The following is a 55,537-nucleotide window of genomic DNA, read 5'->3' on the forward strand; positions in this document are numbered from 1 at the left end:
TTCCTAAATGTCATTAAAAAAAAAACTGACATATTACAGGCACCTGTGAAAAGTTTTGGTCAGTGGGGGGGGGGGGGGGGGGGGGGGTCTTCCACCGATCAGGAGAACAAGCTGAGAGAAGCACCTGGTAGAACATTTCCCTCCCTGTCTCACCCCCATCTAGGAGTCTCCATTATAAGTCTGGACAGCGATGACTGACGGTACTGCACTGCCACATACTGCTCTCCGATTGTTCTCCTGATTGGTAGGGATCTTTTACCAAGTGTCTTTTACATAGAAGGTAAAAAGGAGTCCAACAGCAACCAAGGATAATGAAAAATCTTGTGAGGCATTATAATATAATACTCACTACTGAATGTTCTTATGTGCAGAGTAAGGCACACTTCGTATAGACCACACTCAAAACTGGGTCCATGACAGTCGTTTTCTTCTGCGTGACATGTCACACACCTAAGACGACTAACTGGATATAAAAGTAGAATATTAAAGCCTATGTATTAAACAACACAAAGAACAGCCATACAGCAGTATATCGGGAGCTCATTGCATCCTAATTCATCAGCCCCATTCACAGGGATGCGTTAAGTCCATGAAATACGCCCAGTGCATGGACTGGACACAGCAGTGTGCAAGGGCTATTATAACATTCTTTAGTGACGATTGATTTTAAAGGAGAAGTCCCACAAAAAATCACCTTCAAGCGGGGGGTTGCGGGAACATAATAAAGAATGTATACTCACCCATCCCCGTGCCCCTGCATAGCTGCCTTGGCCTTACCACTCTCTGGCAGCAGGTGTCTTCCTCCTGCAGCTGCAAGTTCTCGACCCAGCTGATGGAATGCCTGCTCAGCCAATCAGTGACTGGGGCGGGACATCACTGCATTCTCTGACTGGCTGAGAGGCTGAGGGGAGAGGGGGCCATTGGCTCCCTCCCTATCAAGCACCCCTCACTGGCCGCAGTGGTCACAAGAGGCCGCACTTTGCCTCTGGTGCCGGCGCTCGAGTGGCGTCACTGGAGTGCCGGCGCCAGGACAAGGGGAGAGCGGCCTCTTGTGACCGCCTCAGTGCAGCCACAAGAGCGAAGAGAAGAGGAGACACCCTGAGCCAGGTGAGCATAAGTGTTTTTTTTTTTTTAATGTTATATGCTATATGGGAGGGGGAGCACAGGGGGTCTATATAACTAAGGGAGCACACAGTGGGGGTCCTACTGGGGGAGTGCACAGGGGGGCTATATACTACTGGGGAGTACACAGGGGGTTATATACTACTGGGGGAGCGCATGGGGGCTATATACTACTGGGGAAGCGCACAGGGGTCTATATACTACTGGGGGAGTGCACAGGGGGGCTATATACTACTGGGGAGTACACAGGGGGTTATATACTACTGGGGGAGCGCACAGGGGGGCTATATACTACTGGGGGAGCGCACAGGGGTCTATATACTACTGGAGGAACAACAGGGGAGCCTTATAAAGAAAAATAAACAAATAGTGAAACTGTACATTCTTTTAATTATATAAACTGTTACAGAAAATATTGGTGCACAGGGGGTAGACCGATGTTTGATTTACCAGTCTTTGTAAGGGTACGTTCACACTGAGCAAATGTTTCGGAGAGTTCCGCAGTGGAATCCCCCCGACATTGGAATCCGCCACATTTACTCAGTGTGAACATACCCTAACACTCCACTTATGACACATATACTGAAGTCTAGGTACATCTGCCTGTGTGGCGGCCATAAGCACATACATCAGCAAAAGATTGCGACCCTTTTTGACTATAATTTATACCACCTGCTGCTCTACATTATGCGGTCAGACATGGTTGCTCTCCCCTGGTGGGCATATAGCACAACCCATGACTTTAAATGTAGACGCCTTGACATTAGGGGCTCATGCACACTGAGCAAAAGACGAGGAATTGAAGAGGAAAGATTTCTGCTTGAAATTCCTGCTCTGGCAGAATAGGAGCAGAATAGAAGCTGAATTTGAGCAGAATGCAAGTGGAATTCAAGCAGAATTTTAAGCAGAATTCAAGCCCCATTGACTTCTATAGGATTCCTCTAGCAGAATCCGCCCTAGGGGTATGTGCACACTAAGGAAAAGGCGAGGAATTAGGCGAGGAATTGAAGAGGAATTTCAGCTTGAAATTCCTCCCGTAAAATATGTACAGAGCAAAGTCCCATTGTGTTCAATGGGTTTTCTGCTCTGTTGTTCACACTGCAGAATTTCCGAGCAGACTTTTCTGCTGTAGATCTGCTGGAGGAATCCTATAGAAGAATGGGGAGCTTAAATTCTGCCTGAAAACTTTCTGCTTCAATTCCTCGAGAATTGCTCAGTGTGCACATACCCTCAGAGACCAATGAGACCAATAATTCTCTCTCTCACAAAAACCCCTTAGAGTCCCATTTACCCTCTTCATAACCAAAACCAAATTCTTTATAAAACAGAAATGACAATAAAGTAGAATTTACCTTGCGCTAGTACGGTCTGAACACAGACGAGCAGTAGGAGTATCATGGTGGAGCAGGTTCTAATAAGTGTCACCGTCTCACTATGTGCTCCACAATAACACACACCAGGCTCCTTGGGGATTCTCCAGCAGGACACAGGTGTCAGAAGAAGATAGACAGGTGATAGACAGAAGCAACACAATAGCCAAACAAGAGAAGCTGCTCAGACCTGTTGCCTATTACTCCTACTATTTTCCATTTTCTACTTTTAATGTCAAGAGAATTACCTATAGGAGGGTGCCTATATGGGGTATACTATCTACTGGGGGTTACCTGCACAGACAAAGGCCTAACTACTATATAGGGGAACTAAGGGACCAAACCACTATGTGGAGACAGAGGAACCTAACTACTATATTGGGGCACAGAGGGGGCCCAACTACTATATAGCTGCATAGAGTGGGTCATATGATAGCACAAAGAAGGCCTAACTACTATATGGGTGCACAGAGGTACTAATTACTAGGTGGGGAGACAAAGGTGGCTAACTACTATACAGAGTACAGAGAGGCCTATCTACTATATCTGGGCACAGAGGGCCTGACTACTGTATTGAAGCACAGAGGGGCCTGACTACAAGATGTGGGCACAGAGGGGTCCTGTCTTTTATATGGAGGTACGGCTTATCTACTATATAAAGGTACAATGGGGGTTATCTACTATGTGAGGGCCAAAATTGGATCTAAATACTACATTGGGGCACAGAGTGGGCACTGTTACATTGTGAAGCAACTACACAAGCAGAAAACTTTTTTTTCTGTTAAAAGTACATTAAAAAGTTATATAGATGTCTATATATAATGTATTATATCTGTGCGGTTCTGCCACACTGGTAGTTGATTGACATCCAGGAAGTGAAGAAAACATCTTCCACATTGTCTCCTGCTCCCTCTGCTCTCCTCCCTTGGGAGACAAATCTTCCATGCCTCTGTCTCACATTGTGTGTGTTTGCTGAGCACAGGCTGATGATGCAGACAGGGCGTGATGTCACAGGAGGCTTGGCTGGATCCCCCAATCCCCTACGTGGTTCGTCATCTCTAACCGGCCCCTCTAGATTACACCTGAGCAGGCAAGGAGTGACAGAAGCAGCTGCTGCAACTTCCTACTGTACACCAATGGGTTAATAATTGCATATTCTGTGTAACAGATGAGTGATGCATTGGTCACATGACATGGGCACATGGTTTCTCATGGAAATTTGTGCTAGTAAGCGAGTGGACTTAAACCAGTCAGTATTAGTCTGGCCTTTACCTGAGCCACATGTCTATACAAAAGTCTTCTGGTTAGTGACATGTAATCCTTATGAGAAGAATACTGCTTGGTTTTATGTGTATACATCTGTATATACTGCCTGTATTTGAATCGTAACATATGCATTCATTTGTTTTATTACAGTCAACTCTTTGTCGACATCAAATGTGAACCATGTCGTCTGAATAAGTAGATACGTCATAAGCATATGAAACAGGTGGCACCTTTGCTTTCCGTCGCGTTTTTCTCCCCCCATGATGCCAGTGGGGTGGGTTCCTCAGGGAAATTGGGTGCGCCAAAAGATTACAATTACTTTATAGGTGACCATCACTGGTGCGGTGGTGTGTGGAAATGAATGCCTTTACTTTAGCATATATGCAGGTACTGCTAGAGAGGTCCATGGATGGAGGTCACTCAATTAGTCACTTGTTTAGAGTAATATAGTTTGTACATGATGGCCGTTCTAGATTAGTGGTGAGTCCTGGTCTAGCCTAGGAGAGATGTCAGCTGCACGTGGTCGGCGGCTCAAGATGAAGCAAGGGTGACACCTGTTTGATATGCCTTATGATGTATCTTCTCACTCTGACGACATGATGAGGGATATTCAATGCAATTAAAGACACTCCCCCATATATATATATATATATATATATATCTTTAAAATATATTTAAATCTAGAATTGTCCTTAAAGTGTACCTTTAGTGCTTTTATAAGAAATGGCACTGTGTACGTCATTTCTGTAAAGCACATCTATTTTGAAATCGGCGCCTGAATAAAGTTCAAGGAGCAGTTGTAGTGTGGAACTATGGGAGACGGGGGGTCCTGCTCTCTCTTCATAGCTCCCGTCTCCACTGAGAGATCCAGCACTATGTAACTTTATGGCGCTGGATCGCTCAGTGGAGATGGGTGCTATAGAGACAGAGCGGTTTCACTGAAGAACAGAGCACAGAACTCTATTCTTGCGCCAAATTTGGAATAGATGTGTATTAAAGAAATGACATACACAGTGCTGCACCATAGTCATTACTGATGAAACACTTTAACCCTTTGAGGACCAGGCCCAAAATGACCCAGTGGACCGTGCCAATTTTCATTTTTGCGTTTTTGTTTTTTCCTTCTCCCCTTCTAAGAGCTCTAGCACTTTCATTTTTTCTCTCTACAGGGCCATGTAAGGGCTTGTTTTTTTTACAGGAATAGTTGTACTGTGTAATGGCGTCTTTCATTCTACCATAACGTATGATAGAACCCCAAATATATTATTTATGAAGATATAAATTAGTGAAATTGGAAAAAAGAATGCAATATGGTAACTTTTGGGGGGTTCTTGTGTCCACGTAATGGACTATATGGCAAAAGTGACATGATACCATTATTCAATAGGCCAGTCCGAACACAACCATATGCAGGTTTCATTCCGCCTCATGGCAGAAGCGGCCCTGTGTTATGGTGAGTTAGGATGCAGACACAAATGGATGCGCCTACATCCCAATTCAACAGACATGAAGTTCATCTGGGCGGCACGGCGGGACCGGCCAGGATGAACGTCACTGGCACAGGCCGTTCTGTGACACGCTCGAGTCACAGAACGGCCGGTGTCTTCCATCGTGTGAACCGTGAACTTGGCCCTAATATTAATCTGGGCCTAGATGTCTACATTACATTATTATATACAGTGGGGAAAAAAAGTATTTAGTCAGTCACCAATAGTGCAAGTTCCACCACTTAAAAAGATGAGAGAGGTCTGTAATTGACACCATATGTAGACCTCAACTATGGGAGACAAAATGAGAAAACAAATCCAGAAAATCACATTGGCTGTTTTTGTAAGAATTTATTTGCAAATTATGGTGGAAAATAAGTATTTGGTCAGTAACAAAATTTCATCTCAATCCTTTGTTATATATCCTTTGTTGGCAATGACAGAGGTCAAACGTTTTCTGTTTGTTTTCACAAGGTTGGCACACACTGTTGTTGGAATGTTGGCCCATTCCTCCATGCAGATCTCCTCTAGAGCAGTGATTGGCAACACGGACTCTCAACTCCCTCCAAAGGTTTTCTATAGGGTGGAGATCTGGAGACTGGCTAGGCCACTCCAGGACTTTGAAATTCTTCTTACGAAGCCACTCCTTGGTTGCCCTGGCGGTGTGCTTTGGATCATTGTCATCTTGAAAGACCCAGCCACGTTTCATCTTCAATGCCCTTGCTGATGGAAGGAGATTTGCACTCAAAATCTCACGATACATGGCCCCATTCATTCTTTCATGTACCCGGATCAGTCGTCCTGGCCCCTTTGCAGAGAAACAGCCCCAAAGCATGATGTTTCCACCCCCATGCTTTACAGTAGGTATGGTGTCAGTATTCTTTTTCCTCCAAACACGACAAGTTGTGTTTCTACCAAACAGTTCTACTTTGGTTTCATCAGAACATAGGACATTCTCCCAATACTCTTCTGGATCATCCAAATGCTCTCTAGCAAACTTCAGACGGGCCCGGACATGTACTGGCTTAAGCAGTGGGACACGTCTGGCACTGCAGGATCTGAGTCCCTGGCGGCGTAGTGTGTTACTGATGGTAGGCTTTGTTACATTGGTCCCAGCTCTCTGCAGTTCATTCACTAGGTGCCCCCGCGTGGTTCTTGGAATTTTGCTCACCGTTCTTGTGATCATTTTGACCCCACGGGGTGAGATTTTTCGTGGAGCCCCAGATCGAGGGAGATTATCAGTGGTCTTGTATGTCTTCCATTTTCTAATTATTGCTCCCACAGTTGATTTCTTCACTCCAAGCTGCTTGCCTATTGCAGATTCAGTCTTCCCAGCCTGGTGCAGGGCTACAATTTTGTTTCTGGTGTCCTTTGACAGCTCTTTGGTCTTCACCATAGTGGAGTTTGGAGTCTGACTGATTGAGGGTGTGCACAGGTGTCTTTTTATACTGATAACAAGTTTAAACAGGTGCCATTACTACAGGTAATGAGTAGAGGAAATAGGAGACTCTTAAAGAAGAAGTTACAGGTCTGTGAGAACCAGAAATCTTGATTGTTTGTAGGTGACCAAATACTTATTTTCCACCATAATTTGCAAATAAATTCTTACAAAATCAGACAATGTGATTCTCGGGATTTGTTTTCTCATTTTGTCTCTCATAGTTGAGGTCTACCTATGATGTAAATTACAGACGCCTCTCATCTTTTTAAGTGGGAGAACTTGCACTATTGGTGACTGACTAAATACTTTTTTTCCCCACTGTATGCGTTTTGATCGCGAATGATCTTAGTCATAGCATGACTAAGACTGTTCGCAATCGAAACGCTTCAGCAGCCCAATCTATGTGTGGATTTTATATGAAACTAAAAAAAAATTTGTTGGACTCGTCCGAGTTGCTGGAACTTCCTTTTATTAGTACCTGCAGTGAACTCACACTATTCTTGCACCAGGAACAACGTATTAGGACAGGTTTCAGCTGGCCAAGCTTTCTTTGTGGTCTGTTAATATCACTCTTATTTGTTCACACCTACAAAATCTCCGAAGCAGGTGAATGCCTGACTGTAAACTGTACAGTTTCAAGGTTTTCACTTAAGACATTTATACCCTTGATGGTTCTCTAAAGTATTATAGCCGTGGACCAACTGGCTGGTGGGAAATCAACCATGCTGAAAGTATATGTTACTGTGAGGGTGTGAGTCCCCATGAATGCCAGGGATCTTAAAGCGACTCTGTACCCACAATCTGACCCCCCAAACCCCTTGTACCTTCGGATAGCTGCTTTTAATCCAAGATCTGTCCTGGGGTCCGTTCGGCAGGTGATGCAGTTATTGTTTTAAAAACAACGTTTAATCCTACAGCGATGTGTCTAACATTTGTATATGCATTAGGCTGGCACCACCTCTCCGTCCTTCCTCCCCACCCTCCTCATTAGGAATGCTCCAGGAACATTTACTGCAGTTTCAGCTTTGCACAGGTGTATTAACGATCCAGCCCATGTTCATTATGCACAAAGCTGGGGAATAGGAAGCAATCTGCCTGGAACATTCCTAATGATGAGGAGGGTGGGGAGGAGGGAAGGAGAGGTTGTGCCAGCCTAATGCATATACAAATGTAAGCCCCGGCCAAAGACACAGGGTTGCCGGATTAAAAGTTCTTTTTATGACAATAACTTCATCACCTGCGGAACGGATTCCAGGACAGATCTTGTATTAAAAGCAGCTATCTGATGGTACAAGTGGTTTGGTGGGGACAGATTGTGGGTACAGAGTCACTTTAAAGGCATCTTTGGTGGGAGCCCTGTTTTAGTGTACAATGGTAGACGCTCTTCTCTAGATCATGGGAATGGGTGGGGCGTCTCTGGAATGGATCAGTGGTCAAGAAATCAAACATTTATTTATTTATTTAAACATTTATTGTCAGAGACATAACTTGTTAAATGTGCAGCATGGATCCCCAATCTTTGCCTACCATTGCAGTTCTGTTTTTTGTTATGTGGCAAAGTGGATTCTGGATCCCTTTAAGAACACAGGTGCGCTGCTCCTTCTGCACATCCTATAGTTACCTGCCTGCTAATAATTACAGGTTCTTCATGTAGGAAATATCCTGTGTTGTGTTTACAAGGTATACATGGACAAATATAGATATTCAAATATATTTAGAAAAAAAAAAAAAATCTCTTTACCACTCCTCTTAGTAGGATTTCCTAATCACTGGTGTTAATGTCAGTGGTGACTATATTTGCCCTTGAATAAACTTTTCTATATAAGTTGACCATAGCATAAGCATGATGGAAGCGCATAGGATGTTAGGAAGTTGTACACTGCTTTTTGCTGGAATTCTGCACATCTTTGTTTCCTCCAAGGTTCTATGGTTATAGGTGACACTTATGTTTTCACCATGACATATACTGGGATGGGCGCAGCCATGGAAGATTTCTCTGCTTGTAAAAGCCCCTGTGGATAAAATATAATAATAATAATTATAGCTAGTATGAGAGAGTTTTACATTTTGTTCACATCCATACAGCGGTGTAGAGTATAGGTTATATAGAGGCTGTAGTTGTATCTGGAGTCTTGTGTCTGACAAGGACTTGTTGCCCATTGGCCACATAAAAAGACTCCAGTATTATACAGTAAATGGCACATGGTAAGTGGAGGCCCAGATTCAGGGCTGGTGTCAGTACAGGGCTTACCCGGGCAAGTGCCGGGGCCCCAGAGCCTCGCAAGGCCAAGAGCGGGAGAGGAGCCTGGTGTTCTGATGTTCAGCCTGCTCACTGTAGTGCAGTATGAGCGGGCCGAACATCAGAAAACAGAGAAAGAGCAGGACCTGTGAGCATCCTGCAAAGAGAGAGGGATGAAGGACCTGATCACATGACCGACAATACTTCAATACTACAGCCGGGCAGAGAGGAAGAGGGAGAATAGAGAGCTGTAAGTGCTGTGTGTGTGTGTGTCAGTCAGTAATGTGTCAGTCAGTCCTTAATGTGTGTCAGTCAGTCATGCATAGCTCCCAACTGTCCCGGATCCCGCGGGACAGTCCCGATTTCGGGGTGCTGTCCCGATATCCCGGAACGGCACCCACTGTCCTGCATTATATTGTGGGTAAAAGAAAAATGACAAACCAGTAACTCACATGTAAGCCGATCCCAGCAGCTCCTCTCCCAGCAGAGGGGCACTCCTGTCATCCTCCGGCGTAGGCAGCAGGGTATAGAGATACTGACTGTGCCTGGTGTCCCTGCAGCCTCTATAATTCATGATAGTGGCTGCAGGACACATCCGGCTCAGTCAGTGGGACCAGCTGAAAGGTGAGTTACTGGTTAGTTGTGTTTCTGGTGGGACCACACTATATTTGGGGATTGGCTACTAAATGACTACTATATGGCTACTATATTAGGAGGATTGGATACTATGTTGGGCACTATAATGGGGAATTGGATACTATGTGGGGCACTATAATGGGGGATTGGATACTATGTGGGGCACTTTAATGGGGGATTGGATACTATGTGGGGCACTATTGTGGGGGTTGTATACTATATGGGGTACAATTCAGTCAGCAGCATGTGGAGCTACCCTGGAGATGTGGCTATGGAGGGTCGCTAAGGGGGTGTGGCTATGAAGGGTTGCTATTGGGGCGTGGTTATGGGGACCGCGGCACATGTGTCCCCTCTTTGTTCTTAGCAAAAGTTGGGAGGTATGAGTAATGTGTGTCTGTCAGTCAGTAAGTGTGTGTGTCAGTCAGTAATGTGTATGTCATTTAGTTTCTGTGTCAGCAATGTGCGCTTGTGTATGTTAGTATGAAATGTGCTCTTGTGTATGATTGTGCATAGTGGATGGATGGATGAGGGGCCCACTGAGGCTCTGTCACCCAAATCCCTCCGATTTGACACTGAAGCGAGAAAGGAAGGGAGTCATCTATAATAAACATAGCTACTGAAGAACCTAAAAATTAAAACTGGAATCTGATCACGATGGACAGATTATTTTCAGTCCAACTTAATATAGCCTTCATCTTAAGGACAAATTCCACAGAACGATTATCCGATTTGGCCGTTTACTGGTCGTTTCAGTCAATAATTATCTGGTGTAACAGGACATGCACAATGTCTCCTGTTCGTAGTTTTTCAACATGTTGAAACACCATTATCGTATCAGTGACGGTCTGATGGCGTCGCCCCGTGGTACAGGAGTGGCAGCAGCACACCACCACTGACTTCAATGGGCAGGCTGAACCATCTAAGGATCATATGGACACTCCCCCTCCCCCTCCTGCTGCACCCTGATCACTGTCTTACATGCAGCGAGCAGGAAACGGTCGGCGCTCACTTCCCCCTCAATATTGTGCTGTGTAATGCGGAGCTGTCAAACTATTTGGGTTCGGCAATGTTCTCCGAACATGACCCTAGGGCTTTCCAGGATTCCAACTTCTGCAGCTGCGGGGAACCAAATGCCAAGCATCGAGAATCGGAGAACCTTGCTGAACCCGAACAGTTTCACAGGTCCATTTAACAGTACACGAAACGATTATCTGCCAAATTAGGCAGATATCGCCCCGTGTAATGAAGACAACAATCAGATGAGGAGCAAAAAGTTGTTTGCTCATCTGCTGATCATTGTCTTTCATTATGTTTAAAAATTATTGTCTGCGAATTGCTCCATGTAAAAGCTGATGTGTGGCCATGGCTGATCAAAGGAGGTACTCCGGCGTGGGTATATAGAAAATAGTAAAGATGTTATCCTTACCTCATCATGCTCCTGTGTCCTACTGCCTTGTCTCTAGGTACCCCGCTGTCCACAGCTATCGCACCAGGCTGTCACAGCAGAAATTGTCTCATCTGCGACGATGGCTATTGCTGTGGTCAACGGGTACTCAAAGACAAGGCAGGAAGACACAGGGGGACTGTGGAAAGGTAAGCATAACAATATTATTATTTTCTAAAGGCTGGTGCTGGAATACTTCTTTAAAGCAAGGGCTGTGCAGATATCGCTAGCGATGTCCGTGCAGCCCTGTCTGCATGATTATTGAGCATCTAATAGACTCGGTAAGCGATCGCCGTTCTAGCAGCTTGGTGCTTGCTTACCCCTCAGGTTGAATCGTCTAATACTGCCCTTATTTGCCAATCATTCAGGATTCGATTTCTCTCAGAAAAATAGAAAACCTTTAAGAAGGATGGAAACACTTTCATTTTTTGATAATATGAATTTTTAACTTTTTTTTAATTTTATGAAATTTTAGTTAAAATGACTAGGCAAAATATTCCCACCCTCCAACGCTCCAATCCCACAGAAAAAAATATATATAAGTCATATGTCTATTACCTTCTATTAGTTTTTTTGTGTAAGAAATACACTGCGTTGCAATCCCGGTACAAGCGACACGATCTCTACCAGTGCAGCTACCGTGGTCTTTTATATAACAGGATTCACAAATGTGTCCATTGGTTTCACTGCTTGCTGGGGGCACTAGAAAAAAAACACATACAAATCATTATAAAGGCTATTAAAGAGATTATCTGATCTGTGCTTACTCCTTCCATAGGACATATTAGGGTATAAGGAGATGTATGTGCAAGCAGGGCCGTAGCTGGGGGGGGGGGGCAGGGAGGGCAGCTGCCCCGTGCGCCGAGACCGGGGGGGGGGGGGGGTACGCCATCACAGGGAGCGATGACAGTGGATGAGGCAGCCTGGAAGCATCCTGCTCTCTGTCAGTGTGGGGAGGCAGGGGATGATTTTTACTTCATCAAAAGAGCTATTTCACATACTGTCCTGTCTCCTGTTTAGCTATAATTTGTGCAAAATCGCGGCGTTTTTACTGCGATTTTTAGCAAATTAGAGACAGTACAGTAAAGAGATGGTGAAGGACCTTGACATATGACTATGATGTCACTGCAGGTCCTGTATGTACACTGCACTATGGAGGAGGAACAAAGAAGATACAGGTGTGTGGGAAGGGGAGGACAATCAGGGGTGCACAGTCTGGGGAGGGGGACAGGGGGGTACAGGGTGACACTTGTCTGGGATGGGGGGGCACACAAGAGAGTTGGGGTGCAATGTCTATTTAGGGGTCTGGCTGTACATTATTCCATACTTAACCCCTTAATAACTGCCCTATCCAAATATATATCACATTTATATAAACCTTACCTACTATCTGCAGGGGTAGGGAACCTTGGCTCTCCAGCTGTTGCAGAACTACAACTCCCATCATGTCTGGACAGCCAAAGTTTTAGCTTTGACTGTCTATGTATGATGGGAGTTGTAGTTTTGCAACAGCTGGTGAGGCAAGGTTCCCTACGCCAATCTATAAAGCAGCTGTACCTGTCATTTTTCTAAATTATTTCTATTTTGAATTTGGTGATGGAATACCTTACTGGAGGTGTTACTGCTGTTGTCTCCGCTGCTGAGGGGAGTTGATCGAACTTTGGGAAATCCTAGGTTCTATAGAACACTCATGAACCTGCCGCATTAGATTGGTGATGCCTTCCCGGTCCGTGGGGAAGGAGGAGTACCGCCTGGAATTCCGGGATTCAGCCTTTGTAATAGCTGGGTACTCTCCTCCTTACCCATGGACCGGGAAGGCATCAGCAATCTCATGCGGCAGGTTTGTGAATGTTCGAGTTCAATCGAAACTAGGATTTCCCGAAGTTTGATCAACTCTACTGCTGAGCGTACCTGTGCATTAGGAGACGGCACCATAGAATCACATTACACTGGGTGTCACACTGGAGATAGATCAGGAAGCTTTGCCTCCTAATTCACAGGTACAGACAGCAGGGAGCGGAGTCAACAGCGCCTACTCAGGTACAGACAGCAGGGAGCGGACACAACAGCACCTCCACAGGTACAGACAGCAGGGAGCGGAGACAACGTCGCCTCCTAATTCACAGGTACAGACAGCAGGGAGCGGAGACAACGGCGCCTCCTCAGGTACAGACAGCAGGGAGGGGAGACAATGCCGCCTCCTAATTCACAGGTACAGACAGCAGGGAGTGGAGACAACGGCGCCTCCTCAGGTACAGACAGCAGGGAGCGGAGACAACGGCGCCTCCTCAGGTACAGACAGCAGGGAGGGGAGACAATGCTGCCTCCTAATTCACAGGTACAGACAGCAGGGAACGGCGCCTCCTCAGGTACAGACAGCAGGGAGTGGAGACATCGGCGCCTACGTTGAGGTACTTAGGGACCAAATTTTAAATGGGAACATTCCAGGTACACAGTAAATATGACATTATGTATCCCATTTTGTGAACACCACACTAGTGCTGCCGGTAGAGATGACCGAATCGCTCATCTAAACTATCGCTCACCTAAACTTCATAAAAAAATATATATATACATGGGAATGGGTTTAGTACTTTGGCATATCACCATGTGGCAGGTTAGGGGGTCCTTGGGGCTGGTGCAAAAAGTGATGGAAGGGGTGCACAAGGAGAGATGACCCCCCCCCCCCTTAATTAATGGTTCATCCGGTGAAGATGGGTTATTATGGGGTGTCCCGGGGAGTGATTCTGTAATATGGGCTCCTAAGGGCCCTAATAAACGGAATGAAAATCAGCCAAATCGGCCCTATCCGGCTGATTTATCGCTCCGTGTAATAAACACAACGATCAGCCGATGACAACGATCATCGGCTGATCATTAATATAGGTTTGAACGTATAATTGTTGGGTGCCGATTTCCAAACTGTATACATTACCTATCCATGCTTCAGGGCTCATGCACTCTGCTTCTCCCCGGGTCCCTCGCGCTCCAGCTTCAGAGCGGCCTGTCTGAGCTGACAGGCTGCTCAGCCAATCACAGGCTGGGACCGCCGTGGCCAGTGATTGGCTGGGCGGCCTATCAGCTGAGACAGGGGATGAATAGGTATACAGTTTAAGCAAGGGCTGCAAGGACTTCGGTAACTATGTCCGTGCAGCCCTTACTAAACGATTATCAAGCCGTGTAATAGCCCCAATAAACAAGCCCCGATCTAGCATATTGGCGCTCGTTTACAGTTATTATCGGGCCCCCATCGGCCCGTGTAATAGGACCCTAACTGGGTGGTGTCCTGGGAAGTGGTTCTGTATTACAGGCTCCTGACTGGGTGGTTAAAATGTCACTGTGGTTACAACTTTCAAAATCTAAATCAACAGTAGATGTGATATAAAGCAAGTTTGCAACTTACAGTCATTTTTGATTTTTTTAATTACCATAGAAAACACAGCACTTTCTGTTTTCTGACTCTTTTTATCTAAAAAAACAGGAAACAGTCAGAAAACAGGAAGTTGAGTGTTTCCCAGGCCATCTGAGCGCTCACAGAGAGAAGGCAGTCATGTGATTGATGGACACATTGAGCCGTGCCTCTTTGTACTGGCCGGAATTCCTGTTTAGTTTTTTTTTTTTAGCCAGGACAAGTCCAAAAATCTGCCTTCAGGAGACTGGACCTGGATTTCTGGTAAGTACAGCTTTGTTTTACAGAATGATACCAACAAAAAAAATTGGATATGTCTTGCAAACTTGCTTTATATCACATCTACTATTGATTTAGAAAGTTATAACGACAGTGAAACTTTAAGTATTACTGGTAATTGCCCGTCTATTTAACGTTATGGGGGGCTCCTGAGCCAGTAGCTAGCAGCTGGGGACAAAAAACAAATAATTGGTGGGGCAACTTTTTGGTGACTGGATGTTTTTAGCCTCAAGGACCCCCTTCCGTATAGTCTTTTACTAGTTAGTATGGCAGTCTTCAGTCACTTATATGCCGTCCTTGAGCAGTTCTCTATACAATGCATATGCAGCTCACACTGTAATAGAGAACTACAGGATGTGAAAAGGGTGTTTCCTTTATTCATGTGGTGACTGGAGGGCATGGCCTGTCTGTATCCAGATGAGTTGGCCTCTTACATTGCTTATTACTATAGTATGGGGGAGTGTAACTAACTTTATAGGACCCCATAACAAGCAGGGGCCCCTACTATCTGGTGCATAGTAAATTGAATTGCGCTAATGCAGCTAAAAGAGTTACTGTTTATTTAAGTAGCGATGAATCATTGTAATAACACCCGCACTTTATTATATCCCATATGGGTACTTGAAGTTACTGAAAAATAAATTGGGTGCCTGGGGTCATCACTGTAGGTGCTTTCTTGGTGTGGCCCCTGGTGTGGAAACGTAAACATCCCTGTATGATTACCACTCTAGTTGAAGCAAACCATCTACTTTACCTGATGCTATTATGGTACAGTCCTTGGGGTCATGGAGATTACATTTGAAATGCCTGCACAAAACTAAATATAGAGTCCCCCAGCCCTTCCGACTGGAGAAAGTAAAGAAAAAAGAAAGTAAAGGGGTAGGCATGTCTGGTGATGAGCAGGGTAGTTTCAAGGACCTATTTTATTGGATATGAATTATTTGTGGAGGAAATATATCTGTTTATTATATTAATGACTTTGCATTTTTCCAGGGATGCTTTAAGATAATACTAGGAAGCTAACACCTGGAGCCATGGAGTGAGGAGCTGTATATAATGTAGTGCAATATATTCAATCTGGATGCCCTTGGGTCAGGCATGTGTGGCTAAGGGTAGAAGGATATCCGGTGCACTGATCATGAGTGATGGAGCGACGCAGTGTCGGACTGGGGCACCTTGGGCCCACCAGGGAATATTTTATTCTAGGGGCCCACCCTACATACACCAGATATACCCAGCCCAAACCTTTCACATTACTATAGCGACTTTGCACAGTGCTGTGTATGTGACCGCCAATGCTCGCTCACTGTTAGTAACTGGTCAGACACTCTATGCCAAGGATGTGGAACCTTTGGCCTTTCAGCTGTTGCAAAACTACAATTCCCATCATGCCTGGACAGCCGAAGGATGTTAAATGGTGGTGACCAGGTTGAGCCTTGAAAGTGGTCTGCCTTAAGGATGTCAGAATGGTAACGTCATTCAGGGGCGGGCACGGTGGTTAAGCACAGGAATATGGATCTTCAGTAGGGTCATTGGGGCCCTTAAAGTAGACTGGCTCTGCTAGAATGGCAAGCCAGAACGTGCCCCCCCCCCCTTTATTGCTGTCTGTCCGAGTGCTGTATGGTAGACAGCTGGGGATCTCACAGTATCTGTGAATCCCAGTGACCTAGCACCTCACCTGATTGTTTTAGTCCTGTGATTTAAATAAAGCTGTGGCCATCTTAACACCAAAAAGTGTGTTTTGAGCCTTCATTTTATAGTTTATATTTATTATTGTTGGAGTGTTTTTATGGAAAAGTGAGGGTCCATACCCAGTGGTGTAGCTACCATGAAGGCAGGGAAGGCAGTTGCTATGGGGCCCCGCACTACAGGGGGCCCGCCTGGCCCGTCTCCCCTGTCTTCAAGGTAGCTACGCTACTGATAGTAAAGCACCCTGCCAGAGACGCAGAAGGGAGCATCTGCAATCCCCTCTGAAACACCTCCGCACCTCCCCCTGACACAGGCTCAGAGCGTCCTGCACCAGTGTCCCCCTCTCTACAAGCAGTGGCGGTCTTTGGCACCAAGCACCCCAAGCGATCGCTTGGGGCCCCCAACATCCAGGGGGGCCCCCACGCCCCGCTCTTGTGCTCAAGACCGCTGGACAGGGCCGCTGCCCCGCTCGCTGCTGCCATCTGAACTGTAACTATGAGCACCCGTAATGAGCGCTCATAGTTACATGCAGCAGCACTGACAGGGCGGGAGACATTGGCTCCCTTCCTGTCAGTCACTCTTGTGGCCGCAGGAAGGGTTTTCCCTGCGGTCACAAGTGGCAGTTTTGTCCTTGTGGTGCCAGCGCTCCAGTGACATCACTGGAGCATCGGCGCCAAGACAAGGGGAGTGCGGCCTCCAAGGGGAGCACACAGGGGGGATATAGACTACTGGGGCTTCACAGAGGGGTCTATATACTAGTGGGGGCAGCACACGGGGGTCTATATACTACTTGGGGCAGCAGAATGGGGTCTATATACAACTTGAAGAGCACACAGGAGGTCTATATCCAAGTGGGGGAGCACACAGGGGGGCTATATACTACTGGGGGAGCACACAGGGGTCTATATACTACTGTTGGGGCACACAGGGGGTCTATATACTACTGGGGGAAAATACAGGGGGTCTATATACTACTTGTGAGGCACACAGGTGGTCTATATATAACTGGGGGAGCAAACCGGGGTCTGTATACTACTGGGGCAGCGCACAAGGGGTCTTTATAATACTGGTAGGGCACACAGGGGGTCTATATACTACTGGGGGAACCACACAGGGGGTTTATATACTACTGGAGGAGTACACAGGGGTCTATATCCAAGTGGGGGAGCACACAGGAGGTCTATATCCAAGTGGGGGAGAACACAGGGGGGCTAAATACCCCTGAGGGAGCGCACAGGGGGCCTATATACTAGTGGGGGAGCACACAGGGGGTATATACAACTGGGGACAGCACACAGGGGGTCTATATACAACTGGGGCAGCACACAGGAGGTCTATATACTTCTGGGGGAGCACACGGGGGGCTAAATACTACTGGGGGAAACAAACAAGGGGTATATACTACTGGGGGCAGGACACAAGGGGTATATACTATTGGGGGCAGCACACAAGGAGTATATATTACTGGCAGTAGCGCACAAGGGGTATATACTACTGGGGGCAACACACAGCGGTCTATTGTTTTGAAACGCGTGTCGAGGGGGGGGGCCCCAGACATAACGTCGCTTGGGGCCCCAGAAATGCCAAGACCACCCCTGTCTACAAGTGGAACAGTCCCGGGACGTTCCGCTAAGCCCCGCCTCCATCACAGCAAGCTCCGTCCCCCAGCGCCTACCACGGGTGGGATATTTGCTCATGGCAGAGTGCACATGGCCTGAGGAGGAGACACAGCAGGAGGATGGTAACTATCACTGCCAGCTGGAAGACACCAGCTTCCCTGGCATCCTGTATAATGGGGGTCACTCAGGCTCAGCTTCCCTGGCATCCTGTATAATGGGGGTCACTCAGGCTCAGCTTCCCTGGCATTCTGTATAATGGGGGTCACTCAGGCTCAGCTTCCCTGGCATCCTGTATAATGGGGGTCACTCAGGCTCAGCTTCCCTGGCATCCTGTATAATGGGGGTCACTCAGCTTTCCTGGCATCCTGTATAATGGGGGTCACTCAGCTTTCCTGGCATCCTGTATAATGGGGGTCACTCAGCTTTCCTGGCATCCTGTATAATGGGGTCAGTCAGTCTCCCTGGTATCCTGTATAATGGGGGTCACTCAGGCTCAGCTTCCCTGGCATCCTGTATAATGGGGGTCACTCAGGCTCAGCTTCCCTGGCATCCTGTATAATGGGGGTCACTCAGGCTCAGCTTCCCTGGCATCCTGTATAATGGGGGTCACTCAGGCTCAGCTTCCCTGGCATCCTGTATAATGGGGGTCACTCAGCTTTCCTGGCATCCTGTATAATGGGGGTCACTCAGCTTTCCTGGCATCCTGTATAATGAGGTCAGTCAGTCTCCCTGGTATCCTGTATAATGGGGTCAGTCATTCTCCCTGGTATCCTGTATAATGGGGTCAGCCAGCCTCCCTGGTATCCTGTATAATGGGGTCAGTCAGCTTCCCTGGTATCTTGTATAATGGGGTCACCCAGCTTCCCTGGCATCCTGTATAATGGGGGTCACTTAGCCTCCCTGGCATCTTGTATAAGGGGGTCACTCAGCTTTCCCTGCATCCTGTATAATGGGGTCAGACAGCCTCCCTGGTATCTTGTATAATGGGGTTATCCTGCTTTCCTGGCATTCTGTATAATGGGGTCACTCAGCTTCCCTAGCATCCTGTATAATTGGGTCACCAGCTTCCCTAGCATCCTGTATAATGGGGTCACTCAGCTTCCCTGGCATCCTGTATAATGGGGTCACCAGCTTCCCTAGCATCCTGTATAATGGGGTCACTCAGCTTCCCTAGTATCCTGTATAATGGGGTCACCAGCTTCCCTAGCATCCTGTATAATGGGGTCACTCAGCTTCCCTAGCATCCTGTATAATGGGGTCACTCAGCTTTCCTAGCATCCTGTATAATGGGGTCACTTAGCTTTCCCTGCATCCTGTATAATGGGGTTAGACAGCTTCCCTGGCATTCTGTATAATGGGGTTACCCAGCTTCCCTGGCATCCTGTATAATGGGGTCACCAGCTTCCCTGGCATCCTGTATAATGGGGTCACTCAGCTTCCCTGGCATCCTGTATAATGCGGTCACTCAGCTTCCTAGGTATCATGTATAATGGGGTCACTCAGCCTCCCTGGCATCCTGTATAATGGGGTCACCAGCCTCCCTGGCATCCTGTATAATGGGGTCACTCAGCTTCCCTGCATCCTTTATAATGGGGTCACTCAGCCTCGCTGGCATCCTGTATAATGGGGGTCACTCAGCTTCCCTGCATCCTGTATAATGGGGTCATTCAGCCTCCCTAGCATCCTGTATAATGGGGTCATCCCGCTTCCCTAGCATCTTGTATAGTAGTCAGTATAATGGAGGTCACCCCCCTGGACTCAGAGCTGCCCCAACCAGCAGGGACTCCAAACGGCCTGCTACCACTCACCCCCCTACCACCACCCCAGGGCACAGCGTCTCAGAGTTGCCGAAGGCAGGGGGACAGCTCCATATCGCCGGTACAGGTAATATGTTGGGGGGTCCCATACACTTTTTTGCTATGGGGCCCCATGAATCCTAGTTACGCCCCTGTCCATACCATATCCAAAAGTCAAGGCCCTGGCAAGTGGAACTGGGTCTGAGACACCCCAGGAGACAGAGCTTAGGAAACATCCTGCCCTTGCCATGGACTACTGTCTCTGGGATTGGCTAATGTTTGCTGTGGAGCTGGAACCAGTAAACAATCCCAGCCTGTCTGGTATTCACCTGCCCACTAGGTGTTACAGGGAGCTGAGACCTTCCTCCAATCCAGTTGGGATTAACACTCTGAAGAGCTTGGGTTCCTATTGGACCACCTTGTGTGTGGTTGACACTAGTCATACCTTGAAAAGGGCCAGAATTTTTAGCACACTCTGATATATTGGTGTTTTTCTTTCTTTTTTTTTCTTTATATCTTTGTTTTTTAGAAGAGGGATAGTGCCACTACTGGTGTCTCAATGGATGGGACAGGCAATGGATGTAACCTAATGGGGGGTTGGTCCCTGTGGGAATGGAAAGGGTTGACTACTTTATTGGACAAAGGATGGAAGGTACAGAGGTTTCATGTGGTTTACAGTAAGGTACAGAGTTACATGAACCAACTATCCGGTATACCGACTACGCAGGAATTCCACAAAGAAAGCACATTGGGTCACTCTCACCCACAGCACCCAGGAGACACTCCCATCAATGTCTACAGCATCTTTGACCCAATCACTGTCACAGGTAAGGACAGGTTGCTGGCATTGGGAGGAACTAGGTGAGAATGCCATAGCAGGACAGGCTGGGAAAACTTATTCTAAAAGTACAGCGTGTGCACAAGATATATTATGACCTGTTTTAATTAAATCAGCCATTTTTTTTAATTAGTTATATTAAAGGACAACTCCCGCGGGACCCCCCCCAAAAAAAAACACAGACACACACAGACACCATACTCACCATCCCTCCGGTGACGATCGCCACTCCATTCGCCCGCCGTCCGCCTCACCGTCGCCGCCGTCCAGCGATGTCTCTGATTTCCGGGTCCTGGGGATGGAAAAGGCTGCCAGTGCGCTTGCGCACCGGCAGCCTTTTCATTGGCTGGAGCGCATCACATGGCTTCCAGCAACCTCAGCCAATCAGGGCTGACGAAGCTGGAAGCCATGTGATGCGCTCCAGCCAATGAAAAGGCTGCTGGTGCGCATGTGCACCAGCAGCCTTTTCCGTCCCATTCACTCTCTATGAAGACGCCGAGGAGGAAGAAGACCCGGACCGCCCCACCGGCTCTGACGTCGTCGTCACCAGATGCCACCCGGGAGAAGAGGACCGTGACGATCGTAATAGGTAATGTGTATATTCTTTAACTTCCGGGCGGGGGTGGGGGGGTGGGGCGGGGTTCCGAAAGTGGGGGAAGGGGGCCAGACCGGGTATTTAACCACATTACAAAGTTATATAACTTTGTAATGTGTGTTAAATAAGCTAAAAAAAAATTTCGTGGGAGTTGTTCTTTAAGTGATTTTTTAAAAATCTTTGTAAGCACATTTAAATTCAATATTGGTTGGTATCATCCTTATTGTGGTGCTGCGTTCCCTCTCAGGAACATAGTTACATTCTCGGATCAGTGCAATCACAGCATCTACAGGGCAGAACAGAGCGATCACACAACCCTGATAGTGAGGCCTCAAGTGTCATAGGTATGGTGGCTGACCAGGCTCAGCCCTAAGGCAGAGCCTGATCAGATTTGCCTATGACAACCACAATACATGGCAAAAAATTCATGAAATGTGAGCATTTTTCACAAGCAAATTCTGCCCCCTACCGGCGCGCGCATCGCTGATAGCAGCCAAAATATTGCCCAAAATTCACCACTAACCTAAAGTACAATATATGTTTTAAAAAAACAAAATCGAATGGATATGTTATAACATCACAGAGCTATAACCACATAAAGCAAGACAGTTTAGATTTTAAAAAATTAGCTCTGGTCCTTAAGTCACTTTCTGGACTGGTCCTAAAGGCGTTAAAGCAGTTGAGGTTCTGTTTCTCAAAGTCATGAAGTTACATGATATTGGCTCCTGCTGCCACCACCAGGGGGAGCTTATTACAAGATTAGCTTGATCTGTATTAGTTATCGACTATCGGTTGACATTTTGGGGGCATCAGAACCAGTCTTACTCAAGAAACAATACTGTATTGGATCCAATACAACAACTGTGTGATCCAAAGCTTTGTATTTGCATTTAGGGTATTTGGAACTTTGTGCTATGAAAACAACTGGTGTCTGCACGGGGGGGGGTTGGGGGGAGGAAGTGAAAGTGCTACTTACAGGTTGGTGTTGGAGAGAAACAGTCATCAGCATAGCAGCAGGTGGTGTTCCTGGATATGCTGCCCTGAGTAGTGGTGATGGTTCCGGTGCTGTTACACTCCGATGAGAAACCACATCTTTTTAAGAGTTGTATATTTGTTTTTCCTCCTATTACAAAATAAATGACAATCAATAATTCAGATAATCTAACATAACTATTATAAAGATGAGCCCTTAAAGCGAATGTACCATCATGTGCCCGCCACCCCCCAGTTTGAATATTTTCCCTCCCCTTGGTGACGCAGCTCCATTAGAATCAATGGAGGCACATCACAGAGGTAAGGGGATATAGCCACAATGGGGGGCGGTGGGTCCACCCCCAGTGCATAGACCAGGGGCGGTGCATGGCAAAAGAACAGTGCAAAGCACGGGAACCTCGCGCCACGCTGGTGCCTAATATCGTACATTTGCTTTAAATCCTTGACACAAAATTACATTCCAGGAACGTCATGAAAAGCACTGCATTGCGACGCTCCCGTAACATCATGCTTTGCCTGCCTCCCCCCGCTGGCATTAGCTGCGACTGGGCGAAGGAAGGCGCCTGCTGAACATTGCGTCCGTTGGTTGGCATGACCACAGATGTCTATAGGGAGTACAGAGGGAGATCTGCTCCCTCCGTCCTCCTCGGAGCAATGCAAGTGATCACATGGCTCCAAGGTAGCCATAGCAACCCAGTTGCTGGCCTGTTGCTGGCTTTTGCAACTGATCAGGCTCATGCACTGAGGCAGGAGTCTAATCATATGAGCTGTCATTGAGGAACTGACAGCTCATACACTGTATATAGTGCAGGGACAAAAAAAAGTAAAAAACAGCAACAAACAAATACACATTAAATCTGCACCAGAGCTAATAATATAATGGCTAATAAATATGGGAAAACTTGAGATTTTTTAACCCTTAGGGGACACAGCCAGTTTCCATTTTTGCGATTTCGTTTTTTCCTCCTTGTGTATATAAGGCTATAGCGCGCGCATTTTTCCACCTAGAGACCCGGATGAGTCCTTATTTTTTGCACCACTAATTGTACTTTGCAATGGCAGATGTAATGTTTGCCTAAAATATGCTGTGAAACAAAAAAAAAATTATATGTGTTGTGGTGAAATGGAAAAAAAACAAAACATGCAATTTTTATATGGGGGGTGGGGGGGGGGTGGTGGTGTTGTTTTTACGCTGTTCGCCGTATGGTAAAACTTGTTATAAATTTTCCTCAATTTTCCTCATTACAACAATATGTAACTTGTATAACTTTTATTTTATTGGATGGCTTTAAAAAAGTTAAACCTTTTTAAAAAAAAAATATGTTCCTTGAAATTGCTCTATTACCACACTTATAACGCTTTTATCCTTTGGTCTATGGGGCTGTGTTATGTGTCATTTTTTGCGCCATGATGTGTTCTTTCTATCGGTACCTTGACTGCGCATATGCAACTTTTTGATCGCTTTTTATTACAATTTTTCTAAATTTGAAGGGACCAAAAATGCGCAATTTTGCATTTTGGAATTTTTTTTTACGCTTATGCCATTTACCATGAGAGATCAGGAATGTGATAATTTAATATATAGTTACATAGTTAATACGGTTGAAAAAAGACACATGTCCATCAAGTTCAACCAAGGAGGGGATGGATACAGGAGGGGATGGATAATAGTTCAGGGATAACGCATGTGGCGAAACCAAATATGTTTATTTATTTATTTTTATAAAATGGGGAATAGGATGATTCTGACTATTATTAGGGGAGGGGATTTTGTATTAATAAAAAACATTTATTTTTTTACACAAATACTAGAAGTCACCCTTGGGTTAGGGTTATTCCCCCTGGGGGACTTCTTGTACGACTGCTCTGATCTCTCATTGAGACCTATAGTATAGTATAGTTATACTGTATAGATCCATGAGATCTATGCTCTATTGCTTTTGGCTGCTGCAGCCAAAAGCAATAGAGTGCCGAGCCGGGATCAGCGCCATTATGGCGCAGACCCCGGCCGGGTGAGGATACAGGGATCGCTCCTCCGTGATCGCGTTGCAGGGGGGCAATCAGCCCACTAGACCACCAGGGAAGGGCTACAGCAAGTACTTAGATGCAGCTGTCAACTTTGACAGCAATAAATTGTGGAGTGTTTAGGTCAAGGCATGACTACAATCAACATTGCCAAGACACTTCATCATCGCACAATCAAGAAGTATGTAGCTGATTCACAGCACACACGTGTGCACGCGGATGAGGGGAAATTGCGGACTCTTTCCAACAGGCAATTAAGTCAGGGTAAAAGAGCAGATGCAAAAATGCCTTGTCATAGCAGCAGACAAGTTTTGAAGCTGCTGGTGCCTCCAACGTCCCCTGAACAACAAGATGCAGGGTCCTTCAGAGGTCTGCAGCTGTGCGTAAGCCATCCTGTCGACCTCCTTTATCCGCTGCACGCAAGCAGAAACGGCTCCAGTGGGTCAAACAATACATGAAAACTGTTTTGTTCACCGATGAGTGTCGTGCAACGCTCGGTGGTCCAGATGGATGGAGTGGAAGATGGCTGGTTGATGGACACCCCATGCAAACACGGCTACGGCGCCAACAAGGAGGTGGAGTAATGTTTTGAGCTGGAATCATGGGAGAGAGATTGTCGGACCCTTTAGGATCCCTGAAGGGGTAAAGATGAACTGGAGTTTCTCAAACAGCACTTCCTGCCATGGTTCAAGAAGAAGAACCGTGCATTGCGCAGCAAAATCATTTTCATGCATGATAATGCACTGCCTCATGCGGCAAATAACACATTTGCATCTCTGGCTGCTATGGGCATAAAAGGGGACAAACTTCAGAAATGACCATTTTTTCAAAAACCTTTCAATTATACTCGAATAGTTGATGACTGGAAAATGACAATGACTGCAATTCATATAGATAAGTTTGGAAAATACGTGAAAATATTATTTGCATTATAATTTGGAACACAGTGTATGTATGTATACTTGGTTAGAACAGTTTTATACCTACAGTATATACAAACTCTTAAATAAATATACTTACCATATGAAGTCTTTGAAACTGTGGTCACACAGGCGTCATATTTTGTTGAACACATCTCATACTGTTCACATAGGTGGTCAACAGATCCCTGACATTGCCAACATAATAAAGAGTTTACTGTAATAAATCAAATAAATGCGTATGTTACCACTAGAATACAGACAGTGTACGAGCATAATTCGTTCCAGGACCGTTCTTGTAATCCAAATCCTTTCTTAAGCTGCGTTCACACGTAACGCGTCCGCAGCGGGCTTCTCGCTGCTAATTCGCAGTGAGACCCGCTGCGGCTCCCTGCCCTGCTGCGAGTTTGTCCGTGGCCCGCCCTGTTAACCCCCTGGCCGCCGGAGCGTATGCATCACCTTCTCCACGCTCCGGCTTGCTTTGGGGCTTCTGGCACGTCCTGCTCGGCCAATCAGTGTGCTGCCCCGCCAGAGCGCCCTGATTGGCTGAGCAGGACGTGAAGACACCGGGAGCCCCGAAGCAAGTCGGAGCGGGGAGAAGGTGAAGTATAGGGGACTAAAGTTTCACAAAACTTGCACGTGACCTTGTTTCCTAATTCCCTAGTTCCTCCATCCTGCATAGGCTGTCTTACTTTTACTTATTTCACTTATTTCATCTCCCCCCACCGTGGATTCACAGTGGGGGGAGATGAAATGCAGCGACGGCACCGGCCCGTTAGTGACCGCCGGATTGCAGCTGATTCTCATTATCTCCGGTGCTTCACTCAGATGAGAGAAGGATCGCTATCCCTGCAGCGATCCCGTTCTCATCACAAAGCCCCGTCAGTAACAGGAACGTATATATACATTCCTACTGCACGGGGCATGTGCAATAGGAACGTATATATACAGATTGCTGACGTGAATGGGTTAATGGCGTTCATCGGGTGGTATATTTAATGTACAGGTTAATAGACGGGGTCATTACGGACGCGGCGATACCAAATATGTGTATCTTATTTATAGGGGGTCGTTTATAAAGGTAGGGTTGGTGAATGTGTATATTTATTTATTTATTTTAACTATTTATGTATTTATTTAATTAATTTGTAATTAATTGATTAATTAATTAATGTATTTGTGTGTGTTTTCTTCTTCTACTTTTGCAGATATATATATATATCATGAATTACAGCACATGATGTGTGCTGTAATGCATGATATAGTGAATGAGCTGTCAGCTTTACAGCTGACAGCTCATTCAAAGCTGAGTACCGGGAGGGAGCCAGAGCCGGATCCGGGCAGGGGTGAGCCAGGGGAGGGAGAGGGAGCTGGGGGGGACGGGGAACGGGGGAGCCGGAGCAGGAGCGAGGGGGGAGCACATGTGGATGAATGGGAAGCCGGATCGGGGGAGGTGGGGGCACAAGCGCACGGGGAGGGGGGCCGGATCGCATGGATGGAGAGGGGGGGAGGCTGATCTCATGGATGGAGAGGGGAGGGGGCCGGATCGCATGGGGAGGAGGGGGCGGATCGCAAGGGGAGGGAGCAGGATCGAGGCGGAGAGGGAGTTGGAGAGGGAGCAGGAGTGGGGCAGGGGGAGCAGCACGGGGTCAGAGAGGGAAGGATAGAGGCTGGGGGAGGACATCAGCAGAGGTGGCAGGAGGAGGCAATGTCCGTAGCCTCCTCATGCCGCCCTGATCAGCCGGAGGCATCAGATCTCCCCACAGACGCAGCGGTCGCAACGACCGCGGCGTCTATGGGGTTAACTGCCCGGGGGAGCACGGCTCCCCTCCGGGCAGTGGCAGCGGGAGGAGACTGTGTTACACAGCCTCCTCCCGCTGCCCGATCTCAGATAGGGAGAGCGGGGGGAGGCAGAAAAGGCATGACGTCCAGGGACGTCATGATGCGTTCTGGCACTGCTTTTCATGACGTCCCTGGACGTCATATTGGGGGAAGGGGTTAAGGTGCTGAATCAGGTAACAAGCTCTTGTAAATAACAGAAATTAGGCCTCCAGGTAGTTTAGGCATAAGTAGAATTTTGTTGACTCAAGATGGGGGGGGGGGGGGGGGAGCAATGCTTTGAAAATGCGCATTGCCTGCCTAATATGCAGGAGTTCTAAGAAATGAAGACTACAATGTGAGCTGTTAGCCAAGAGAGACTGATCGTCCTCCGGAAGCCTGCCCAAATCCTAGGCAATTCACGCACTGGGGCCAGAGGAGAGATCTTCAAAGGCAGGGACAAGGCCAGCAGATGCTTGCGTTAAAGGCTCTCCTAACTCAACTTCCAATTCTGTTGTACCCAGACTACACCCAGCCTTTCTGGTTGTATATCGACGCAAGCTATCAAGGCCTTGGGTGCTGTTCTCTCGCAAGTCCAAAAAAACAAAGAGCGAGTAATCGCTTATACCAGTAAAAGCCTTTGAGAGAGCAAGAAAAATGACCAGAACTAATGGTGCGTTTACACGTAACGATTATCGTACAAATTTGCGCGATAACGATCGAATTCAAACTATAATCGTACGTGTAAACGCAGCGAACGATCATACGACGAACGATACATTGCGCATTTTGATCTTTCAACATGTTATCAAATCGTCATTTGTCGTTCGCAAATTGTTCCGTGTGAACAGTCGTTCGCCGATTTAACCAATGTGTGAGATAGGCTTAAGCGTTCGCAAAACGATCGCACAACGAATTTTCCGTACGATATATTGTACCGTCTAAACGCTGCTCGTTATGGGAAAAAAAACGTTACTCCGACATCGTTAATCGTACAATCGGGCCAATTATCGTTACGTGTAAACGCAGCATAACACTTTCAAATTAGAACTCCTGGCCTAATTTTGTCTGGGCTGTTGTCTTTGTCTGGGCTGTTACAGAAAAATTTCAAGGATTACTTGGCGGCCTCCAGCTTCACTGTCTACACAGACAACAACCCTCTGACGCCATATCTGGGGAATTTCAACTTCACTATAAAGTACCACAGTGGAAAGTCCAATGTAAATGCTGATGCTAATGATGGTGAAGAACCATCTTGTGAAGACCAGTGGAAAGATGTGGAGATGCCACCCTTCTATGACCAGTTTGCTCACCAAGAGGTGATGGTGGTCAAGCAAGATAAAGATAGTGCCAAGACTGATCCTCGCCAAGACCTATCTGGATGAAAGCTACTCCAGGCGGAAAGCCGTGTCATTGGAGAACCCCAAGACTACCTGCTCACTGGCAAGGTACCCCTGAGGTTATGCAAAGATCACCCAGACATTGAGCTGCATCGACTCAAAGGCCAAAGGAAGCGCCTATTTCTTCAGAGGGGCCTTCTCCTTAGAAACTCCTTAGACCCTGTTACTGGAGAAAGAGTCCAGCTGATCCTCATCCCCAGGTGAGATGCCAAAATGATTCTGGATACCATGATCAATCCGGCCACTTCAGAGTCCACAAGACAAAAGCCACAATCTGAAGAAGATTTTACTGGGTCAGCATGAAAATGGACATTGAAGGATGGTGTCAGAATTGCAGATTGCAATCTCGCCAAACGAGAAAAATCCAAGGCTTGTGCAGCCCTGCATCCTATCAATAGCTCCAGACCAGGTGAACTTGTGGCCTTAGACCATGTTAAATTGGCCCCCACTAGATATGGCTACAGCTATGCCCTCACCATGATCAACCACTAAAGCAAGTGGGCAGTTGTAGTTCCTGTAAAAGACTTGACCGCCAAAACTACAACCATCATGCTGTATCAACACTACATCAAACACCATGGACTCAGGACCACAGCGTATCATCCACAAGGAAATGGACTGTGTGAACGTATGAATCAAGTGGTCATGAATATGCTGAGAACAGCAGCTGTCTCAAAACCAGGTGAATGGCCTGAACTACTGGGAGAACTGGTGGAAGTGTATAACAACACCTCTTATTGCTCTACTGGCTACACTCCATTTTACCTGATGTTCTGCGATAAGGCTAGCTACCTAAGGACAGGGCCTTAGGCATCCAAGTAGCAGATTCTCTTAACCTGCTATCTCAAACTGACTGGGTACAAGAACACAGCGAAGAATTCAAGAAGCCCAGGAAATAGTCAAGCATAAGACGAAAGAGGCTTATCATCGCCAAGAGGAAGACTATACCAGGTGTGCCAACGCCCAACCTCTTAAAATAGGTGACCGAATCTGGCTTAAAGATGGCCATCATTCAGGGAAACTTAATCCCCTGTGGAAAGAAGAGCCATAGATTGTTACATCCATGCCACATGCAGTTGCAGGCGTTTACCAAGTTCAAAAAGCTGCAACAGAGACTTCACTCCACCGCCATCTGCTACTGAAAACCCCAAGAGCAATCCCGTGCCAACTCGCCTGCCCTCAATAGGAGAAGTGCTCCTCAGTGCAGAACCTCTCTACCTGCCCTATGGCTCCACTGTCACTTCCAGTCATGCAGAGGTTCCCTATGGTCCACCAAGAAGTCCAGATCACTACATGTCTCACTACCAACTGGGGGACAACCGCACACCTGACTCTGAAACTCCCCTGAGAAGATCCACCAGGCCTAACAAAGGACTACCACCTGAGCGCTACCATGACCTGGTATTTGTCTAGTTTCCCCTCAATTTAGTCCCCTCGAACCTTAATTACCATTGATTGTATATTTGTTAGTGTAGTTAGTTTAGATAGTTAGGGATTCTACAAAAGCCATGGACTAATTTACTTTCACAACTGTATATATGTTGCTTTCCGAGACTTTTGATATCTTTACAAGGTATTACACTATGGACGATTTAATTATTGCCTTCTGTACTGTTGCCTTATTATAACCCATGCTGTGCCTTAAACTTTCTTTCAAACTTTCTTCCAGGTGTTACGCCGTGGATGGCTTTGTCTGAGTGGGGGAGTATGTGGTGTCCCACTATTAAGTGCCTTATGCACCTGTTGCAAAGTTTTCACTGCAGGTTAAAAGTGGTAATAAAGTATTCTATAGTTTTGCCACTAGATGTCTGTGTTTTATATTAGTATATGTTGCACAGCTGAAGTCATTACTGGGTTACTGTTGGGTTAATATTGTTGTACCATGTGGTTCATGCTAACCTATAGGAGGTGCTCTCTCTCTCTCTCAACCTATCCCTGCTCTCTACACACACTCACCCCCTGTAGGACGAGTTAGTTAACTCCGTGTGGGAGGAAGTAAGCAGTGCAGGCAACAAGTTCTTCCACAACGTCTACTGTTACTGTATTGCTACTGTATTGCTAAGCACTTTAAAGGGAGAGGAGTCCAGGAGTCCAAAAAAACCCTTTTTCACACAAAGAGCACGTCTAAAAAACGCAGGGCAGTATCCTGACCTGATACTATCCAAGCACAACTACAACTACCTCTCTTCTATTCTACTTCTCAAGCACCTCCTTAAGCACAAGTGCTCCTGAGCTCGCTTCATAATGCGGTACCCTGTCAGGGTGTACATGTGCTAAAGCTCAGCCTGCGGGGCGTGCATGTACGCCTGTAGTCGTTAATGGGTTAACGATAAACAATCTTGTTTGCTATTGTTTAACGTTAAAAATAGCTTTGTCGGGGGGGGGGGGGGGCGTGTGGCCAGCAGCAAACACAAGCAAACTCTTGAAACTAGGGGGTTTTGCCCAAAATAACCTTCTTCCCCGTCCAAAATCGTCTGCCTTGGACTTAGGACAAGAAGGGGGAACAGTTGAGCCATGACAGAAGGCTCCCGGATGCTCACCGTGGGCACACCGCCGGGATCGGTGACCACCACAGTACCCCTCAGTAACATGGCTCTCCTCTCTCACCACCAACTGACACTGCAGCGGAGGAGATGGGAGGTAATCAGGCATTTCATTCTACTGCCGAGACACGCGCTGTGAGAGGGCTACACTGATCTAAAGCGGCCCGTGCACCCATTCCTAACCTTCCTCGGGAACCAGTCCTCCCATACCAGGGGTCCCCGCTCCCACTCACTACTGACAGCCTCTCCAGCATCTAATAATAACCCGTATTACCGGGACACCCCATACCTTCCTGTTTTCTGCACCTTGTGGCCGGGACCATCTTGGAGTCCTTCCTTCTCTCACACACTGCATGAAGCGCAGGAAACAGACATAGCAGCCTTCCCCTACTTAACTCCTCACCCAGTAGTACAGTGTGTGCACAGCTATACCTACAAATTGAACTAGCAATCTTGTGAACTTTATAAGCCTATTATTGTTTCTCTTTTCTGATAAAGAAATCCTGTAGAATACAAAGAACTGAGCATATTTTTCTATTTCCCTTTCTTCTCCCCTTGGCTGTATTCATCTACTGTGTTCAGAGGTTTCTCAGCAATAATTCTCAAGCACACTGCGCCACCTACTGGCTGAACTAATTGCATTGAAACATTTGCTGTATGTAATACCAATTGCCTTGGGACTTTTTACTTCACACTCATAAATGTAAGTCCTTCCTGACCACCTTCCTTGCCGCTATGTTTGATTATACTGGCCTCTAAGTGGACAATCTTTGTGTACAATACCGACAAGCTCTCCCCCTGGCGTACTGGTGGCCAACAACCAGTTCATACAAACCTGAGCTACCACTGTTCCAAAGATTTTGTTCTTCTATACTATAATATACAACAGAGCTCCATAAAACGCTCTGATTTTCTACCCACTATTTAGCTCTTCACATCATAATCAACTTACCTCCGGTGCTGTATACCTCATTTTATCACTCACACACAGTTTGTGAGTCCATTGTGGACAACACTACCTACTTATTCTTCAGTAGCCAACACTTCTCAGTCTCAGTGACATGGCTTAGTTCACCTTACAAGGATCAGCGCTACCTTAAACCTGGATAAATCCGAGGCCTTGATCTTAAAAGGACCCGCAATCCCAACCAGGGCTGCAGAAGATGCTATAAAATGAGCAAGCTCCCATATCAAATACTTAGGTGTCCTTATTACTAGAAACCCCTACAGCTTATACTCCACCAATATCAAACAATACCAAACTCAACTCAAAACTCTGTTACAACCCTGGGAATCTTTTACTTTATCTTTCTCAGGAAGAGACAATCGAATCAAAATGATTGCCTTCCCCAAACTTCTATACATGCAATCTCTCACCTTATACCTTAAACAGTCCTAAATTAAATTAATTACAGTGACATACAGACGCTTTATTTGGAATAATGTTCCCCCTAGGATAGCCATGCGATTCTTGCAACAAACAAAATACAATGGAGATATTAAAGGGATAGTGCGGTGCTAAAAAATTATTCAAAGAATAACACACATTACAAAGTTATACAATTTTGTAATGTATGTTATGTCTGTGAATCGCCCCCTACCCCGTGTCCCACCACTCCTGCCCGTGTACCCGGAAGTGTGTGGTGCATTATACATTACCTGATCCGTGTCGAGGCCGTCCGCCATTTTGTGCCAAACGTCATCTTCGGACGCACGGCCGAATCGCTGTCCCCGTCCCCCCTCCGCCGCGTCATCAGCCAGTCAGCCGCGATTGGCTGAGCATAACTGTGCTCAGCCAATCGCAGCTGAGCACAGTTATGACGTGGCGGAGGGGGGACGGCGGCAGCGATTTGGCCGTGCGTCCGAAGATGACGTTTGGCACAAGATGGCGGACGGCCTTGACACGGATCAGGTAATGTATAATGCACCACACACTTCCGGGTACACGGGCAGGAGTGGTGGGACACGGGGAAGGGGGCGATTCACAGACATAACATACATTACAAAGTTGTATAACTTTGTAATGTGTGTTATTCTGTGAATAATTTTTTACCGCTGCACTACCCCTTTAACTTCCCGAACCTAAGAAATTACAACTTTGCTGCCCTCCTATGCATAGTTAGAGACTGGACCCACAGCCCTTCTTGTTATACTTCACACAACATGAATAGTGTGTGTAAAGGTGCAAAGGTAAACTCCAAAAAGTATGGGCAGGGGCGTAGCTAGGATTCATGGGGCCCCATAGCAAAAAACTGTATGGGACCTCCCCTACACACTAATGTGTATATATATATATATATATATATATATATATATATATATATATATATACATATATATATATACACACATACTCGGTGATGTGGCCCAAAAAAAAATTCTCCTGTGGCCAGAGGCAGAATTCTATAGTTATATACATAGGTGCAGGAGCAGACTACCTTTTGCTTAACCCTTTATTTACTGCAGTGTGTAAGTGATCCAGTGTTCTCTTACATGCTGCAACACAAAAAGGGTTAATATAGAAGACAATTAGCTCTCTCCTTGCTACTCCCGCGCTGATAACCCCTGACCTCTGCAGGAGCTCAGAGAACAGAGGTCAGAGGTTATCAGAGTAGTCAGGCAGAGAGCTAATTGTCTTCTGTATTAACCCTTTTTTTGTTTTGCAGCATGTTAGGGTGCGTGCACACTACAGAATTGCCGCGGGTTATACGCGGCAATTCCGTAGTGTGCACGCAGCCTAAGAGAACACTGGGTCACTTACACACTGCAGTAAATAAGGGGTTAAGCGAAAGGACACAGGAGGCTCTTATCTTCCCTGGGCTCCCTCCCTCCACGGCCCCATAGCAACCGCCTTCCCTGCCTCTATGGTAGCTACGCCACTAAGTATGGGGATGGTGGTGCTCCTATCCGCTGACTTATTACACACCTAACCAATATATGCGATCCATAGGGACAAGAGATCTGGTTACTTAAAGTAATGTCTACCAGGGGTGCTATGTTTTTGTTTATGTATTTTATTAAAGGGGTTATCCAGCGCTACAAAAACATGGCAACTTTTCCCCCTACTGTTGTCTCCAGTTCAGGTGCAGTTTGCAATTAAGCTCCATTTACTTCAATGGAACTGAGTTTTTAAACCCCACCCAAACTGGAGACAACAGTAGGGGGAAAGTGGCCATGTTTTTGTAGCGCTGGATAATCCCTTTAATGCTCAATTCCATCATTTTATGGTTCTGTTAGTACCTTCGTATGACCTGGCGAATTATGTTTGTTTGTACATATGTATTGATGTGGATTGTATTTCATTGTGTCCCAATGTGTGTGATGTATAAATCTGTACAAACTTCAATATAACGAGTTTAAAAAAAAAAAAAGGCACCCACCCACTGGCAAAGAAGCTCTACTGTTTGCCTTTTTGCAGGATGTCTCAGTATAAAAAGAATTGGGGTCATTATTATAGAATTCACCGATTAAAGGTATGACATTACAATACCAAGAAGATGCACAGCCAGTCATAAACTCTTTTCCTTTCCGTCCTGAAGAGTAAAAAAAAGAAAAACAAGGGTTTCAGGATAGGATACAGTATGTAGCCATGGAGAATTAAAGATTGCACAGTATGGATATGACTATGGCTTACTGCTTGTGAAGTTGAAACAATACTCCTCATCTCCGGTGCACTTCATGGCATAGGTCGGCTTATATTTTCCATCCAAGAAGGTAGAAGTGGCGGGGCAGACCAGCCCATTATGTGTGTTATTTTCTGGTGGCACTAAAGGAATAAAAAAGAAATGTACGTTAAAGCCATGAATACAGGAATATAGAAGAAGACCACCGGGTCCATCTAGTGTTACAACTGGACTGGCACCATGTATACAATACAAGCAATGAGTGCTAGCCCTAACAATCCAAAAACTGGATCCTCCAAAAAGAAAAAAAAAAAGGACTTAAAAAGAACGGACTGCACCTAACTGTGAGGTGCAATCCGTTCTTTTTTCAGTCCTTTTTTCTTATTTTTGGAGGCACAGGGTCCATCTAGTCTGCCCTAATATAATTTCCTTTAATATTATCTTAGGGCCCGTTCACACTATGGATTCAGCCTGGAGATTCCGCTTGGAACCCCCACCCACAGACTATGCATCAAATCCCATCTGCTATGTCTTTGAATGGGAGGGCTCGCGCCTCTGCTCTTCTACATTGCTTCAGCTTTCTGGGGATGTAATAGCTACAATACTTGGGTCTATCACTGTGTACAGTCTATTTCTATTGATCAGTCTGTTCTTACTTTGTATGATGCCCTGTGTGGTATTTTCCATTGATGCTACTACCCATAGGGTGAATGGTCAGGTAGCAGATATAACTATACCATACAGTGTAACGCAGATTTTACCTGTACCATCCCACTACCACTATACAGTACACAAGTAATATACTACTATCACCAGCATACAGAGGCCAAATGTATACAAGGCCATGAGTGGCGGCCCCTTTGGCAGCAGCAGATGATGTGTCCTGGGTTATTATGAAGGTCACACAATATAAAGTTATTCATGTCTTCTCAACTCTCAATGTACAGTCATGGCTAGGGATGGTCCGAACCAAGTTCGGTTCAGGTTCGTACGAACCCGAACCCTCGGTAATGGTACCCGGATCCAGCGAGAGGACCGCCTGGAAAACTGGGATACAGCCACAGCCATAGGCTGTATCCCAGTTTTCCAGGCGTTACTCCCGCTGTATCCGCCCGCTCCACGGAGCGGGCAGACAGCGGGAATCTGCTGCCGAGCGTTCGGGTTCATACGAACCCGAACCTCGGCAGGTTCGGACCATCCCAGTCATGGCCAAAAGTTTTGAGAATGATACAAATATTAATTTTTACTAAGTCTACTGCTTCAGTTTTTGGCAATTTGCATATACTCCAGAATGTTAAAAAGAGTGATCAGCTTAACAGCAATTACTTGCAATATTTGCCTAGAAAATGAACTTTATCCCCCAAAACACATTTCAACATTATTGCAACCCTGCCTTAAAAGGACCAGCTAACATCGTTTCAGTAATTGCTCCATTAACACAGGTGTTGATGAGGACAGGGCTGGAGATCAATCTGTCATGATTAAGTAAGAATGACACCACTGGACACTTTAAAAGGAGGCTTGTGCTTGGCTTCATTGTTTCTCTTCTGTTAACCATGGTTATCTCTAAAGAAACACATGCAGTCATCATTGCACTGCACAAAAATGGCCTAACAGGGAAGAGTATCGCAGCTAGAAAGATTGCACCTCAGTCAACAATCTATCACATTATCAAGAACTTCAAGGAGAGAGGTTCCATTGTTGCCAAAAAGGCTCCAGGGCGCCCAAGAACGACCAGCAAGCGCCAGGACCGTCTCTTAAAAGTGTTTCAGCTGCGGGATCAGGCTACCAGCAGTGCAGAGCTTGCTCAGGAATGGCAGCAGGCAGGTGTGAGTGCATCTGCAGGCATTGTGAGGCAGAGACTCTTGGAGCAAGGCCTGGTCTCAAGGAGGGCAACAAAGAAGCCACTTCTCTCCAGAAAAAACATCAGGGACAGACTGATATTCTGCAAAAGGTACAGGGAGTGGACTGCTGAGGACTGGGGTAAAGTCATTTTGTCTGATGAATCCCCTTTCCGATTGTTTGGGACATCTGGAAAACAGCTTATTCGGAGAAGACGAGGTGAGCGCTACCAACAGTCTTATCTCATGCCAACTGTAAAGTACAATACAAGAATCGCCTCTGTCCCTGCACTTCTTTTCCTTTTGTTAAAGGGATACTCCAGAGCAAGGTTGGGTTCAGACGGAGGAATTCTCGTGGATTTTCAGGCGGATTCCGCTGCAAAATGCGCAGGGAATCCGCGCGAAATTCCGGCCATAAAGAATGAACATGGTGAATGTACATTGGCTTTAACCCTTTAAGGACATGGCCCATTTTCGTTTTTACGTTTTCGGTTTTTCCTCCTTGTGTTTAAAAGGTCATAGCACTTGCATTTTTCCACCTAGAAACCCACATGACCCCTTATTTTTTGCGTCACTAATTGTACTTTGCAATTACAGGCTGAATTTTTGCATAAAGTACACTGCGAAACCAGAAAAAAATTCAAAGTGTGGTGAAATTGAAAAAAAAAACGCATTTCTTTTATTTGGGGGAAATGTGTTTTTACGCCATTCGCCCTGGGGTAAAACTGACTTGTTATGCATGTTCCTCAAGTCGTTACGATTAAAACGATATATAACATGTATAACTTATATTGTATCTGATGGCCTGTAAAAAATTCAAACCGTTGTTAACCAATATACGTTCCTTAAAATCGCTCCATTCCGAGGCTTATAGCGCTTTTATCCTTTGGTCTATGGGGCTGTGCGAGGTGTCATTTTTTGCGCCATGATGTGATCTTTCTATCGGTACCTTGATTGCGCATATACGACTTTTTGATCGCTTTATATTACATTTTTTCTGGATTTGATGCGACCAAAAATGCGCAATTTTGCACTTTGGGATTTTTTTGCGCTGACGCCGTTTACCGTACGAGATCAAGAATGTGATTAATTAATAGTTCGGGCGATTACGCATGCGGCGATAGCAAACATGTTTATTTATTTATTTATTTGTTTACTTTTATTTAAAACCTGGGAAAAGGGGGGTGATTCAGACTTTTATTAGGGGAGGGGGCTTTTTACTATTAACAACACTTTTTTTTTTTTTTTTTACACATATACTAGAAGCCCCCCTGGGGTTAGGGTTATTCCCCCTGGGGTTAGGGTTATTCCCCCTAGGGGACCTCTAGTATATACACTTGGATCTCTCATTGAGATCTCTGCAGCATAGATATGCTGCAGAGATCCATGAGATCGGCACTCGTTTGCTTTCGGCTGCTGCAGCCGAAAACGAACGAGTGCCGAGCCGAGGACGGCGCCATCTTGGACGCGTCCCCGGCCGGCATCAGTAACGGAGATCGCTCCTCCGAGCGATCTCCCCCACTAGACCCCAGGGAAACGTTGCCTCCGGTAATCGGAGGCAGCTGTCAACTTTGACAGCTGCCTCCGATTAGCTAATTAGCGGGCACGGCGATCAGACCGTGCCCGCTAATAGCAGCGGTCCCGGGCTACTCGCGGCACCCGGGATCGCGGCACTTCAAGGCGGGGCCGCCGCGCGGCCCCGCTTTAAAGTGCAAGTGAGGACATATGACGTACGCATACGTCCTATGTCCTTAAGAGGTTAATGGGCTTTTCGCTTATTTGTTCACACAGCGGAATTTCTGCGCTGAAAATTCCACCGCGGATCCGCTTTCCGCCTGAAGAATTGACATGTCAATTCTTTGGGCGGATTCCAACACTTCTGCCAGAGCTGAACAGGCAAGGAATTTCAAGCAGAAAACCTTCTGCTTCAATTCCTCAGTGTGAACCCACCCCAAATGTTCATATCAACTGGTGTTAAAAAAATTATATAGATCTGTAATTTACTTCTTTTTCTAAATCTTAAGTATTCCAGCACTTATCAGCTGTTGTATGTCCTGCAGGAAAAGGAGTACTCTTTTCTGTCTGACTAACTGGACAGAGGTGGCAGCAGGGAGCACTGTGTCAGACTGGAAAGAAAAAAAAAACACTTCATGCAGGACATAAAACAGCTGATAAGTACTGGAAGACTGGATATTTTTAAACAGAAGTAAATTACAAATCTGTATGACTTTCTGACATAAGCAGATTTAAAAAAAAAACACAATTTTTTTTGTCTCCTGAGTACCCCTTTAATAGCTTTATATTTTGACGGTCAATATTTCCTGATATTTTTTAGTGTCTGGAACCCTCCTTTAGAAGTCATTTCTAATAATGATTGATGGCATATGAAGGAGCTCCCACAGTAACTCGCTATAGACTCGGCTCCCAGCTGTTACCCGTTACCACGGTAAATACCAGAGCACCTGACATACTCCTCTACCCGTTAGGGACATGGAGAAACAACAGCAGCGCGCTGGGAAGCAACACAGAGCCCCCTCTTCCTCTATACCTCTCCCACAGAGGGAGAAAACAAAATCCAAGATGGCTGTGTCTCCTCACACAGCAGCGCAGCACATCACCTCAGGAGACACAAATATAAATCATTCACCTCCTGCTTCTTCTGAAATGGTCACAAATGACCCCAACACTGAATCTTTTATTCCTGGACTGTCTATTTCCTGTAAATCACTAGCCATAGAAGTGGCCAAAATAATAATACCAGACATTACTGCTTCCTTGGAAGCCACTATAATGACCTCACTATCTGCTATACAGGGAGACATTTCTCATCATACCTCCCAAATACATGAATTAGAAGAGCGCCTAGGGTTAGTGGAGGATGAACTAGCCATGACTAAATCTAAGCTACAAACAACTATGAAACTTACAGCAACATTAAGGGACAAGACAGATGATCTAGAAAATAGATCAAGACGGAGTAACCTTCGCATAATAGGTCTGCCTGAAAGCATAGCACTGTCACAATTATCCATCATCTGTACCTCAGAATTACCACAGACCCTAGGTTTACAAGGCTCTTGTCAAGTAGAAAGGGCACATCGTATAGGCCCTCCAGCAAACACTTTAACCCCTTCCAAAAAGGCGACTACTAACAAACCGAGACAAGTGGTAGTCAAATATCTTAATTGTGCAGATAAAGCTGCTATTTTACAGGCGTTTAGGAAAATGAAAACTGAAGTTCTTATAAGAGGTCACAAAATTCTGATATTCAATGACTATTCTGCTACAGTAGTCCAAAAACGAAAAGCATTTGCACCAATATGTACGGCTCTAGTACATCAGCAAATTAGATTTGCACTCCTCTTCCCTGCTATTCTAAAAGTCTTCAAATCAGATGGATCTACCAGTGTATACCAGACCCCTGAAGAAACTTCGTCTCTCCTAGAGAATTTGAGAGACCCGACTTCTGCTACTCCTCCTGGGGATAAGAACAAGAGACGACGTCTTGATAGTCCTACATCTCCTTCAGCAGATATGGAGTGATGAACTATACTGACTAACATGTCTAACAAGAGTCATCATCTTACTTCAGATATTTATTTATATCTCCTATTCCTTTATATTCCATCATTTTCTCCCTTTACTTATGCTCCTCCTATTCTACTATGACTTCCTAAGGTTTCACCTTAAAGAAAGAGTTTTCCTTTACCAAATTAGTCATGGCATTTGTTTACTTGTACAAATCCTGCTTGAATAGGAAAATGTATAGGAAGAGATATTGCTATGTAGTATTATTGATATTAGCGAGTTACGTTTTCTCGCCATGTTACTATTTGTTTTCTATTTCTTCTTTTTCTTGTATCTTTCTATTTTCTCACCAGGCTATATGCCCGCTCGGAGTCAGCGAATACTCCGTATGTTTCTGTGTGAAAAAAGTGAAGTCTTATACCAACTTTCTTTTGCTTATTTAGTTGTAAGATTTAGATATATTGCAATATTATTGCTATACTGCTCTCTATATATATTATGTAAGGTTTTTTTTTCCAGTTTTTATGCTCTCGGGTCTAATTGTAACATGAATCTCTCATCTATATTTTTCTTATCCCTACTACTGCTGTGTGCTCTTGGGGTGCCTGCCTCTTATCACTTCATCCGCTCCTGGCTTTTATGAAAATCGTTTCTTGGAATGTAAAAGGTTTGCGCTCTCCTTCCAAAAGAGCGCTCATCCTTAAACACCTTAGAAGACTGGGAGCGGATGTAGCGTTATTACAGGAATCTCATTTGTCTGAATCAGATTATGTCACAATGAAAAGGTTTTGGGTAGGTGAAGTCTTTGGATCTCCTGCTCAAAATAGGAAGCGTGGTGTGGTAACTCTTATTCATAGAAATTTTGTCCACTCTATTGTTTCTCAAACCTCAGACTCAGAAGGAAGATTTCACCACATGGTTTTGGATACTCCATCTGGACATATAAGCTTATATAATGTTTATGGCCCTAATAACAGACGAGCTCCATTTTTCCAACACTTAGAATCGTCCCTTCTTCAAGATGGTGAATCCAAAATAATAGTAGGAGGTGACCTCAATACAGTTTTACACCCGCATGAAGATAGGAAACGTTCCACTCCTCTGACAAGGAATTCTCCTCCTCCGGAATTATTTTTAACAAATTTGTTATCTAGTACTCATCTAGTGGATTCCTGGCGTCATCTTCATCCTGAAGAAAGAGAATTTTCTTTTTTCTCACATTCTCAGATGGCTTGGTTCAGACTTGACTATATGTTAGTCTCACAGGGAGCCTTGAGCCTACTAGATGACATAAATGATATGGTTATATCTGACCATTCTCCGATTACTTTAACCCTACGTGATTCTTACCCTAAAGGAACAGACATTATTTGGAGATTCCCAGCAGTTTTAGCTTCAGATGAAGTCTTCAAAAATCTTCTTAAAAAATGGTGGTCACAGTTTTGCGACACTAATTCGCAACATACCACAACTCCTATACTGTTCTGGGAAACTGCCAAAGCTGTACTAAGGGGCAATATAATCTCATCTCTCTGCATGTAAAAAAGAAGCAACCACCTCTTACAATACTCTTACTACTAAACTTCGTAATGCATACACTACCTTCTTATCTTTACCTTCTGAACAACATAAATCCCTTTGGTGTATAGCAAAAAAGGAATTTGAATTAGCTCAAGAAAAACGTAATAATTTATATAAAGACCACTATTTTTCTCGTCTTTATAAATATGGTAATAAAACAGGAAAATTATTAGCTAACTTAGCAAAGAGTAAACACCCTATTTCCCATATCAAAAATATGAAAGATCATAATGGTTTATTACATTCTGATCCAAAAACTATTTCTAATATTCTTCAAAAATTTTACCGATCCCTTTACTCTTCTGATCTTATAGATCCTTTAGCGGGTCAACAGTTTCTCCAGTCTCTGAATCTTCCCAAATTGGATGAATCTTCTCTGGCATCATTAAATGCCCCCATCTCTCCTGAGGATATCTCTAAAACAATATCTTCCCTTCATAATAATAAAACACCAGGGCCAGATGGATTTAGGGGAGAATTTTATAAAGTTCTAAATACTGATCTGGTTCCAACTCTCCAAAAAGTATATCAACATATAATAGATAATAAATGCATGTTACCTTCAGGGGAAATGGCCTATATTAGATTACTCCATAAACAAGGGAAAGACCCACAACTTCCATCCTCATATCGGCCTATTTCTCTTATAAATCAAGATTTAAAAATTCTTACGAAAATTATGGCTGACCGGCTTGCTTTATTTCTCCCTAAGTTGATTAGTAGCCACCAAGTTGGCCTTATAAAGGGCCGCTCAGCGATAACTCATATTAGGACAGTTCTAACCGTACAGGAAGTAGTACGACGAAGGCAAAATCCAAACCATTCACCAGGACTGCTTGCCTTAGACGCTGAAAAGGCATTTGATAATCTTAACTGGGAATGGACGGATATGACCCTCTCTCGTTACGGCATTACAGGCCCTTTTAAAGATCTTATCTCTACCACATACAATAACCCAATAGCTCGCATTCATACACCTGGATTCTTGTCTGACACTTTCCCAATCCTTAAAGGAACCAGACAAGGTTGCCCAATGTCCCCCCTTCTTTTTGATTTAGCATTAGAGCCCCTTAATTAGATTTCTTCTCCTCACACTTGAATTTAAAGGCATTCAAGTAGGCAATGAAGAAGTACGTATAGCTTGCTTCGCTGATGACACCTTATTATTCCTAGAAAATCCCACATCACACATCCCTGGTGTTTTAAAAATCTTGAAAAACTTTGGCTCATTTTCTGGTTTTAAAATTAATATTATTAAAAGCCAATTGTTACCCTTAATACCACACTTGGCTCCCCATATCTACCCTGAAGGTATAGGTATAGCAAAACAACACCTTTTATATTTAGGAATTAAAATTGGACATACCCCTTCTTCTCTCTACTCATTAAATTATATCCCAATCTTCCAAAACATAGAACAAGAACTTGATAGGTGGAAAAATGTACCCCTTTCAATCTTAGGCCGTATTCATCTTATTAAGATGATGTCATTTGCTAAATTATTGTATCCCTCACAAATGATCCCCTTACTACTAAAACATAAGGATATTTCTCGACTCAGATCAGCCTTTACCAAATTTATTTGGAGGTCAAAACGACCAAGAATAGCATATGATACTCTCAGCCTCCCCAAACATAAAGGTGGTGCCCAATTACCTAATATCAGATTCTATAATTTGGCCTCCATTTTCAGACACATCAGAGACTGGATTAACGGTACTTCTTTCTTTTCTAATTATTCCTTGGAGTCTGCTCTTTCTTCTCCTTGGCCTTTGGCTTCGCTTCTTCACTTCTCTATTTCAGAACTACCCTCACATTTAAAACACAATGTTATTATTGCTGATACCGTGGCCACATGGAAAGCTTTAAGAAAATTGTATAAAATCCCATTTAGTCTTTCTAAGTTTTTCCCATTATGGGACAATCCCCTTTTTCTACATGGTAACATCAATCCTGACTATATGGTATGGAAACAAAAACAAATCACTCACTTAAGTAACTTACTGGACTCAGATAAGGGAGAGTTGTTATCTTGGGAAAAATTTAGAGACATGTATGATATCCCTCCCCATCACCAGGTTTTATTTGAACAACTGTGTTCTTTTGCTATTAATAGAGTTAAATCTTGTGCGAAGGCAGAAAAAACTAATGATTTTGATTTTCTATGCTCCAGTTCTTCTCCCACCTTATCTCTTTCACAAATATACCGTAGGATATGTGTTGATTCCTTACACAAATCTCCTCCCCCTTTTCTCCGGAAATGGGCTGCAGAAATACAAACAGATAATTTGGAACAAAAATTGCTAAATAGCATCCGATATGTTACTGCAGCCACTCCCAGTGTGAGATGGAGGGAAATCCACTTCCGGCTACTCCATAAGGCAATTTACGCTTTTAACTTTTCTTACTCCACCATGCCAGATGATTTCTTGACATATTGTCCAAAATGTAAAGAACCTAGCGCAGATTTATTACACTGTGTTTGGTCTTGTTCTCAAATTCAGACATACTGGCAATTAGTACAAACCTTTATTCAGAATACATGGAATGAATCCATACCTCTAACTCTACTCAGTTATGTTTTTCATGTTGTGGTGGCCGGGATGGAGATCCCCCTGAAAAACCTATAGCCTCAAAATGTATTCATCTTACTCTGTTATTGGCCTTAAAAGGCTTACTAAACCACTGGATCTCTGACACACTTCCCACTATTTCTGAGCTAACAACCTCGCTTAAAGAAACTCTTCATTGGGAAATGCTGGATGCAATCCGCAACAAAGATGTTTCCACAAAAAATTTCATTAAAAAATGGAAATTTTCTCATAAAGGTTATGTCGCAGGAGGAGAGGGAAGCTGGTATGAAACACTTTTGTAATACTGTTTGGTATCAGACGGCGGAGGCAAGGGGCACCCTAGGAGTACTCAAGAGTTCCTTAATTATATTAAAGATAGAGATTCTTTATCTACATTTCTTTCGGTCCTGTAGAGCATTAATTTTTGTTCTTTAGATTCTATTGTTTTTTATAGCAAAATTGTTTTCAAACTTACTATATTGTATCCTATTTATGTCTTCCTTTGATATGTAACTGTATTGTTATAGATAAAATTTGAAAAATCTAATAAAAATATTTGGGGAAAAAAAAAAAAATACGTACATGTTGGAAGTGCCGTCTTGCAGTTATGATTATAGCAGCAGTTTGTGCTGAATATCATTTTATCTGACGGGGAGGATATTTTGCCTTTACGGTCACAAGCCGATTCAGCCCAGCAGTTTCTTCTGATATAATATGTATACAAACGACTGCGATAATTATTGTTAACTAAGAGAAAGGAAAACAAACATTAGTGGATATCCGTTCCTAAAGAAAAAAACTGAATACAAAAGAAAAAAAAAAAAAAAAAAAAAAAGGAAGGTACTGTATTTGCAAATTACCAGTGCTGTCAAAAAGATGTCCACACTGTATGGATATGTTCACACTGAGGAATGGGCGATTATTCAGCGAGGAATTGATGAGGAAAGTTTTCTGCTTGAAATTCCTCGTCTATTCAGCTCTGACAGAATAGGAGCAGAAATCGAGCAGAATTCAATCCCCATTGACTTCTATAGGATTCCTCTAGCAGAATCCATCCTAAGGGCGGGTTCACACTACGGAATTCGTGCGGACAATGTCCGTGGAATTCCGTCAGCTGTCCGCCCGCACGGGCACGCGCTTTTCCGCCGGCTCTATAGACACCATTCTATGGGCCGGCGTATTCCGCGATCCGCTGAAAGAAGTGACATGACACTTCTTTCAGCGTATAGCGGAATACGCCGGCCCGTAGAATGGTGTCTATAGAGCCGGCGGAAAGGCACCCAGATGTGCGGGCGGACAGCTGACAGAATTCCGCGGACATTGTCCGCGCGAATTCCGTAGTGTGAGTATATTTTACAGGCGGAATTTAAAGCGGGATCCACACGGATTTCTTGCGTATTCCTCAGTGTAAACATACCCTGATGAAGGGAGTTGAGCTCCTGAAACGCGTAATACCTGTGCTACATGTAAATAAAATCCATTTTGTATAGATCTTGGCCCTTGTGGACATCTTTTGGACAGCACTGGTAATTTGCAAGTACCTTCCTTTTTTTCTTTTGTGTTCACAGGCTCCATCTGGGAAAATCCCGTTTATAGGTACCATCTTTAACCCCTTAGTGACAGTCAATACGGCTTTTCACGGCGGTCACTTAGAGGCTTCATTCTGATACATATACCTTTTTACAGCAGATGTATTAGAAGGCTTTGCTGCGCTCAAGCGCCGGCATTACAGGAGATCAGCTGTCCACTCCGGGTAGGTTAACATGTAACAGGTTCTGGTCGTGTGCGTTGTTATACTCACATTATCAGAGGTCCGGGCTTCCGATTGTCTCTATGGTAATCCATTTTGAAGGCCCTCGGGAATACCATGTAAATGCCTCTACACAGCAATGCCAGAGGTATGGCTGTGTGGATTGCCTGTCAGCTTAGTGCTGACATAGACAATACACTGCACTACAGTAGCAGTGCATTGTATTGTATCACTGATCAGCAAATCACTGATTAGTATATACTGATGTACAGTAATGTACACTAGTGTAAAAGTGAAAAAAAAAGTGTAAAATAAATTATAAAAAAATCCCTCCCACTCTCCCCCAATAATAAAAATGCATTATATTCCCCACATATAATAAACTTATGTAAAACACTTAAAAAAACACAAAACCTATACATGTTTGGTGTCGTCAAGTCTGTAACAACCCAAGCTATAAAACTATATCATCAATTATACTGCAAGACGCACGCTGTAAAACAAATGAAGATAAAACAGCAACAGAATTGCTGTATTTTGTCGTCTAAACATCATAAAAGAAATCCGAAAGTCATATATATGTAAAACTTGGTATCAGTAAAAACTATACATCTTCCCACAAAAAAGTAACACAAAACCAGCTCTATCAAGTAAAAGATAAGAACGCTATGGATCTTGCAATGTGGCGACAGTTCTTGTGGTTTTTTTTTTTTTAGGAAGATAGTTTCTATTGTGCCAAAGTGGTAATAGTTTAAAAAAAAACAAAAAAAAACCTATACAAATTAAGTATCTCTGTAACCGTAATCTCTGTTACCCAGAGAATACATTTATTATGTTATTTTTTACCAAACACTGGATAGTTTTCATTTAAAAAATATATAAAAATAATTGTATTATACCTCCAAATAAGGTTTTATGAATCTGAAAATGGCGGCATTAAAAAGTATAAGTTGTCCCACAAAAAACGAGACCTCGTATGGCTACGCAGGCAAAAGTAAAAAACAACGCTGCGTCTCTTGGAAGGCGGCAATGAGAAAAAAGTATGAAAATGGCTTGGACATGAAGGCCCAAAATAGGCCGATCACTAGGGGGTTAAAAGTTTTTGGTGTCCCATTCTGTACCCTCATGTGGCAGACTTCACAGATTATTGTACCCCTGTGCATCAGAAGGGGTGGTATGCACAAAGCCTAAGTGGCGAATAGGTGAGCAGATTTACATTGACCTTCTTAACCCTTTAGGGTAATATACAAGGCAACGGCCATTAGCTTTTTCTCTTTAAGGGGTACTCCAGGGGGGGGGGGGCACTTTTTCGCTGGGATCGGGGACGAGGTGGCTGAGGGAAAAGACGTCCACTCCAGCGGTGGATCCCGCATCGCGGCGCTCCGGTGCCCGGCCGCTTCCTGGTGTCTGACGCGAGCCCGAGACGTGACGTCTCAGGTCCACTCAGCCAGTCAGTGAAGGAGGCGGGATCTGAGCTGACTTGAAACAGATCCAGCCTCCTTCACTGACTGGCTGAGAGTACCTGAGACGTCACATCTTGGGCTCGCGTCAGACACCAGGAAGCGGCCGGGAACCGGGCACCAGAGCGCCGCGATGCGGGACCCGCCGCTGGGACCGGGGAGGTGAATGGATGTCTTTTCCCTCAGCCACCTCGTCCCCGGTCCCAGCGAAAAAGTGCCCCCACGCTGGAGTACACCTTTATGTTTAAAAAAAAACCTGACATTACAGGGACTTGTTAAAAGTTTTGGTCGGTGGGGGTCTTCCACCTATCAGGAGAACGAGCTGAGAGAAGCACCTGGTAGAACATTTCCCTCCCTGTCTCACACCCATCTAGGAGTCTCCATTATAAGTCTATGGGGGCTGCCTGGACAGCGATGACTGACGGTACTGCACTGCCACATACTGCTCTCCGATTGGTCTCCTGATTGGTAGGGATCTTTTACCATCTGTCTTTCACATAGAAAGTAAAAGGAGTCCAACAGCAACCAAGGATAATGAAAAATCTTTGAAGTTTTAAAGCGTTGTCAAGTACGTATGAGGAAGGCTTGGACCCTACATGCTTAACATGGAGGTGAACAAGTTTTTTTTTTTTTTTTTTACTGACATGAAAGTCACAGAAACAATGGGGGACATTTATCAATACTGGTGTACTCCAGTCCTAAAAAAACCCTTGCCCCAATTTACCTGGCCGGAGGCACACACCTCTTAGTAAAGCCAGTGGAGCAGGTGTAGATTTCTGCATGGTTTACGCCTGTTTGCAGACGTAAATCATGGGATTAGGCCACACCTCCTCCCGTCTTGACGTTTTTATGTAGCAGTGATCAGCAATCACAGATAGCATTGGAGACAGGTTAGGCACTATAATATAATACTCACTATTGAATGTTTTTATATACAGAGTAAGGCACACTTGGTTTACACCACACTGAGTGCTGGGTCCATGACAGTCGGTTTGTTCTCCGTTGACAGATGTGTGACATGTCTCACACCAAAGACGACTAAATGGATCTAAAAGTAGAATATTAAAGCCTATGTATTAAACAACACAAAGAACAGCCATAAACAACACAAAGAACAGCCATACAGCAGCATACCGGGAGCTCATTGCATCCTAATTCATCAGCCCCATTCACAGGGTCCACGAAATACGCCCAGTACATGGACTGGACACAGCCGTGTCATACAAGGGCTACTATAACTTCTTGTAGTGTCAATTGATTTCAAAGAAATCCCATGAAAAATCACTAGCAGGCAGGAGTGGTAAGGAAACATAATAAACAATGTATACTTACCCATCCCGGTGCCCCCGCAGCGCTGCTTTACCACTCTCTGACAGCGGCCATCCTCCTGCAGCTGCAACCTCACTACCCTACTGATGGATTGCCTGCTCAGCCAATCAGTGACTGGGGCAGGATACCCCCTGCATTGACTGACTGACTGAGCGGCCAATCCATCAGCAGAGTCAAGAGGTTGTAGCTGCAGAAGCTGTGACTTACCAGGAAGCCGGGAGAACATTTTATCTGGACCCTTCCTGAGAGCAATGAGAGCATCGGGGGCACGGGGATGGGTAAGCATACATTCTCTACTATGTCCCCCCCCCCCCCTGTCTGCAGGTTTGTTTGTTTGTTTATCTTCCTTTAACTATGATGACAGCCAGAGTCCACAAAATTGCATGCAACTCAATGTACTGCAACTGTAGCTCAATAGCAATCGTAAAGGGAACCAAGCACTAAAATTGACCTTGCAACTACTGTATAAATACACTGCTGTATGACCCTGAGTGCTGTTTCCAGGCATATATGTAAACACTTCAAGCATACTTATATGGCCGGAAGCATCGATTTCAGAAATCATGATTTCCTGGGACCATCGGTGTATAGGAGCTTGCAGAGTCACATAGGGGCTCCTCCCTAGAGAGGCATGAATGAGGTTGATGAAAGAGGTTTTCCGACAGCTGTGACAACTTAGCAGCTGAGGACCGTCCGCATACCTACATAGATAGAAATTACAAAGCATGTTTACGGCCATATAAGTAATGCTCGGGGCCAATATGTATATGTATTTATCACCAATGGAGTTGTGGATCCGCTGTACCACCGCCATCGATAGCGTAAGCCGCAACAGGGAGCAGACTCTGAGGGGCCCGCTGGTCTTCAGATTAAAATCCGAAGCACATGCTCTAGGAGGCGGGGACCAGCGTGCCAGTCGAGGGAGCAGGAGGCTGGAGCGGGACACGTAAGGCACATGTGGGGATCGTAGAGATGGCGGCAACAGACTTCTGCAGGTGGGCTCCGGCCACAGAAGACATGCTCAGGGAGCAGATGCGGAAGCAGCCCGGAGCACGGGACGCCGCCATGGCCGTAACAGTATTTATAGCTGCAAGGGTGATTTTATAGTGATTGGTTCCCTAGAAAAAGTTGCAGTGTAACCCCGGCCTTATAAAAAAAATAATTAAGGGGAACCTGTCACCATGAAAATGCTATCTAAGCTATTGGCATCATGTTATACAGCATATTGGCTAAGCAGATTCATACATATGTTTATGGGAAATGATTCAGTATAATTTGTGATTTATTAAAATCTCTAATGCTTCCGTACTGAAGAGTCCAGTCCATTGAGTGACCCCGCCCACTGGACTCCGTATCACAGAATGAGCAGGGATTTCAATCAACGTGTTACAAGTTATACCGAATCTTTTCCCACAAAGTGATATATCAATCTGCTCAGCTCTTCCTGCTCTATAACATGATGGTGATAGATTAGATAGCATTGTCTTGGTGACTGGTTCCCTTTAAATAAATGAAACTGTAAAAGAAAATTATATACAGTATTATTTGCTTTATAAGACACACTTTTTTCAGAGTGGTTAGGTTAAAGGAGAAGTCCGACCAAGTATTTTTTTTAAAGGCAGGGGGAATATAAAAAACTCAACTCACCTCTCCCTGTGCCTCATCAACGCTGAATCACCACTCGAAGACCCCCGCCGGGCTCGGGAATCTCAACCAGAGCAAACGTCACAACCCGGTTGACTGGCTGCTCATCCAGTCAGTGAATGGGGAGGGACGCTGCTGCATTCACCGATTGGCTGAGCGGCCAGTCCATCATCCTGGACAGGCTTTTTCCCACAACATTATCACAACTCGGGGGAAAAATGCCTTCCGGCGGGAGTCCCAGGGCCAGTCACACGGCGGATCGCAGGCACGGAGAGATGTACAGTAAGGGACGGGTTATTATGTTCCCTCCATAACCCTGCCATAAAACAAAAAAATACTTGGCTAGACTTCTTCTTTAAGTTAAGGCCGGCATGGAGCTTGAGGGGGGGAAGGGGGAGTACGGGGGTGTATTGGTCAGAGGCAGGTGCGGTTGCTGTGGGCCAATATCAATGATTCTGTCTGCTGAGCTACTGTATGTAAGTCCACTGTGTGTGATACCATCTGCAGGGACACTGTATCTAATCCTACTGTGTGTGATACCATCTGCAGGGGCGCTGTATCTAATCGGGGGTGGAAACCACTATTTTACCTACATGGACATCAAGGGGTTACTGCACTTTACTGCAACCCCACATACATGTACATGAATGAGTTAACTATTGATTTTGCACACCGACAGTTTTTCCCCCCGCTTTCCGCCTCTAAAACCAAGGCATGTCTAATCATCAGATACAACTTAAAAAGCAAAAAAGACGATATGTGGGGGAGATTTATCAAACATGGTGTAAAGTAAAACTAGCTCAGTTGCCCCTAGCAACCAATCAGATTCCATTTTTCATTCTTCACAGATTCTTTGGAAAATGAAAGGTGGAATCTGATTGGTTGCTAGGGGCAACTGGACCAGCTTCATAAAACTCAATCTCTCTCTCTGTATATATACTGCTGCTCTACATTATGTTGTCAGACATGGTTGCTCTCCACTATTTGGCAAAAAGCACAACTCATGACTTTAAACGTAGGTGCCTTAAAATTAAGAGACCAATAAGCCACATTTTACTAATTCTCAAAAAAACAAAAAAAAACCTTAGAGTCCCATTTACCCTCTTCATAACCAAAACCAAATTCTATCTAAAATAAAAATGGCAATAAAGTAGAATTTACCTTGCGCTAGTACGGTCTGAACACAGACGAGCAGTAGGAGTATCATGGTGGAGCTGGTTTTGATAAGTGTCACCGTCTCACTATGTGCTCCACAATAACACACACCAGGCTCCTTGGGGAGTCTCCAGCAGGACACAGGTGTCAGAAGAAGATAGACAGGTGATAGACAGAAGCAACACAATAGCCAAACAAGAGAAGCTGCTCAGACCTGTTGCCTATTACGCCTACTATTTTCCATTCTTAGAATATTATTATTATTGGTCCTGTTCAAGACATAATACAGTAACATCTCCTGAGTGTGACAGCGAACAACAGTGTAAGAAATCTGGATCCTTTGTCAACCCCAACAACACAAATAAATCCCCACCCCCATTACTTGATTCCATATTTGTCTGTCAGTCGTGAAGGGCTCCTAATGAGTACCTGTGTACAGGTGCTGTGGTTGACATAGCTGGGATCCATTTGCTCCCTGTCCTGCCAACCCCAGGGCTCTGGCACACGAATGACATTGTTCTCTAATTACAGAATGGGGTGAGAGGGTGTCTATATGGTGGTGGATGCTTACTACTATGTTGGGGGAAATACTAACTACCAGGGGAGGAGATGCCTAGGATGGGGGATGCTATCTACTGAGGGGGGTGGGGGGACTAACTAACAGGGGGATCAGTTACAAGAGGATGCCTATTACATGGGGCATACTTCATACTGGGGAGGGGGGTAACTACCAAGGGGGATTACCTACAAGGGGATGCACACTACTTGGGGATTGTATAGTATATGGGGGGGGGGGGGGCAAAAAGAAGGGATACCTACAGTGGGTTGACTACTTTTAACTACTAGGGGAATTACCTATAGGGGGATGGCTACATGGGGGATACTATCTGCTGGGGGCTACCTGCACAAAGACACCAAAATACTATATAGATTCACTGAGAAAAACCTAACTACTATATAGGGGAACTGAGGAACCAAACGACTAAATGGAGACAGAGGGACCTAACTACTATATTGAGGCACAAAGGAGAATAGTGTATTACAAATAGTGTACTCTGAAAGGCACTAGTAGCCCTTTCTAGCCGCAATAACGCCCTCTTAGCAGATCATGACGTTTTCTCTCCAGAAAGTAGCCAAAAAATACTCACCTTACCCTGCTCCTATGACAACTAATACAAATGAGGTCCCTAATGGCCTGTGACATCCTGCCTACGCTTTTTCTGCCTTGTAGGCAACAACATAAAAAATACAAAACTATAGTTATCTCGGGTAATCGTGCTTGGGTACTATGTTATTATTCACACATTGGTTTCCTCCTTTCTCACGACACCTGTCTCCTGCTGGAATCTCCCCGAGGATCACTGCCTGGTATCTATTATTGCGGAGCTCATGGAAAAGAGCTGACACGTATCTGATCCCGCTTCAACATGATTCTCCTACTGCTCGTCTGTGTTCAGACTTTACTGATAACTTCAGGTAAATTCTACTCTATTTGCTTTTTTAAGATTGAGTTTAGAGGGGGTAAAGGGGTTCGTATGGATGACCTATTCTCTAACCAAACTGATCCCAATAGCTGAAAACTACGGAGGAGCAAACCAACCTTCTGTTAATACTAGAGAAGAAATGGGATATTTCTCGCTGTCTATTGAAATAATGGGGGCCATGTAATATATAACCAGAGTCCTGTACAGAACCTATTTTCTCCACTTTATAGAGGAGATCACCAAGCAGGGCCCCCTATGTATCCTTCACTTATTTGGTACCATTGACCTTAATGCAAGCCAATCACTCTGATTTTGCTGCTAAAGCTACTAGCAGTACCCCATAGATGTGCTTAAACGCTCCCTTACCATGTCTTCTATGTAGTCTGTGGTAACGTCATCTACTTTTTTTGCCTCATGAACTACAGTTGATCTGGGCCATGAAGAGTCACGGCTCTTTGCAGCAGTGATTGACAGGAAAAGAGCCGCTTTTTCTGTCAGTCACCCCCCAGCGTACAGAGCATGTTGACAGGCTGTGACTCTGCCTCGTGCGCCAGAATAAGGGACCAAATTTTAGCACATAATGTTACCCTAGACTACATAGAGGACATAGTATGGGAGCATTTAAGCACATCCATTTGGTGCTGCTAGTAGCTCTAGCAGCAAAATCGGAGTGATTGGTTCACTTTAAACTGTATGACTCGGCTCAAACGTTTGGCATATCCTTCCACAAGCTTCTCACAATAGAAAGTAGTAGAGATGAGCGAACCGGGTTCGGGTTCGAGTCGATCCGAACCCGATCGTTCGGTATTTGATTAACTGGGGCTGCTGAACTTGGATAAAGCTCTAAGGTTGTCTGGAAAACATGGATATAGCCAATGACTATATCCATGATTTCCACATAGCCTTAGGGCTTTATCCAAGTTCAGCAGCCACCGCTAATCAAATGCCGAAAGTCCGGGTTCGGATCGACTCGAGCATGCTCCAGGTTCGCTCACCTCTAGTTAGTAGGAATCTGACTAACTACTAGTGTAACTGAGCCATGTTTGTAGGCCACCTCGCCCATACATTTTCAGTAGGGTTGAGATCAGGGCTTTGTGATGGCCACTCCAAAACATTGACTTTGTTATCCTTAAGTCACTTTGTAACCAGTTTGGCAGTATGCTTCAGGTCACTGTCTATTTGAAAGACCCATTTATGTCCAAGCTTTAACTTCCTGGCTGATGTCTTGAGATGTTGCTTCAGTATTGCCGCATAATCTTCTTTCTTCATGATGCCGTCTATTTTGTGAAGTGCCCCAGTCCCTCATGCAGCAAATTAACCCCACAATATGATGCTGCAAGCTTTGTATCTCACAGTTAGGATTGTGTTCTTAGGCTTTCAAGCTTCTCCCTTTTTCCTTTGAACGTAACAATGGTCATTCTGTTCAATTGTAGTTTCGTCAGACCACAGGACGTGTTTCCAAATTATTTTTTATGTTCCTTTTGGTGTAATGGCTTCTTCTTGGCAGAGTAGCCTGTCAGTCCATGTTGTTGTTCTTGGGTTGATATGCACATTTCATACCAAACAACGTTAATCTTTAGGACGCAAAATCCGACTCCTTCCTGGGCGATATGATGGCTGGACTTGCCTATCCAGTGGTGCCTTGGATTAGGAGCATAATTCGTTCTGGGACCATGCTTGTAATCCAAATCCACTCTTAAACCAAAGCAAATTTTCCCATAAGAAATAATTGAAATGCCGACAATTGGATCCACACCTAATTTTTTTTCCTGAATAACATGTAAAACCAATGAAACAAACATTTAGAAACAGCAGAATATGTGATATTATAAGTTACTGTACAGTAATGGAGAGGATGGGGAACACAAGGGCTGACAGAGACTGCAGGGAGTATGAAGGAATGAGCAGGACAGATGTGGGCACATACATACAGCACTCTCTGTCCGGGGAGAGAGGGGTTACAGCTATGGAGAGATTAACCTCCACAGTCCTGTCCCCTGATGTAAGCCCCAGCCTGAAGTGGATCTGTTATGATTTGGAAGGTGAGGGAGACTTTCTGGGTCAGAGTACAGTGCTGTATACCCCGCTATGCAGACCATGCCCCTTCCCCACTTTGCCTCTGAACCCAGTACAGGGAGCTCTTAAACCAAAGCAATGCTCTTAAACCAAGTTACAAATTACCTTTCTTGCAAAACACTGTCAATCCAAGTTACTCTTAAACCAAGGTACCACTGTAATTCTTTAGGTATCTGGAAATCAAAGCCAAGTATGAACTAGTCTTGTGCAAGTCAGTTCTCTTCCTGATATCTTGGGCGATTTCTTTAGACTTTTACATGATGTTACACAAAGAAGCAGTGTGTGTCAGGTGTGCCTATAAACATGCAGAAGCCTAAAGGGCAGAAATGGCTGCACATCGCTCCCATGGTTGACACGAAAGCTTGTTCAGCTACATTAAAAAACAATATCAGAAGTTAGTTTATAATTTAATCAAACCATTTTGCCTCATGTACCACGTGCAAGTCTCTGATACACATGAGTCAATCGACGCAAACCCCGCAAAGCGTGCACAAGTAGGGAAATGGGGCCACGGAATGGCCCTGCAACCCCAATGTCACAGGACTAAAACCCAAGGCCCCCCCC

General features: G+C 44.9%; 1 protein-coding gene across 4 annotated transcripts; it reads right to left on the reverse strand.

Annotated features, from left to right (window-relative positions):
• Window positions 1–8,202: 8,202 nt before the first annotated feature.
• On the reverse strand, window positions 8,203–44,753 carry LOC138769653 (phospholipase A2 inhibitor and Ly6/PLAUR domain-containing protein-like). Of its 4 annotated transcripts, XR_011359274.1 has the most exons (8): window positions 44,658–44,753; window positions 34,564–34,695; window positions 34,310–34,462; window positions 25,269–25,385; window positions 22,207–22,353; window positions 11,564–11,707; window positions 11,326–11,403; window positions 8,635–8,698 (listed from the first exon to the last, which is right to left on the reverse strand). XR_011359274.1 is itself a non-coding variant. In XM_069948261.1 (7 exons), the coding sequence occupies exons 1-7, from the start codon at window positions 44,713–44,715 to the stop codon at window positions 8,478–8,480; spliced, it is 867 nt and encodes a 288-aa protein (XP_069804362.1). In that variant the 5' UTR covers window positions 44,716–44,753; the 3' UTR covers window positions 8,203–8,477. The 4 variants fall into 4 exon arrangements, 3 of the variants coding, with proteins under 3 accessions (XP_069804362.1, XP_069804361.1, XP_069804363.1); XM_069948261.1 differs by lacking the exon at window positions 11,326–11,403 and having other exon boundaries at window positions 8,203–8,698; window positions 34,415–34,462; XM_069948260.1 differs by lacking the exon at window positions 11,326–11,403 and having other exon boundaries at window positions 8,203–8,698.
• Window positions 44,754–55,537: the final 10,784 nt, after the last annotated feature.

This window comes from Dendropsophus ebraccatus, chromosome 12 (genome assembly GCF_027789765.1).
Source record: "Dendropsophus ebraccatus isolate aDenEbr1 chromosome 12, aDenEbr1.pat, whole genome shotgun sequence".
Classification (NCBI taxonomy): domain Eukaryota; kingdom Metazoa; phylum Chordata; class Amphibia; order Anura; family Hylidae; genus Dendropsophus; species Dendropsophus ebraccatus.

Bases quoted from the DNA above. Each gene is read 5' to 3' on its own strand.
- LOC138769653 (XM_069948260.1), bottom strand. From the start codon at position 44,715: ATGATATTCAGCACAAACTGCTGCTATAATCATAACTGCAAGACGGCA. The intron at 34,696-44,657 runs GTACGTATTTTT...TTATTCCTTTAG, and splicing joins CAAGACGGCACTTCCAACAT to TGCCACCAGAAAATAACACA. The intron at 8,699-11,563 runs GTAATAGACATA...TTTTATCCACAG, and splicing joins CACAAAAAAACTAATAGAAG to GGGCTTTTACAAGCAGAGAA.